The 53,702-nt window shown below is 36.0% G+C and overlaps 7 protein-coding genes, 1 non-coding gene and 1 pseudogene across 12 annotated transcripts in view; 5 read left to right on the forward strand and 4 right to left on the reverse strand.

Annotated features, from left to right (window-relative positions):
- Window positions 1–356, reverse strand: part of GORK (gated outwardly-rectifying K+ channel) — an 11,451-nt gene extending 11,095 nt beyond the window's left edge. Inside the window, exons 1-2 of one of the 2 annotated variants that reach the window (XM_021975253.2) lie at window positions 173–356; window positions 1–11 (exon numbers count right to left, since the gene is read on the reverse strand). The exon at window positions 1–11 is cut by the window's left edge and continues 269 nt beyond it. The gene's annotated coding sequence lies outside the window, so the exon portion shown is untranslated. Of the gene's footprint in view, window positions 46–172 lie in introns of both variants that reach the window. The other variant, XM_021975250.2, reaches the window with a different exon arrangement.
- A 6,140-nt stretch (window positions 357–6,496) lies between these two features.
- On the forward strand, window positions 6,497–12,596 carry LOC110771020 (NAD(P)-binding Rossmann-fold superfamily protein). Of its 2 annotated transcripts, none has more exons than XM_021975255.2 (11): window positions 6,497–6,774; window positions 6,855–6,898; window positions 7,025–7,100; window positions 7,547–7,694; window positions 8,472–8,684; window positions 9,655–9,789; window positions 10,205–10,339; window positions 10,570–10,785; window positions 11,605–11,729; window positions 11,858–11,915; window positions 12,331–12,596. In XM_021975255.2, the coding sequence occupies exons 1-11, from the start codon at window positions 6,683–6,685 to the stop codon at window positions 12,439–12,441; spliced, it is 1,353 nt and encodes a 450-aa protein (XP_021830947.2). In that variant the 5' UTR covers window positions 6,497–6,682; the 3' UTR covers window positions 12,442–12,596. The 2 variants fall into 2 exon arrangements, with proteins under 2 accessions (XP_021830947.2, XP_021830948.2); XM_021975256.2 differs by having other exon boundaries at window positions 6,683–6,774; window positions 6,983–7,100.
- A 1,726-nt stretch (window positions 12,597–14,322) lies between these two features.
- LOC148295907 (U5 spliceosomal RNA) lies at window positions 14,323–14,442 on the forward strand. The gene has a single exon (XR_015834879.1). It is a non-coding gene; the product is annotated as a U5 spliceosomal RNA (small nuclear RNA).
- A 332-nt stretch (window positions 14,443–14,774) lies between these two features.
- LOC110771016 (eukaryotic initiation factor 4A-3-like) lies at window positions 14,775–16,919 on the forward strand. Its single transcript, XM_021975245.2, has 6 exons — window positions 14,775–15,366; window positions 15,465–15,545; window positions 15,750–15,857; window positions 15,958–16,245; window positions 16,443–16,529; window positions 16,647–16,919. The coding sequence occupies exons 1-6, from the start codon at window positions 14,833–14,835 to the stop codon at window positions 16,758–16,760; spliced, it is 1,212 nt and encodes a 403-aa protein (XP_021830937.2). The 5' UTR covers window positions 14,775–14,832; the 3' UTR covers window positions 16,761–16,919.
- A 37-nt stretch (window positions 16,920–16,956) lies between these two features.
- On the reverse strand, window positions 16,957–27,473 carry LOC110771013 (Zn-dependent exopeptidases superfamily protein). The gene is made up of 16 exons (XM_021975239.2): window positions 27,189–27,473; window positions 26,306–26,419; window positions 25,951–26,065; window positions 25,040–25,122; window positions 24,714–24,790; window positions 24,284–24,361; window positions 22,783–22,854; window positions 22,591–22,664; window positions 22,113–22,245; window positions 21,964–22,035; window positions 20,347–20,466; window positions 19,851–19,922; window positions 19,247–19,387; window positions 18,376–18,460; window positions 17,829–18,276; window positions 16,957–17,379 (listed from the first exon to the last, which is right to left on the reverse strand). The coding sequence occupies exons 1-16, from the start codon at window positions 27,250–27,252 to the stop codon at window positions 17,115–17,117; spliced, it is 2,013 nt and encodes a 670-aa protein (XP_021830931.1). The 5' UTR covers window positions 27,253–27,473; the 3' UTR covers window positions 16,957–17,114.
- A 334-nt stretch (window positions 27,474–27,807) lies between these two features.
- EMB1467 (NADH-ubiquinone dehydrogenase) lies at window positions 27,808–34,165 on the forward strand. Its single transcript, XM_021975238.2, has 5 exons — window positions 27,808–28,382; window positions 28,899–29,145; window positions 30,441–30,735; window positions 32,479–32,853; window positions 33,052–34,165. Exons 1-5 carry the CDS (start codon window positions 27,950–27,952, stop codon window positions 33,949–33,951), a joined length of 2,250 nt encoding a protein of 749 aa, XP_021830930.2. The 5' UTR covers window positions 27,808–27,949; the 3' UTR covers window positions 33,952–34,165.
- A 1,784-nt stretch (window positions 34,166–35,949) lies between these two features.
- Window positions 35,950–37,375, reverse strand: LOC110771024 (microsomal glutathione s-transferase). The gene is made up of 3 exons (XM_021975259.2): window positions 37,122–37,375; window positions 36,796–37,044; window positions 35,950–36,254 (listed from the first exon to the last, which is right to left on the reverse strand). Exons 1-3 carry the CDS (start codon window positions 37,235–37,237, stop codon window positions 36,176–36,178), a joined length of 444 nt encoding a protein of 147 aa, XP_021830951.1. The 5' UTR covers window positions 37,238–37,375; the 3' UTR covers window positions 35,950–36,175.
- Window positions 37,376–45,322: 7,947 nt separating this feature from the next.
- On the forward strand, window positions 45,323–46,429 carry LOC148295908 (7-deoxyloganetin glucosyltransferase pseudogene; annotated as a pseudogene).
- A 3,277-nt stretch (window positions 46,430–49,706) lies between these two features.
- Window positions 49,707–51,647, reverse strand: LOC110771008 (carbon-sulfur lyase). 3 transcript variants are annotated; one of them, XM_088250300.1, is made up of 3 exons: window positions 51,490–51,604; window positions 50,572–50,690; window positions 49,707–50,397 (listed from the first exon to the last, which is right to left on the reverse strand). In XM_088250300.1, the coding sequence occupies exon 3, from the start codon at window positions 50,318–50,320 to the stop codon at window positions 49,913–49,915; it is 408 nt and encodes a 135-aa protein (XP_088106426.1). In that variant the 5' UTR covers window positions 50,321–50,397; window positions 50,572–50,690; window positions 51,490–51,604; the 3' UTR covers window positions 49,707–49,912. The 3 variants fall into 3 exon arrangements, with proteins under 3 accessions (XP_088106426.1, XP_088106425.1, XP_021830925.2); XM_088250299.1 differs by having other exon boundaries at window positions 50,524–50,690; XM_021975233.2 differs by lacking the exon at window positions 50,572–50,690 and having other exon boundaries at window positions 51,490–51,647.
- Window positions 51,648–53,702: the final 2,055 nt, after the last annotated feature.

Here is a 53,702-nt window from a genome sequence, read left to right on the forward strand (position 1 = left end):
GTTCATTTTCGCTTCAGACAGAGAATTTGAAATCAAAATCCAACACTGAAAAGAAAGAGCGCGCATCTTCAAATCACGAACGAAGCGATAAATATATAAATAAATAAATAAATAAATCACGAGGCGGCTGTGGTGCTTATGACATGTTTGGTTACGGAGAAAATCCAAGTACCTTTTTCACGGAAAACCTTAACGATTTGTTGTGAAAAGATATCACGAAGACGTAAGGTGGAGAAAGTGAAAGCTCCAAAGCTAAAATCTGTTCAAATCTGTTTCTTTTTATGGGGTTTTTTTTGTAGTTTTAAGCCAAGCACGCAACGCAGAAAGACTGCAGTAGTGAGCTTCAAATCTGATTTGCGCTCTTCCCAATTTATACTTGCAACTCCTATTGTGCTTTTTATCATGCTGACGTATTTACAACATTTTAGGTTTTTTTTATATATTTTTTATTATAAATATTTGTATCTTCTGCGACGCAACGTGTACCGCATTGAAGACGCGGTGCCCAATAACAAATCTAATTATTCTCTCATTATGTTTTAGTACATAATGTTTTATTTTAAAAATGGAATCCATTTTATTAAGATTCCTTCAATAAGTTTTTTTGACTTCTTCTCTAATATCTTAAAAAGAATATTCAATGCCATGGTATGCGTCGAGATGCCATCTAATTTATTTTTACCATAGATTAAAAAAAAAGGATTGTTTCAATGATGTTTCATTTTCTTTTGAACTTTTTGAATTTATTTTGTAAATTCTGAAAGATAATGTATGAACATGGACATTGGCGAATTCACAGAGTCGCAAAGAGGTGCAACTGCACCTCTCCTCGCCAAAAAACGACATAGAAATGCCGGAATAGTGCCCCTCTGCTTAACCTGTTCGACAAAATGCCCGAAAGGGGTGCTCTGTTTGCTGCACTGAGCACAACTTGCGCCTCTTTTTAAAAAAAAATTAGGGAAAAAATAAATAAAATAAGAGGAAACGACGTCGTATGGTCATCAAGCTTTACTTTGTTTGTTTTTTTTTTTTGGTCAAGGAAGCTTTACTTTGTTTAAGCGTAACTTTCTTGCACTTTTTTGTATTTTGGGTTGGACGACGGCAGCCATCACTGAAAAAGCGACATCATCATCTTCATTTTTTTTTATTGGGTTTTGTTTTTTTGAAAGTACAGTACATCATCTTCTCTTTTTGTCTACAATAAAATCAAAGTTTTTTTTAGGTTAAGTTAATTGATTATTGTCTTCTAAAAAAATTAATAGATAATTGATAATGGATTTTTTCTTTGAGGGAATAATTGATAATTGATATGATGTTGTTGTGTCAATAGTGGAAATTGGCATATTTTTCTCTTTTCTTCTTCTCCTTTTTTTGTTCATTTTGATTTGGCTCTCAAACTCACGGAAGAAGAGGTTGCATTGTGCACACTGGTGGTACGAGGAAGAGGCTACGCGAACAACTCGAGCTCTAGGTAGGATCAATTATTATTTGTTTGTTTAATTGATAATTTGATATGCATTTTGATTAGCTTAATTGATTTTGATTTTGATGAGATTAATTGATGATTTGATATGAATTTTGGTAGAATAATTGTGTAGTTTACATTGAGAAAGATGTTTTTGCTTGTATTTCATGATATGAAATCTCGTCGGCAACAATTGTAGTTTGATTGTAATGTTATTTTTTCCATGAATTATGAATGACATTTGTATCCTTTAAATTATAAGGATATTTGGTTGTCTAAATTTTTTTCTAAGAGCTTTTAGCCTTTTCAATATTGGCCCTTCACTAAAAAATTCATGGGTCAATAGTGAACATGGGAGATAAAAACTTTAGCCAAAAAAAATAAAAGAATGGGACACAAAGACATGAGATGAAATACCCAATTCAAAAAACAAGAATCAAACATAATATAGTTTTGAAAATAAAAAATGATACTAAGTTGAATATTTTTTGTTTAACTGTAGGTCAAATACATATTTCTCTCTCAAAATTTTAGTTTTGGTCCATGTGTTACTGATTTGGTCAATTTAATACTTGTGTTTTAGTCTATATATTTTATGCTTAATAACTTGACGGAAATGTACACACTCGTTGGAGTACAAATGGACCAAGTAGACAAAATGACCAAAATTGTAAGAAAGTAAACCACATGGACCAATGAAACACATGAACCAAAAATGATGTAAAACCCACAAAGACCAAAAGTTTATTTTATTTAACCCTTCATTTTATATATTCTTCTCTATTTTTCGTGCATCTTGCATCTCTTTTTATTTTTATTGTTTCCTTTCGATCAAACAAGATTAAAAATAAAATATGAACGAGAATAGGGTATAGCTCAATTGATTGAGCTCTTTTATCCATATCCATGTGGTCAAAGGTTCGAAATTCCAAACACCTAATGAATAATAAAGCATAATAGGTTCACAAATCAATAAATTAAGTTATGGTGCATTTCATATCATGCCTTAAATTATAAGGTGACGGGCAAAGCAAGATGGGTGCTGGTGGCGGCTGGTAAACAGCTAAAATGAGGTTGCGATTTGGATTAAGATTAGGTTTGATTAGGTTAGTAATACGTGGATGTGGAAATATAAATTAGATTAGATTAATATATGCTAATGATCTTCTCTTCTATGGAGTATCATTCTCGATAGCTTGCACACATTACCCACGTGGGAAGATGTCAAATTAAGTAATCCAATTTGTTTGGATTTGAAGCATCCTACTCTAATACAGACTAGAGCAGCAATTTTTCTTATGTTTGGTGTTAGGTGAGAGTTTGTACGTATTGATCTGAATTAGAAAACTATGCACATGATTATTAGTTTTCTTTATGTTTTAGTTGTTGTCTGAATTAGCTATATTTCTATTTATAATAATTTCTTTTCTTTTTTCTTTTTTATATTAAATTTATTGTTGATGAGTATGCATTACAAAAGATGGCAAAGCTTTGGCGAGATCATAGATGTAAATTACTAAAACAAGTGCGGAAACAAGGACAACTTGCTGGTATTAAACGCGCTGCAAAGCAACTCAAGCGTGATAATATAAAGAGTATGGAAGAATGACAAAGTTTCATCAAGAAATGTTCGGGTCCAAAATACAAAGTAAAACTATTTCATTATTTCACGTAGGGCAATTTAATTTTCAATATTTCCATTCTATAACAATATAACATCCAACAATTTATAACTTATATTTATAGGAGAAAAGCGTGAGATTCAAGAAGATGAGGGCAAAGCAAACAATGCTACACATAATGAGTCGTAAAGGCTATGCTTGCCTAGAAGATGAGATGGTAAAATTAATTTTTTTGTTAACAAGTACATCGCATGATTGCAATATCTTATTGTTTGTTGGTTAATTTGTTACTTTTGTTAATACCATATCTGATCGACCACTAGTTTGACAAACACATGGAACATAAACAATCAATCAACAATAGGTTAAACTTCGGTAATCTAACATGCCAATCCAGCTCAAGAAGGCACCACAATCCCACATCGAAAGAATAGCCCAAGGTCCACTACCTTGGTCCTCTACAAATAGGGCTCAGGTCCCAAGAAATGAGGTAATAGTGATTTTGGCTACTTAGCCTTTACTCTGTCCAATTCATTACTCACTTCATTCTTAAGCTAACTTAAGTATTGGAGGGCCTTTATCTGGTACCACATTGATACCTAAGGTTTTACCGTTGCTATTTGTCTTGCAGATCATCCCACATCTGCCGAAGGGCCCATAAGACCAAAGGCATCAACAACTTTGTAACCATAACAAGGGGAGATGTATGGATTCGTGGGCATACAAGGAAATCTAGTGGATTTTTAAACAAAGAAGTTGCAAATGCAGTGGTAAAACACAAAAACCTTAGCAATTTTTTTTTTTCAATTCTTTTCATTGTAGACATTTAGCAGCACACAAACACCTTGTTTAAAATTTTTATAGTTCTTTTCTCTGTAGGTATTTTGCAAAACACAAACACTTTTAAAACACAAAAACCATAGAATTGTTTTTGTAGTTTATTATTTGGGAATATTCAGTATTTGAATATGAACATTTTATTGCAAATCATGAATTAAATTTAAAAAGAAGTAAAGTATTTATGACAAAAAGAAGTAAAGCATTTATGACTCTCCAAATTAGGGAGTATGGTTGGTAGGAGTTGAAATTTTTTAGAGAGCTCCTAAAATAACTTTTTTGTGTTTTTAGCTAAATTTTAGCTAAGAAATTTTGCCAATTCAGTCAATGTGCTCATTTATGCCTAAGTTAATGTTTAAAAGATAATAAATTAATTTTTAAATTAATAATTATTCCAATTGGTTATAATAAAAATTCAATTAAAAAAACTGTTTGAGTTTTTCTCTTTAACATAAGCAATATTTGTAGAGGGGGGTATTTGAATACATGACCTCAGATGAAAAAGTAACCGCTTTTAACTACTTCAACTACCAAGAAAGGGTTATCATTGTAGGTAATTCAAATTAATTAAGTTTCTTTTTTTGGTCGAAAGTAATTATTTTAAAGAGGCTTATTATCACAAAAGGTCCCTAAGGTTTACCAAACTATCAGATTGCATCCTTAATGTTTTTTTGTGTCACTCGTGGTCCTCAAGGTTAGTATGTATAATCACAAATGGTCCCTGCCGTTAGGTTCCGTCAAAAACTCCGTTAGTTTGCTGATGTGGCATATATACATATCACAAAACATCCCTAAGGTTTACACATCTATCACAAATGGTCCTTGCGAAATTTTTTAATTTTTTAATTTAAAATTCATAAAATTTTGGTTTTCTTTTTTATATTATTTAAAAATATATATTGTATTTTAAATACATATGACACTATATTTTTGAAGATGTGGGCTCCACATATATGCCACACCAACAAACTAATGAAGTTTTTTTTTAAATAATTTAAAATTCATAAAATTTAAAAATGAAAAAACCATTTATATAAGGATTTTAACCTTAAGGACCATTTATAATCCCTAAACCCTTGGTTTTTTTCATTTTTAAATTTTATGAATTTAAATTATTTTTTAAAAACTCCATTAGTTTGTTGATGTGGCATCTATGTGGAGCCCACATCTAAAATAATATAGTTTCATGTGTATTTAAAATACAATATATATTTTTAAATAATTTAAAAAATAAAACCAAAATGTTATGAATTTTAAATTAAAAAAATTAAAAAAATTTGCAGGGACCATTTGTGATAGGTGTGTAAACCTCAGGGATGTTTTGTGATATATATATGCCACATCAGCAAACTAACGGAGTTTTTGATGGAATCTAACGGCAGGGACCATTTGTGATCATACATACTAACCTTGAGGACCACTAATGACACAAAAAAACATTAAGGATGAAATCTGATAGTTTCGTAAACCTTAGGGACCTTTTGTGATAATAAACCTTTTAAAGAAATTAAACATAATTGAACGGTTTGATAAGTTAAATGATTGATTCTGGACTCAGTGCTTCAATCTTTCTTCTTCTTCTCCTATGTCATAGTGTCATTGCTTTAGTCAACCGCTGGTTGCAAAAATTGCTTCAGTTTATATATATAATAAAGCATTACAAATTTAAGATTTAAAGGGGAGTTTGGGATAAGGACTCCAAACTTCGTGCAATTTTCTGATAAGGACTCCATACTCACTGGCTGAGAATTTAGTGCAATTTTCTGATAAGGACTCCAAACTTTGTGCTTAAATGGAACCTTGTTTATGTTGTTGTTTATCCTAAACAGGTGGTTGGAGTTTAGGTAGATAGAGCATTGTGTGGGCTAGTCGGCGCTCAAAAGCGACTTTAATTCTTTAATTTTGGTGGAGCACTAGCTGCTATTACAAATTGAAACTGCTGATACCATTACACACTGAGTTTCCTAATGGAAACCCACGTTGCCAAGACTCAAGTTTCTGTTCAAAAATTAATATTTATGCGCATGTATATGGCACTAGAGCAGTTAATGATTGGAAAGCCTTGCGTTCATACTTCTTTTGTTTTCAACAACTACAAAATTCAGTTCATTATTTGTTTAGTTTTTGGTTTGTGCTGTATTTATACTCACGTTAGAGGATATGCATAGATTGTCTCCGAGCCATTGATGCAAGTGTAGGTCCTACTGCATCAATAGTTGGGAGTTCGGCACAACCTCATAATCGACCCAAAGAATTTTACAATCATTCAAAAATTCTTTGGCTCGACTACGAGGTTGTGACGAACTCCCAACTATTGATGCAGTAGGACCTACACTTGCATCAATGGCTCGGAGACAATCTATGCACCTCTATTGAAAAATAACGCACAAGAAAATACAATAATGTGGTCTATCTAGCATTTTTTCCAATAACAAATTTGCGAGTGCACGCTAATTTCTTGATCACTTGCAAGGCCCATATCAGAGGGGCCTGTTTTGCCCCTAACGAAGCCCATTTAAGTCGGGTCGGGTAGACTAGCACTGTGAACTCGATTACCACCACAGAGGAGCAATGTCTAAAACCCTGTCCCCGCCAAGCGCAGTGTGAAAAATGAAAACCCTCATCACAGACTCTCTCAGTCTCTCTTATTACATTCGCGGCTAATAAGCTTCTGGTTGGGTGATTGTGTCGTTTGGTGCCAGAGAAAATCAAAGAAAAGAAAAGAAGAAAAAGTTGGAGGGAGGGAGGGCGACGAAAGATGGAGGAGAGAGCAAAGTTCTTGGCATTGCTCGGAGCCGGAGCTCTGCTAGGCTCTGTTTCCACCATCTTTCTCTTGAAGCTTCGAGCAAGGTGGTGATGATTCTTTTGATTTTGATATGAATATGATGCTAACTGGTGAGAGGTGTTAACTTTATCTGCTTCTTTTGCAGACGGACTGTGAAACAATGCAATGAAAAGGGAGTTGAATTGAATGGTAAGTTACCAAACTGACTCAAGTTACAGAGAAACAAAATCTGTAGTGTTTTTTCGATTATTTATTTATTTATTGTTATTATAGGTAAAGGGTTTTTATGAAAGACACATACAAATTGTTGTGCAGTTACTGGGAATGGAAATAGTAGGATGGCTGGTCTGGACCTTCTAAGTGATGAGATAGTTTCTGAACAACTAAAGAGGTATACATACTTCACCACTGAGGAAAATAATATATTATACGAAAAGCTAGCATGGTATAGTTAGCTGGAATTTGAAAAATACTAAGAGCAACATGTATCATTTGTGTGCCACATATATAGCAGACAACATTTATATATTCAGATCATGCTAAATACAGCGGAGTGGGCCCAAACAAGTGCTCAGCGTCAATGTTAGTAAAATCTTGTTCTGTTTTTCAGGGTCAAAATGGAAAATATGGATTGTTTATTTACATTTCCTTTTCTATTGAAAATTGACTACAGGCATCATGACATTATGAATATGTATCTTTTTTTTTTTTCTGTGTTTGTGCAAACTGACTGTTTCTGGAGTGAGGTTGAGGGTGGAATGTTTGAAAACTTCTTTTGTTAGGTAGGATATTCTGATGTGGTTGACTAGTTATATGTGCTATCTTTTGGTTTCATAGGAACATTCAATTCTTCGGACTTGAGCCTCAACAAAAAGTGACTGCATCCTATGTTGTGGTCATTGGTCTTGGTGGAGTTGGAAGTCATGCTGCATCTATGCTTTTGCGATCAGGGATTGGCAAGCTCCTCCTTGTGGACTTTGATCAGGTATCTCTGTGTATGACTTGACTTCTTTTAATCCTTTTGGGTTTGCCTAGCCTGTTAAGTTTCATTCTCTCTCTCTCTCTTAATAATGTCCCAAATTCTGTGATAATTAGCTCAGGTCATTTTTGTTTCTTTAACTTAAAATTTCGGGGAATAATTATGTTGGTATTGTTGATATAAAGGTTTAAGTTTCTTGTCATTTACATACAAAGGATTTTGGGTCTTTACCATTTTCTTTGTTTTGAGAGTGATCATTCCAAGAAAGGCTTCATTGTTTCACAGCGCAAGCATAAGCAGGAGGAAAGCCAGGAATTTATGGTTAGGGGGTTGAAACGTGAAAAATAACTTTTTTAAACTCACAAATAATGATATATTTGACAATTATATTAAGATATAACTTTGTTAGAGAATCTTAATAGGCAACCATTTTCTTTAATAGTAACCAAGTCTTTCATGAATGTAGTCCTTTTGTTGTGATATAATGATGTTGTCACCTCTTATGAGCCGTTTGATCAGCTAGATGATATTATGACTAGACATGGTTGACTCGTTTTCTCCAGCTTGGAGGGGAGTGTATATTATTGTGTGAGACCCACAACTTACGTTTGTAAGTGGGTTCCTATCTACTTTGAACAGTATCTGTATAAATGTCATAGAAGAGTCCGGCCCCTAGTTTTAGTGTAGCATCCTTCTCCTCTTAATCTCCAATCTCCATCTCTTCAAATCTTGTAATCTAACTCCTGCCTGAAATCTTTACTTATATGTTGATTTCATTATAAGGTGTCAGTTTCATCACTCAATCGACATGCTGTTGCAACAAGAGCAGATGTTGGTATCCCAAAAGCGCAGTGTCTGAAAGAGCATTTCTTGTCAATATTCCCAGAGTGCCAGATAGAAGCAAAAGTTCTATTATACGATGCTTCAACAGAAGAGGAAATTCTTTCAGGTCATCCTGATTTTGTTTTAGACTGTATTGATAACATTGATACAAAGGTACCTCTTCTGCCAATTTATTCTGAAGCATTTTATTTTATCCACTTTTTTAATTCAGATTTATCATTTACAATACATAACTACTAAACTTTTAGAGTATATATATTTATAATATCCTCTGTATTGTCTTTCATTTTCCATACATCTTCCATGGTCTATAGATCAGTTTGAGACAAGGTCCATTAGTTTTTAGTTTGATAAAGCACAGTGACCATAACTTAATTAACTTCATCCATCAGTTATGACATTTGGGTAGTGGATTTGAACTTGGGGTGACCTCTTAGAGGAGAAGTCTGGCTGCCAACTGGGTCTGTGATATTTGAAGTGTTGCTAGTTATGCAATGCGAGCAAGTGCTTGGTCACTTTAATTTATAGATGCAGATTATATCCTTCCCCTGCGCACACTATGTAATAGACATGTATGTGTGACTTTATATGCAAATAAGAACTAATGGACCTTTCTCAGATGATTTGCTTGATTTATGCTTTAGGTGACAAATCATTTTATGTGCCTCTATTCTGGCTATATATTTTTGTTATTCTGTACAGCCCTCTTTCATGAACTAAGCATCCCATAGTCCATTAGAAAGCGCTGTACTTGCGAGGATATACAGAGCTGCACCTAAAAATAATGCAAGTGTACTGGCAGATGTATATATAATATTATATTTATTTTTTCTCCAAGGTGTGATGTTTGTTGCAAGATTGTTGCAAGACATGAGTGTTGATCGATCTGTGAAAATTCACCGATTGGTTGGAACTCACATACTGCTATAATCCCACTACATTCATCCCACATTGGAGAAAGCGTCGACAGATATCTTTTCAGTATTTGTTTTTCCAAGTACTGTTTTCTGTTTACCCTATATCATTAGAAATTATTAATGTATCCCATTAAGAACTGAAAGTTCATCTTTAAATTCTTGATTTGCTTCATCTTTAAATTCTTGATTTGCCACATATGTAATAGGTGGCACTTCTTGCTGCGTGTGTACGTAGGGGTTTGAAGGTACTATCGGCAACAGGAGCTGGTGCTAGAGCTGACCCCACCAGAATACGCATTGCTGATTTAAGACAATCAACAAATGACCCATTATCACGAGCTGTAATGATCTTAGCTTATTTTAACTACAGTTTTTATTATTTTATTTTATGTTTTTTGATAGTTTGCTATTTCTAAACAACGGTATATGATTTTTCTTAGTGGATGTTAATTTTTATATTTTTTGCAGTAAAATGTTCTTTATTAGATGCCTGTAGTTCCCAAAAGCCTTTCATGTTCTTGTCTTTTCGAAATGATTGTGTGTATAATTCTTGTAGCAGTAGTCAGTTGTTCCTCAACTTGTACTTCATATTTTATATTAATTAGTAAAAATGTTCAATTTCCTATAGAAAATGCCTTTATAATTTATTTGTTGGGTAATGTTCTTTTTTCAGACATTCTAGTATGCTATATTTCCAGATAATGATGGATACTTGGCATTGATCTTATAGCTCCTTATCGAGTTTGTAATTTCCAGGTAAGACACCGTTTGAGGAGGGATCATGGCATTGAAGGTGGCATTACTGTTGTATTTTCATTAGAGAAACCTAAGGCAAAGCTTCTTCCATTTAAAGGACCAAGTGGAGAAGAAGAAAACCCTTCAGATTATCAGGTGTTGATGTTTTTTAGTTTGGAAGATTTGTTACTTTCAATGAATTATACAGACTTCCAAGTGCTGTTAGTCTGTGGCGTGTACACCCTTTAATGTTGTCAAGAAATCCAAAACTTCTATAATTTTCTCTGCACTGAAACCACATTACCATATGGAGCTCCATAGTAGTTGTTCTCTCCCCTGGTTAACAATTTGTGGTTTGACATTCTGTTCTCTTACCATGATATCAGATACTACCGGGGTTTAGGGTTCGTATAATACCTGTTCTGGGTACCATCCCTGCAATATTTGGACAGGTCATGGCCTCCTATGTTTTGACACAACTGGCAGGATTGCAAGTTCAAACGGAACCTATTGTAAATTTGGATATTGACCATTACCGGATGCTTCACCAACGCCTTATTGAGCATGAGGAGTCATTGTACGGCACTGCCTTGCAAGTCCAGGTATGGAAAGGTTTCCTTCAAATTTTAAATTTGCTCCTTTGAGGTTACTTTGCTGTTGGTTGTTTTGGGATGGCTATGGCTGTTTTAAGTTCTTTCATGTTTTGTATTGGGATGATTTAAGTTTTGTTCTTAACTGCTTCATCTGTACTAGGGTTGTGGAGCTGTTGGATTTTAATTTTTTTTATCATTTTTCTGGTATTCATTATATTAGGTAATAAATTAGTATTTAAGAGCTACCTATAGGTTTAACAGCATGGAAGAGACAGGAGTGCATCCCTCAATTGATTCCAAGAGTGAATCTAAGTTATGGTGGAATCAAACATTTTCTTCTTTTAGGCACGTACGATGAATTTCCTTCAAAGATCATCGGTGATTAGCCCATACAAGAAGCCATCCCAAATGGTTTGTGGAGCTTCTAACCATTGGAATCTCCGTTATTTTGATTTAGCCAGCTGCAGTTATACTCTGTAATCCTCATTAATATTTAAGTCAGATGGAACAATGAACGAACTAGGATTGTATTTCCTGTCATTTTTCTAAGTTGCAGTTGACATTTTATGCCAAAATTCTGTTTTTGGTTGTTGGACCTAGTAATGTTTTGATGTTCTTTTCCATTCCAAGTACAATTATCAGTCAGTGGGTTAGCTATAGTTAATGTGACCACAAATTAAGAGCATCGAATTTTACTCGATGCAGACAAAAGAAAATAATAAAACTGATTGCTTGTCAATCAGAATTACAATCTTTTGTAATTAATTGTTCATATTGTCTTAGAAAACTCATCTTAGTAATGCTGTTTACCCATTGCGATTTTATTAGGTAGATGTTGAGGAAGTGATGTTTGTTGTAAAAGAGTTGTGGCATGGAAGAAGTGCAAGAGAACCGTTTGCTAAAGATGTTGGGCGTGGTATGTGGCGATCGGTAAATGAGTTAATGCTTGTGAGGTATGGATTTTCTCTTGTACTACTATTACATATAACTTTTAGGTTGTTTGAATCTCACAAATCTTTTAAATATTAAATCGACGTATTTATCACTGAGGTTATTGATCTTCTTTTCCATTTGTTTCCAGGTGGGACCAGGAAAAGCCGGCATCTGTGGCCAACCTAATTCTTTTGAAATTTAAAGAGGTATGGTATATTAGCAGTGCTTCGTTAAACCTTGGAAGCCAGCTGTGTATTGATTAATTTTGTTGTTTCAGAAAATGCAAGTGCAAGCTAACTTTCTTTTGCTTACAATAGTTTTATTTTATTATTTTTATGTTCATGTCACAGTTTCATAGATCAAGTTCTATCCTTTCTGAATGCTAAAGGTTGAGTTCTGCAGTCAATGGTTGAATATATTGGCATTACTATAGGAAGCTTTAAACTAGCATTTTCTTTTTGGTTCCAATTAGTACATAGAAGTTTAAATTTGCTTTCCTCTCTGATGGAGACAAATTCATTTTGCAGAAATGTTCCTCAATTTTATTTAAAACCATCATTTAATTACTTTTTTCTGTACTTGGATTCGGGTTTCCTAATGCTGTCTGCTTCTTCTGTTCAGGCAGAAGAACATGAATCGAGGATGCTTGAGGATATTAAAGAAAGAGAACCAGAATATTTTGTTAGAGTGACATCTATTCTGAAGCGGGCTGAACTAGAATTTGGCTTGTAATAAGGTTGATATTAAACCTTTTCATTCATGTTTTTGTTTTCAGAGGTGTATCAATAGGAGCACCTCTCATATCCTTGGTTTATATTGTGTAGCTTCAGGAGTTACGTTTAATCTTTTATCAATATATAACATAACATGACCTTCATTCCCCCAAATATGCCATGACCATTGAGATCCAATTTCCTAATCCACGATATGTTATATATGAAGTGTGAAATTTTTTGGATTTGTTTTCGTTCTCTGTGAATATCATTTTCCTCAGTCTTCAAATGCCATTGGCTATAGTTCTTTGATCTTTAGTTTCCTCTCCTCTACTGTTGCCGTAATGTTTCTAGGGTTTTAAAGCCTGAAACTTGGTCCTTTACATATAGATTAGATGTCGTTTTCTGTACTCACCTATCCTTCAAATGCAACAGACTTTCGATACATGAAACAAAACTATTTTGAGATTCAAGCCTTTTCAATAGCTTCCTAGTTGTTTCACGGAGGGCCTATAATTTTCTCAACATCGATAAAATCTAAATTGGTTATATAGATGCAAACAAACAATAGAGTATATATGTTAAGTGTGATAAATTTTGGATCTGTTTGTTTTTTCCTTGATTAGACGGAAATCATGATATATTTGTGGAAGAACGGAGGCCATGGCAGATCTCAGGATGAAGGGGGGGGGGTATATCAGATTTCTTTTTTAACTTTTTTTAAAATTTTTGTAGATTTTTAATTTTTTGGGACTAACTAAATAGTTAAGAAAAGATGACGTGGTAATGCTACATCATCTGCCAAGTTGGTAAACAAGGTGGTGTCGGTAGCTTTATGCAAACCCCAACTCTAAGAGCATTTACAACAGTGGAGGCTGGGCTCGGGCTGGGGGGGCGGGTTTGGGCAAAAAAAGGGTTTCCAACAGCAAAGGCTGGCCTGGGCAGAAGGTGGGGTCCACGAGCCTAGGTTGGCTCGAGGGCAAGGCGAGCCTGAGGTCCAGCTTGAGTTTTGGGATGACGTCAGTTCTCAAATTATTATTATTATTTTTTGGCAATAAAATAATGAAAAAAATTTGATTTTTTTTTTAAAAAAAACCCAAAAATTAATGTATTTTTCCTATAAATACCAACCAATACTCTTCAGTTTTAACTTCAAATCCTCATACATTTTCTTCTCCTCCAACTATTATTCACTTTCTACTCAATATTTTTTTCACTTTCAAGTTTTTTTTTTCACTTTCTACCCAAAAATCTTATCCGAAAATATTATCCAAATTAATTGTTTAGGTAAGCAAATTTGCGAAAAAAACAAAAAAATAAATAGTGTTTGCCCTTTGTCATGGCAACTATTGGAAACACATTGTTTTTTGCAAGGGCAGATACTATTTATGTGAATAGTAGCTGCCCTAGCCCCCCTTGTCATGGCAAGGGGCTAATTGATGGAAGTGCTCTAATCTATCTAGGAAACCCTAACCCAACTAGACTTAGGAAATCCTAAACATACTTGAAACAGAACTCTAATATATCAAAGCTCATCGGCGTACAGGTATTTTTATTACGGATTTTAATCAGCAAGAACTTGAATGAATGGACTAATGGAGTCATTTGTTGAGAGAAGTTTCGTAGGAGAAATATGAACCTGGTCTGGTTCATTTTGAAGCAGTGTTTAACTCACCTTTCAATAGTTTCTATGACCTGAATGGACTAACGAAGACAGTTGTTGGGCATAAAATGTATTTTTTATTCCTTTCAAGGCGAAAAAGTTGAGAACTAACTATGCTTCTGAAGTCCAGCTGGCGGAATGATGGAAAACCTTAAATCCCACATCGCCGGAGAAAGGCAAAACTAGCATCGAAGAGCAAGTATATATACGTATTGAGCCCTCAGTTGTAAACCACGGAGCCCTGCGGTGAGCACAAAGCGAACTATTCTTTCGCCTTTTACTAAAGAATACCGTGTGCGCGCCGCATATTGGGGCATACGCCTATTTTTGGAGGGCTCTTCATTCTCTGTTGAGCCCTATAACACCAGTCGAAGCGTTTTTTGTTTGCATATGCTTTTTCTGTTAAAATGTTCGAGGCTTTTTTATGGACACCGCTTAAACCAAGATTTTTATCTTAGGGCCATGTGACAATCATATTTATTATTTTTAAAAAGCGTGTCACCAAATGCTTTAAGTTTTCCAACAAAATAAATAAATAAATGGTTTAAGTTTTTACTTTTAATTGTGGACTAAATCATTAGGTCAAAATATGAGTAATCCACACATCCTTCCTTGATCAGGTTTTATTATTTTCTATTTAAGCGCGCATCTATAAATGTTTATCTATCAAAGCAAGGCTGAGACTCAAAGCAAAACTCTTCACCAATAACCAATACACTCTCAACCCTAGTAGTCCAGGTTTTAGCCATGGCAGCAGAGACAGCAAGGAGACAGAGCTGCATGTTACGGCAGGAGAAGCTGGAGTTGGTGACGTCAGATGATATACAGCCAATCATGAGCTTTGATGAGATGGGGCTCAAGGACGACGTGCTCCGAGGCATCTACCAATACGGCTACGAGAAGCCCTCCGCCATCCAGCAACGGGCGGTGAGGCGCATCATCGACGGCCACGATGTGATAGCGCAGGCGCAGTCGGGTACCGGCAAGACCTCCATGATTGCCCTCAGCGTTTGCCACATGGTGGACACCTCCTGCAGAGAGGTTCAGGCGTTGATATTGTCCCCTACGAGGGAATTGGCGGTACAGACTGAGAAGGTGATCTTAGCAGTTGGAAACTTCATAAACATACAAGTGCATGCTTGCGTTGGAGGCAAAAGTGTGGGTGAGGATATCCGAAAGCTTGAGCATGGAGTTCATGTGGTTTGCGGAACTCCAGGTAGAGTCTTTGACATGATCAAGAGGAGAACTCTAAGCACTCGAGCCATTAAATTATTAGTTCTCGTAAGTTTCTCACACCGTCTCTTCTTCTTTCTTCATTAATTTCCCTTCATGTTTTAGTTTCTTAATTTTCTTAACCTTGGTTTGGTTTGGCTTTTCAGGACGAGTCTGATGAGATGTTAAGCAGAGTATTCAAGGATCAGATTTACGATGTCTACCGATATCTTCCACCTGACCTCCAGGTTTTCTTTCTCTTCGATTGATCTCTTATGTGTATGTGTATCAGTCATCTTTGTCTTGTAAAATTTTCTTCTAATCGAAACATAAACCCTAAAACTAAACCTGAACACGTCAAGGAAGGTTTACGGTTTTTTCTTTACCATGTTCTCAAGTCTTGTTCAAAGCTAGTATTTTTGTCTGAATTCAGTTGTAATATATTTTTGCAGGTCTGCTTAATTTCTGCTACACTTCCTCATGAAATCTTGGAGATGACCAACAAGTTTATGACTGAACCTGTAAGGATCCTTGTCAAACGTGATGAGTTGACTTTGGAGGTAACTAATACGCACAACTTAAGCAAATAATTTGACTGTGATAATGTCAAATTTGGCGTAAAATTGAATTAATAATTTGTATTTCTGATGATTTGCACAGGGAATCAAACAATTTTTCGTCTCCGTTGAAAGAGAAGAGTGGAAGTTTGATACGCTATGTGATCTCTATGATACTCTTACAATTACACAAGCTGTTATTTTCTGCAACACAAAGCGAAAGGTGGACTGGCTCACAGAGAAGCTGCGGAGTAATAACTTTACGGTGTCTTCAATGCATGGAGACATGCCTCAGAAGGAGAGAGATGCTATCACCCAAGAGTTTCGCAGTGGCAATTCTCGCGTCCTCATCACAACAGATGTTTGGGCACGAGGCCTTGATGTTCAGCAGGTATGTTAATTTTTCTTCTTCTTCTAATTGTCTAACAACCATCAGAATCAGATTAATCTAAACTCTCTTCATGGCATTGCTTTTAATTTCTCCTTGGTTCTAGTATTAATAGCAATTTAACATGTTATACGTATACAGATGTTTTTCCTGCATTGATTTTCTAATAATTATTTTGGTGTTTTTTTGCCCTTTTTCAGGTTTCCTTGGTTATCAATTTTGATCTTCCAAACAATCGAGAGCTGTATATTCATCGGATTGGTCGTTCTGGTCGTTTTGGGCGCAAGGTATGCATGTATTCTAATTCGTATGCAGGTGTATTTATAAGTATGTTGTGCTGATTACCGTTTATTAGCTTTATGTTTGCAAGTTTTAATCACAATTTGGTATTTGATTATTTGTAGGGTGTGGCAATAAACTTTGTCAAAAGCGATGATATAAAGATCTTAAGAGACATTGAACAGTACTACAGCACCCAGATTGACGAAATGCCGATGAACATCACAGATTTGATATGAGATTTCTATTGCTAATTTGTACGGTTGCCCTACCGGCTTCTTATTTTGCAATGAATTGGATTGTATACTAGCAGAAGCTAGAACTTTTAAAAGTTAAAAGTTTTGTTTAGGCTAGTGACTGAGATTTTAAAAACTCCTTAATGCATTTGGTATGGGTCGAATTCAAGTTACTTTCCATTAATGCAACACTTAAACGTTTTGGTAATAGCTATGCCATGCCATTGCAATGTCCTCAATTCGCATAATCTGTTGATTTACAAAAGTTGATATGAAGTAATTAAAATAACTGCCACATTTGCTCTAGTATTTCCGTCTAAGAATATAGCAGAGCATAATAGCAATTTACAAAAGTTATCAATCACGTTTTAGAGCCTTTATCACGAAGGCCTTTGTAATCACTATTGCTAAGCAAGACAAGACTGTAATGACAATGCTTCCAAGTAAGACAAGACGATCAAAAGAAGCATTTTGGACGGTGTAGACCCGGAGTCCAATCGTATCCCAGTTACTTTCTGTCCAAACAGGGTCCACCAGCCCCATGGGGTCTGAGTTATTTGGAGGCAACACATTCCAAGTTCCAGATTCATATTTCAACCGTGTTGAGTATGCTGGAACATATCTGCATCATCAAACACAAGCATTAATTCAAAATTCTGCATGGCCGTCATTTATAGAAGGGCGAATTGGCAATAACATATAGGTAACAAGTCAATAACAAATAGGTGGAAATAACATATAGGTAACAAGTCAATAACAAATAGGTATCGATGGATTTATCAACATGTTATTGATACCTCATTGACATTATTGTAAAACCTTCATTTAATAAAGGACAGACGTCTTGGAGAGAGAATCACCATATATTATATACAAGGTTGGCCTATAGCACTAACAGAGGAATCTCATAATCAAAGTTACAAACAATATGATGTCGCAGGCAGGCAAGACCCCACAACTAGGACTATGACCACTGTTCATTCCATTATTGCACCAAACACTAAATACCACTTAACTAAGCATGCTTCTTATAATGGATCAGCAACTTCTATTTCCTAGCTAGTTAGTTACCTGGTTGTGGAGACAACGCAGACTCCCTTTCCCTCAGTTTCTGCTCTAATGCATACTTCACCCTCATTACTGCAGTCTTGACTTTGAGAACAAACAGAGCCCCCATTTTTCCTTGGAGTAGAAGTTCTGTCGGCCAGGAAATTCCAAACGAACCTTGAAATGTCATCAACATATCCAAGATAAGGTGGGGAGGAAGGTTCACCAAGGATGACACCAACATAATGGCTCGGGCAGGGATTGGCTGGTGATATATAGCTTTTCACCAGCTCACAAGAAAGACCTGGCTCACAGTCCAACAGGCAACCCATTAGTTCTTCAACTAGTGAATCATTCACGTTGATAGATGTTATAGCTGAACTGCTTAAATTTTTGTCGTCACTTGCAAGAATGTAAAGGGTGCGTGCTACGAGGGAAGCTGCCGCCACAATTGCTGAAGAGTTTACATTGGCTGTATTGGAAGCAAGAATGAAACAAAATAGATTTGGGATCACCATTTAGCATTAAGATGATTAATCGAGAAAGAACAAAAGCATAATAATAAACTCACATATATCATCAAGGTGACTGTTGTAGAACTTGTTGGTGAAGACAGTATCAAAATCTTCTAATACAACCCCAGAAGTTAGAGAGTTCTGTTAAGAGCAGAGGAGCTATTGACTAGAGTTCAAAGAAAGCAACAACAAAAAAATGGTTTCAATTTTCTTGAACATATTAGGACATCTTCTCAGTCTTTCTTCTTTTTATGATATAGTACACCTAAATAGCAGGCATAAGGAGAAAATATTTTCTTCTTTATGTTTCTGCTGTCCAAAAGAAAGATAAAGTCTCTAGGTACAAACTTAAGACCCTAAACAGAAGACAGAAAACAAACAGCTAAAATAACTTTTAAAAGATATGGCTCAGGAAATACTTTAGCCACAACACTTTAATTGTTCCTTTAGTTAGTACTTATACAGTGGATTCAAGAAAATGAGACTTCCACAAGGGGGAGCTCCGGATGATAAAATTATAGGTTAATTGCGCAACACTGGATTGAACTTAGTATTGTCCTGTGTTTGGTGTACTAGAGCCCATCGACATAGTACAGTCATGCGAATTATTTTCCAAATTTAAATATATATATGCGAATGTTTTCTTGTAAGATTCATGTTCACTTGTTAATAAAAAAGACCCTAGGGACCTGTATTTTCCTTTAAGTTGAACTAGCTATCCAGTCCAAGGAAGTCTTATAAGTGGGACTAGTCCAAAACACAACTTTAATCCAGTCTATCAAAAGCACCCCTTACAAGACAGGAGGTGTGGCTATCAACTCAGTCTAAGCCACACCACATTATATTATGCCATTACATGAGCAAACAGAGGCATAGAATTAGGAAGTAACTGACAAAAGTAAGGATTTCAACTGTACTGTTACAAACCTTTCTCAGAAAAGTCATCAATGAGGATGGAGGTATCCCAGGATTTGAAGCATTTGCAGATGAGATTGTAAAGCTTTCAGACTTGATTGAATCTTGGGCACGCTTTAAAGCATCCAATGTCTCATTTGTGGCAGAAGAAACCTAAAACATAACATCTTGACCTTAGAAAATATAACCATACGAATGCAAATGCCCTTTGATGATAATAAGGAAGAATGATTCTCTATTTGATCTTAGCAAGAGCTTCTTCTACTGAAGGTTTCATAGAGGGCGAATTTTGTATTTGGTTATTTTTGCATCAATGATGAATGATTGGTGATCCGATGGTGGAAATGGAAATTATTTATAAAATGAAAATATACTTATTTCTATTATGATATGATCATGCAGTAATGGTAAGGGTTGATCAACCAAGTATTCAACTTTGCGCCATGTATAGGGGAGGTACTGAAGTTTCAGCGTAAGCACGATTTTGGGAGGGAACTTTTTTTAATTCTGCAATTAAGCATGTGAAATGCAACTTACCACTTCTCCATTTAAACATATGAAATGCAAGTTACAAGGATATGCATAAAATTTAAAATTTAGGGAACAAATTTCTCACCCCAGTTCTATGAACAAAAAAGTTCTTAACTCCTTGGTTGAGGCCCTTTCCAACAGATCCAATTTCCACGACCTACACTCAATCATCCAATTACCAAATAGTTAGGTTCTCGAAAGATTTACTGATGCATAATGTGAAAGAGCCAAGTGAATTACAAGAAAATAAACTTAGTAACTTGACATAAAACTCAAACTTGCATAACATGTGTCACAGTATCTTTTGGGACAATATGAAAGCGAAACAGAGGAGGGGTCTTTATTATGACATATCATACATGACAAAAATAACTGTATTTCTCCCCGAACAGAAACGGAGGGAGGGGACTGGAAAACTCAAATCCTCTTCTAACCAATGTGTTTGATGATTCTGTGTCTGGACAGTCTTGTAACTAGTAATTTTGTAATGCCAGGAGAGTGGCTGTGTGACGTATAACTAATTGAGCAATAATAGTATAAGAAACCTTCAGATTACAGTACATGACTTCAATCATACATACCTTCTCAATCATTGAGTAATTAAGGCCACTAACAGCATCAGACTGCAGATCAAGTTCAAGCAAAAACCTCCTGCTACCGAGGTAGCCCCAGGCCTCTCCAGTGAAAACAATGAAAACAAGCTGCATTAAAATTTAAGGTCATGAAAACTACAATTCTACATGCACAGCAGTCAGCAGCAATCGATGGTTACCAAAAATCTAAGAACAATACAAAATTGTTTAAGATAAATGAATGCACACAAAAATACATTCTAACTACACCCTTTATGTTATATGCCCTTAAAAATTAAATTAAATGCGTAGTCCTTTTGTTTAAAATTTATTTTTCATATTGGTAATAACTAAGCATTAGTAGAAAAAATATTGAAAAAAAAAAAAGGAGGCGGCAAGCCAAGTATACAAGAGAAGACCACTAAGACAACAAAACTCTTTATGCATAAACACATAAATAAATAAAAACATGGAGAGTCTAACACTAACCACACAATCATTTCTCCCTTGATAATTTATTTTTTATACGATTCCCTCAATAGTTTATTATGACACTAAAAGTCCAATAAAAGAGCACTACACGCTTAGAGGAAACCATTAGCAACATTTAATTAAGACTAAGACTGGATTCTCAAGGTCAACAAAATCTCCACATAAATAAATTGTGTTCCATGACTGATTTGTCCGATTTTATAGCAAGCTTCAGGAGAAATGCGGGAAGAACTTTTGTGGAAATAAACCGAACCTTGCTGAAATAAAGATGAGCCACATTGAAAACCCTGATAAATGTAAACTAATATAAGAACAAGAAGTCTGATAAAGGAAATACTGTAGCAGATGTAATTTAGGAGGCGAAAGCTGTTGCAGGTAGAAATTCCAAAATTCAGAAAATGGTATAGTTTGGGGAATAGTAATAAATCAATTTCACAGCTACAATGTGGTCAACAAGGGAAGCATACTCGGGGCTACCTACAAGGTTGTAATCTGAGTTGGACAGAAGCCACTTGAGGAAACAAATACAGAATATTCCAACAATCAGCATAGGACATTGTGATTTGTTAGCTGAATGCACAAAAATGTTACCAAAACAAAAAACAAAAAAAACAAAAACAAAAATAGAACAATACATGACTAGTGATGAGATAGAGCACTTGGGCAGACAGCAGAACGATGCTGTTACCCATTTAACATGTAGCAAGACTCCAAACTTTTGAATGGTGAAACAAACAAGAATAGTGGTTCCCTTGACTGAGTTGCCTCCTAAATGAGATCTGCAAATATATACTTCCTACTATTCAAGGATCTTACAACAGGAGCAGTTATATCAACAAAAGAGAAAGGACATAATATGCGTTTTCTAATAACCCAAGTGATAGGGCATTTAGCTCATGCAGAAGGCACCTTCAGTTCTGGTAGAGCTGAACTCAAGAAATTATAGTCTGGTTCATGCTTGAATCAAGTGACCATACACATGCCTAAACTTCACTCAGCTATGATTAGTTTACATGTTAAATATGAGATATCATCCATTGTTTGTTCTCTCCCCCATAAAATTTAACAAGTCTTCAATATGAACAAACTGACAGAATGTTGTCTTATGCATGGATAAGCCATCGGATAACACACCTGTTTATTAAAGTCATCCAGACCATCCACGTGAGAAAGTGCATCAACTGCTGCCAGCAATGAAATCAGCCCCTAAGAAATGTTCCAAACATAATTGAGTATGTTCATTTAGGAAGCCAAAACATTTAAGGAAATAAAAATGAACTTACAGAAATAGGGGAGTCAGCGCCAAGGCCTTTGTCACGGAAAAATGAAGCTGAATCCATCGACACCACAGCGAGTATAATGGGCCTGGACTGCTCTGATGATGAAAAATTGATTGGGGGAAGCGATGACCAAACACTGCCCTTCATAATCAAGATGCCCAAATTAAACTTCATACAAATTAAGAAATGTAAAGGACAAATAAAGATAGAAATATTCCTCTTATCTATCTATCTAATAAAGAATAAAAATTTGAATAAAATTGAAGTGGGTTCAATACCAACATCATTGACCATTTTCCATTCCAAAAAAGCACAAATAAGAACATTTATGGTACTTGCAAAAGGAGGTAAATCATTTGAAACAAACATGTATTAACACAAGCATACTCTACAAAACAACTATATAAACTGCAAACTGACTGGATCATAGATTCATAACTAAAGTTGATTCATTATTACAACAGATCACATGAAAACTCACCTGTATCCACCCAAGGGAAGGCAAGTATTTTCCTTTAGACAAGATTCTGAATCATGAGTCCCAGCTTTCATTGTCTGATCCAAGCCAAGCGTACGAGAGGTCATTTTATGATATTAGGTTAAGCGAACACACACAGGGTAAAATAATTAAAATGTGGCAGATAAAAAATCATGCTGAAATAATAGATTATACCTGCATCACCAGATCAAACTCAGCCACATCAGCAGTATAAGATTTTATGTTCTTCTCATTCTTTATGGCAGCCTGAATATAAGTGACAGCACAAATAAATATACCAACAAAAATTTACAAAAAAATTAATCTGACACTAAAAGTAATCAAAATTTTATCAAGTGCACACAAGATTGAAAATGTCCAAGTTGTGGAAAGTAGCTAGTTTGGATTTAGGGAAAATGATGAAAGTATGGTTAAAAATGAATGGGAAAAAAAATAAATAAATTCGTTTTAAAATATGTAAAATGTTATTAATAGTGCATCAGTGACACTTATAAACTTGAAAAATTTTGTGCATAAATTACAAATCTATGATGTGGATGAATAAAGAGCGCAACAATGACAATTATGACCTAGAAAAACTTTGAAAGAAAAATACATACATCTTTAGTTCATCAAATTTGTAATATTTGACAACACTTTATATACTAAAGACTAGTTTAATTAATTAGCAGTAATTAACACCTGATATAACTAATTTCATATTAATTACAACCTTATTGTACAATAGGCAACACTAGTAAATCTAAATCAAACTAAGTGGAGTTAATTTACATTAGTTACACTAATTAGATCTAACTTACACTAAACCACTGAATAACACTTAACAAATTTAATTTGATATTATCACAAACTTAATTTACCCTAAGAACTTTAATTGAAGAATCCACACTTTAATATAAGCCCACAATTTAATTCCGGTTTTACATTTACTTACATTGCCCTTATTTTATTAAGTATTTATTCACATTTCGAAGAACCCAAACTTTGCCTAAATAGCTGATTCACTATTTTACATTGAGTCAGAAAAAAACACATAATATATTATCTCATTGCACCGTCACATGATTTCATTTTCTGCTGCACCAACCTATACTTTTTGACACCTGCAATACCGGTATTCTGCCGCAGTTCAATGGATTTTGGTACAAAATGTCGTAAAATTTCAAGAAAACTGGGAAAAATAACCTTTAGATCTCACTAAAATTGTTTCTTGCCAAAATATCTATAGGGTGGAAAGATACACCCTTGTTTCAGCTGATAATTTCTTCAGTGCACAATATATCAGAAAAAATCAATAAAACACCATTCTTGTAATTTGTTAAGGATGCAAGAAGCACAAAAATTTACTATGGTATTTTAATTATAGCTTTCACACCATTAAATCTTTCCACATGTAGATGAAGCACTCCGTCAAAACAAAGAATTAAAAGATCATGTATATATGTCAACAATAATTCCTCTTTTGATTTGATAGAGATTTAAAAGATAATTTAGGTTACTAGTGCTACCTTTTTAAAACTAACAAAGTAATAAGTCAAACACCCATAATTACTCTGTCTGTTGGAATAATCATAAGTGCAAAGCCCTGCGAAGCCGTCTTGCATATCATAGTTAATATTATAACATCTATCCAGGGTTATGTATAGTACTGGAAAGTTTTAAGTTCTTGCATTACCTCCTGCAGGGTCAATGTGCTACTCTGGGAGAGTAAGAATACAGGAAAGTTATATGGGTTCCACATTATACCAGAGCCCTGCAAATTTTAAAAAGTTGATGCTTCAATTTGTCAGAGGAAAAAAAAGTAAAAAATTGAACATCCTCTGATCTAAAATTATTACTCTAATCTCAATAATTTAGTTCCAAAAAAAAAAAAAAACATGTTAAAAGACTAAGTTTGTTCGCTTAAACAGTATACTTGTATCCTTGGAATTGATTGTCAAGTAGCCTTATGCTTATCTAAGCAAGTCAAGTGCTTTATTTGGTACAATATTTTATCACTTCTCACATTATCGATTCATTAAGATATTTACAACAAAAGGTAAGCACTAGTTAGCAGCATATATATATACAGATAAAAATAAAAACAAATACATAAAAGAACTTACAATTGGGTTCCATTCGTAGTTGATGCTTTGATAAGGAGCAAATTCAGATTGTGGGAACTTTTTAGCTGGAGAGAATCCTACAAACAAGATGAAGTGCCACTGTCAGCAACACCCATAAAAATGCTGAGGGTTAACTTACCTTAGCCTCATTGAAAAACAACTATAGAAATTCAGAAAATACAGAGAGATGACAAATAGATGACTGCAAGTTTACATTTTCAAATTATTTCGGAACTCAGGCCCTGATTCAACCAAAATTGTAGCAATATTTCAACAAAAAAATTTGAACAGAAAAAACAATGGCTAGTATATAACTGCATCTTTACCTTTTAACTTAGTTTGGAACTCAGGGCTTGATTCAACCAAGACACCGGCAACATTTTTAGCAAAAGTCGAATCATTCAATATTCTGAAACAGGCCAGATATCTTACAAGTAAGCAATACTTCTTAGTCCAAAGAACTACATAAAACGCAACAAATAGACTACTACAAGCATCATCCTCAAGTTAACCATCAAAAGACTATTACATAATGAAAACAAGAATACAGAGTACACAAAAATAACATAAAGCTTCTACTTTAATAATCCACCAAGTCCAAAACACAGAAGTACATTTTGAACCATGGCCAAAACACAGCAGTAGTTTCTTTTATAACAGAAGATGAAATTATAATTAGGTCGACTTCTCATTTCTCACCACATTGCTGTTTGTATGAGCTATTAATAAATTACCAAGAAAATTATTCCTAAGATCGTTCTTCAATTGAATATATGTAAACATATGCCAAGACAAACATTTTTCATGTTGTCAGTTTGTCTTCAGAAAAATTCATTTAGTTCTTAAGACATACTAAAACAAGCCAAAGTAGGCCCACTATCATTTAAATATAATCTACAAGAACGAAGTGGGTTATTCAATCATTCAATAAAGGTTTTTTTTCTTCTTTTCAATCCCTCATATTTTACCAATCCATGTAACTATCAAGGATATGTAGAATGCCCATGGAACACAAAAAAGGAAAGAAAAAAAACATGTTAACAAGAACGCGTTCTAATCCGTAAAAACATACGTTGCCATATTTGAAAAAAGAAAAAAAGGTATATCTTTCCATCATCATTTGTTAGTTATTGGCAACACTACTGCATAACATGGTTCAAAGCATACAAAATAAGAGACCTAAAAAAGTGAAAACAAAATATACAATAAATACAAATATGGAAGCTTATATAGACACCTGGTAAGAAAACTTTGAAGTTCATCCACCGACAGCAAAACTGCAGATAACTGAGACAGCTCAGTAGCATTGTTTAATCTTATAATCGGAGCGACAACCTTCACTCTTCCAGGATCTAAGAAAAATTCGCAGAGGTTCATTATAAAGATGTTCCGTCACATAAAAAATTTGACAGAACTATGATAACAAAATAATACTTTAGCGAGCCTGTTCTATTTTATATTTTTTTGAGTTGTAGTTTCTTGTTGTTGTTACTTGTTCTATCCCAGATTGTGGTCCTTATCCCCTCTTTGTAATTAGCTTTCCTACTTTAATAAAATTATGTTTCTTTTAAAAATAAAATAAAAGTACTTACTTGAACAACCAATCACACCAGAAAGATTGAGTAGCTGTACACAAGGATATCCATCAAGTGTCATGTACATTGAACTCTGAAGATCAGGAACCGACTCCATCATTATTGTCTGTCCTAAAATTTCAAAGAAAATAAAACTATAGTTCAAGACAAACATCAAGATTGTCATGTACATTTCCAATGAGTACTCATATTTTTGACATACAATGACACAGCTATGAAATAAGATTTCTTGATTCAAGTAGTTGCACTCAGTGTAAGTTCACCGTAATACATATTCATAGCTAAGAACACATTATGAATATCCATTATTAATCATTGTTAAATCATTATGACCATACATAAACTATTAGTACTTTATGAATATGTATTCTGAAGTTCCATTCACTAATGGATGTATTTAGTATAATAGACCTATTAATAAGACCATTTGTAGCCTTTGAGAGGCATCCAGATTTTCATATTACTTAATATCATTCTCCTTATAAATTTGATATTGCAAAATCCTTCTTGCTTCGTAATAAAAAGAACCACTTCATACTGATACTAAACTCCAAGATAACACAATGAATGAGATCAGAAACTCAGCAGCTACAAACCGCAGTGGCATTCCAGATGAGAATTAGATATGTGCTCAAATTGGCAAGATAAATATTATGCCCATTGGAAGCAAATGACTCATGTGAAAGGTGAGAAATGTAGGAAAACAACAAAGTTGAGAACAGCATATGACAAACAAGGTTTCCATTTTCACTTGAGTTTCTTAGCAACCAAACACATAGTAATAATCAAAATCGATCAAAAACAGAAAAAGTTGCGTAAATTGGAAAGAGATTGAAGTAATTACAGATAGAGAGCGAGAAATGGAAGAAAGACCGCTCACCAGAGAATGAGAGACGAAGGTGAAAACTGAACAAGAAAAGCAGTTGAAGGAATTTCATGGCCATGGTGCTTCTGCAGCTGACCTACTGCTCTTGCTAACCAGAACCCTAGACCATCGTCGACTGCAAGCAACCAAATGATTTCCGTCTAACCTTTCTCTCTCTCTCTCCCTCTGACCCTGAGGTGGAACGGGTCGGGTTGGTCCTTTTTTTACCGTTATTTTGGCGTCAATTTTAAAGACTCTATCAACGAAAAAACAATCAAAGCTTCCTGAAAATTATTTTTGTTTTTCCCGTTTGTTGTTAACTTAGGCGGTTAAGAGTATTTAGCTTAATATTTAATATTTTATGTTCGATTTTTCCTTCTTTAATATCGTTTTTATAAGAGCATTTAGTACCTTAATATCCGATTCTACCTTCCTTAACGGTTTCCTTTTATACCCATAGAGGCACTACAACTATGTGGGTGGGTATTGAAATTAACTCGACTCAGGACCAGCTACTCTTCATACCAATCCGCCACCGAGTTTGTTGGGCTCTAGAATACTAAAAGGGGCCTCAATGTGGGCTTTCAGACCCACTCCACTGATCCGACGACACTTGTTTTATTTTGGGAAGAGCTTTTCTTTTCCAACGTCGCAACGCAACAACCACATCTTCCATTTCTATCAGTCTTCTTCGTAGATCACAGAGCTCAAATCTCTAGACCTCTGAAAACAACAAAAATCATACACATTGTGAGAGCGAGCTATTGTCGACAGAAATGGGGTTGGGATCGCTTGCTTCGAGGGCCATGCGGCCCACAGCGTCAAGGCTCCTCAGCTCCCAAAACCCTAGACCCTTCTTCTCTTTCCACAGAGCGGTCTCAACCACTCCGGAGCTCCAGAACGCCGACCAATCTGCTGCCGCGGCCCAGCCCGAGCCCGCCGCTGATCTCCCTCCCCGGACACCCTTGGGCGGGGCCCGAGTCCACTTCCCCAACCCGGAAGATGCCATCGAGGTCTTCGTCGATGGTTACCCGGTCAAAATTCCCAAGGGATTCACTGTGTTGCAGGCCTGTGAGGTCGCCGGCGTTGACATCCCTAGGTTCTGCTACCACAGCCGGTTATCGATCGCTGGTAATTGCCGGATGTGTCTCGTAGAAGTTGAGAAGTCGCCGAAGCCCGTCGCCTCTTGTGCCATGCCTGCTATGCCTGGTTAGGATTCCCTTTTATTCTCCATTTCCAGTTTTTTGGTTAGCTGTTCATTGCTTTTGGAAGTTCCCATATTTGGATTTTCTCCATTCCCAGTTTTGGCTCTACTATTTGGGTGTATTTCGATTTTTATGGAGCATGATTAAGGCCTCTTAGCTGTATCGTATGGTTTATGAAAAGTTTCCTCCTTGTCAAATTTCTAATCTTATTCGTGTGTGATCTTAATTTGACTATTGGGAGGATGCGTATGTATTAGTTTTTTCTCTTGGACGTAGATTCTTTTACATTTTTGCTAAATAATAATATGAATTGTGATTATATTTTAGACGCGGATGTTCTGTAGAGAACGATTTTATGAGCCTCTGATTATTAGATTCTATTGTAACCTCGTTTATTCTGATTTGAGTTTTTAATAATTGACCAATGCGATGGTTTGAAGATGGGGTATTTTTCGGTCGCTGTAGACCTCATGTATGTTTGCTGAAAGTTGCAGTTTTCTTGACTAAATTTTCTTTTTAGGCATGAAAATTAAGACTGATACTCCAATAGCCAAGAAGGCTCGAGAAGGGGTGATGGAGTTTTTGCTGATGAATCATCCATTGGATTGTCCAATTTGTGATCAGGGTGGAGAATGTGATCTGCAGGATCAGTCTATGGCCTTTGGATCTGATCGCGGCCGTTTCACAGAAGTGAAGAGAGCCGTAGTGGATAAGAATCTTGGTCCTTTGGTGAAGACTGTGATGACTCGTTGTATTCAATGTACAAGGTCAGGATCCAACATTACCTGTCATACCCACTTATTCACCAGTCCTAGTGGATTGTAATACAGGATAGATGACGCTGTATTTAACTTTTTCTTTGCTAACATTTTTTATTGGTTAAGAATTTAATTACAAAGCATGATAAACTAACATTGATTGATTGATTTTTATTTTTATTTGGTTGGAGAGAACATTATTTTTGCGATGCTGTAGCATTTTAACATGTAGAAGTATGCAATATTTGAATGTTGTTAGTCTAACCCTAGTTATTACATTTCACAGTAAGTTATGAAATTGTCATGCCAAATCCATGTATCACGATGATCTGTCTTCTAGGTATCATAAGTTTTCAAATTAACAAAATGTACATGATATAATTTATAGGGTTTAAGTTTATTGACCTGCTTCTAATTGTATCTCGGTTTTTCTGCTGCATTAGACGTGAGAATAATTTCCCTCAATGGGATTATCTTATAAGTTTAACCATCAAATTTTCCTGTGATAATGATGCTGTCAATACTGAAATCTCATGACTGGTATTCCAATTGAAGAAGATTATGATTTTCTGTGAGTTGGTACCTATTTTCACATTCGGATTTTGTGCTTTTCATTGCTCCCATGAATGTGTAAGGTAATTTTGTTGTTTGTGTAGATCGTGGATTCTTGTAGCCACATAATGCCATATCTTACTAACTATCATCGACAAGGCAATTTGTTCATATGTTGTGATGTGAGTGACATGTGGATATTGACGGACCAATTATTTCAATCCTATTCATCTACATTTTAGCAGCAAGTTGTGTATGGTGGTGGTCTTCTCCAGATCAACTCTTCTAGAAACCATAAGAACCTAATTGGCCTTAAGTGTATTTGAGTTATCTTTCGGCATTCTATATGTACTTAGCGTTTGAAACAGGAAATGAGGCTGTCTTAAACCTAGAATGTTATGTAGTGTTGAAATGCCTAGTTATCGGAATCTTTGTATAGTTCATTTCAAATTCGTTTTTACTTAACTTGCTGTTTGTCATGGTTCTGCTCTTTAGAAAGCTGTTGAGCCAAGTTTGCATGCATATCCATAATATAATGTATTATCAAGTTAGCAGGACAGTGTCTCTAACACCTTATTTCTATTATCACACCTGTAGTATTAAGTTATCTTAAGTCTTCTAGGGGTTGTTCAGGATGTTTGCTTTTGTTTCTTTCTTATCTTGTGGTCACTGCTTCAACTACACTTTAAGACACACTTTTATTTAATTATAGTTGCAAGCTTCTGATATAAAGAGCACTTTTGATTGAACAGGTGTGTCAGATTTGCAACAGAGGTTGCTGGGGTTCAGGACCTTGGCATGTTAGGCCGTGGCAGCGGAGAGGAAATTGGGACTTACGTTGAAAAACTTATGACTAGTGAACTTTCGGGAAATGTGATAGATATCTGTCCAGTGGGAGCTCTAACCTCAAAACCATTTGCATTTAAAGCTCGAAATTGGGAATTGAAGGGAACAGAGACCATTGATGTTACTGATGCTGTTGGATCGAACATTCGAATTGATAGCCGAGGCCCAGAAGTCCTGCGCATCGTTCCACGGTTAAATGAGGTAATTTTTTATTGGACTATTTTGATGTGTATTATCTTTTGGATGAGTTATTTTATTTTTACAATACAATTATATGCATTTTTTTTTTCTTTTGGGAAAAGGGACAATTTTATTGCACAACGAAAAAAATACAAACAAAGAACAAAGAAAAGATTCTTATACATAAAAACCAACATGCACCAACATTTTCATGGCATAGAAGTTAATGGCTGACATTAGTCTTTGTTAATTTGTTGGATATTGATTTCCTCTAGTGCCAAAGGTAGCTGAGAAGATTAAACAGGTCAGCGAATTCCTAATAAAGCATTAATAGTTTCTTTTATTTGCTGCTTAGAAAATGCCACTGCATAACTACAACATTCTGTCACAAAAAGAACGTTATTTTGCATGGTCATGATTAAAGATACAAAAGGCCCCATCATTGTATAGTCGTTCCCAACAAAGTGTGATACAACTAAATAGTTACAGGTTAGTTTCTATCATGATGGACCCTGTGAACCTAACATGTGTATCCATAAATGCAAGAACAACCATCCACATTTCATAGGTCTTGCACATCCAGCTTTCCCAAAAAACAAGCCACATGGACAAGGGCACACAGCACTAACGCCATGTTAATATTCATTTTTTTAATCCGAAAATTGAAAAGTAAAACCTCACTTGCTTCCCTTATCCGTCAGTATGAATCAAGTGCACGGCACCATGAAATCCGACCATAAAACAGGAGTTGATGGAAGAGGATCAGTGGTGTCTAGATTTGAAATTCAACGGAGTGGCTGTGGCTGAGGGGAAAAACTTAGGTATTCCATAAAATTAAGCCATGTGGATGTAAGCACCTCAATACTAACACCATCTATGAGTGGTACTTTTTTTTCTTTTTCCTTTCTGCAAATTGACAAGTCAAACCTCACCCTCTTCCCATCATCACCATTAAACATGACCATAAAACAGTGGTTGCTATAAGAGGATGAGGACCGTCTAGATGCAAGGTTCAATGGAGTGGTTGGGCCTTAGAGGTTTGCTGTTGTTGTGAAGGGTGAGAGAGAAGGTGAAAAATGAAGGATAAACATCTGATAAAGGGGCTTCAACTTGTTTGGGGACTCCAATATGGGCTGCATGCAAATGGCTGAGAATCCAATATTGTCTTTGCACTATTGGAGATTTCAGATCGTCGTTCCAAAAGGCAGAGTTAACGTAATCAACTTTTTTTGTGGTTTGGTCGATTGACCTGACTCTTATTGACCGGCCCACTTGACAGCCATGACTTATGTACTCTTTTGACTAAATCTACTCAAATTTTAGTAATTCTTAGGAGCTATGTTTGGACATTCTGAAACATTTTAGTCACAATCTACTCTTGAGTCCAAGTCGAGGAACTTGTCCCAGTTTGGTCTCGTAATGTTAACCTTGAATGCCTGAACCTGTCATGTTTGATCTTTCTCAGTTGTACCGAGTGTATCTTAAATGTCATGGCTCCATATATTTTCTTTTGATTTTGCCTTTAGTCTTGATGCTAGTTAAGTTTGCAAGTTAACCCATATTGTTGATTTATTTGTTAACGCCATGTGACTTCCTATTTGGAAGTCAGTGTTTAAGGACATGCACGTCGTGAAATTTGCCAATCTACTCGGATGCGCTAGCACCATATATCAAGACACTGAAATTTAAAGTATTTGGGTGTCATCCTTCACCTTAAATTTTTTCTTTTCTTTCTATAATGTATTTCCTTACCACCTCTTGCAGGACATTAATGAAGAATGGATATCAGACAAGACTCGATTTTGTTATGATGGTTTGAAGAGGCAGAGGTTAAATGACCCCATGATTCGTGGTGCTGATGGGCGCTTTCAGCCTGTGAGCTGGCGTGATGCCCTTGCTGTAGTTGCTGAGATGGCTCATCAAGTTAAACCAGAGGAGATTGTTGGGATTGCTGGTCAGCTGTCTGATGCTGAGTCCATGATGGCACTGAAAGACTTCTTAAATAAAATGGGTTCAAACAACGTGTGGTGTGAAGGAAATGGTTCAAATCGTGATGCTGATCTTCGATCTGGATATATTATGAACAGTAGCATTGCTGGCCTTGAGAAAGCGGATGCTTTTCTATTGGTTGGTACCCAGGTATGTTTCTAGGAATTTAATCTTAATGATCTTTATAGTCCAGCTTAAGTGATTTTCACCTGCCTCTTACATGCTCGTATTACATGCTGAAGATGGATGAATGGGTAGTGGCTTAGTGGGTATTTGTTGATGAGTGGATAAAGTGTTTTTTAAATATGGTTTTGTTGAGGAACTCATACTTTCATATTATATTTCCAGCCAAGAGTAGAAGCTGCTATTGTTAATGCTAGAATCCGGAAGACGGTGCAAGCTACCCATGCCAAGGTTGGGTACATTGGCCCTGCGGCTGATTTCAACTATGATCACGAGCATCTTGGCACAGGCCCTCAAACACTGCAAGAAATTGCCGAGCGTCGTCACCCATTTTCCTCAGTCCTCTCAAATGCCAAAAACCCTGCCATCATTATTGGTGCTGGGGTCTTTGAGAGAAAAGACAAGGATGCAATTTTTTCTGCTGTTGAAACCATTGCAAAATATGCTGAAGTTGTAAGGCCTGATTGGAATGGAGTCAATGTACTGCTTCTCAAAGCTGCCCAGGCTGCAGCACTTGACCTTGGATTTGTGCCAGAATCTGAAAACAGCATTGAGTCTGCAAAGTTTGTTTACCTGATGGGAGCTGATGATGTTAACTTGGAGAAGGTTCCAAGCGATGCATTTGTGGTTTATCAAGGGCATCATGGGGACCGGGGTGTGTATCGTGCCAATGTCATCCTTCCTGCAGCAGCATTCAGTGAAAAGGAAGGGACATATGTAAATACAGAAGGGTGCTCTCAGCAAACAGTACCTGCAGTTCCGACTGTTGGTGATGCCAGGGATGACTGGAAGATAATTCGGGCTCTATCTGAGGTTGCAGGTGTGCGGCTGCCATATGATACACTAGGGGCCATCCGATCCCGGATCAAGACAGTAGCACCAAACATTTTGCAAATAGACGAGAGAGAGCCAGCTACATTTTCATTTTCAATTAAGCCGGAGTCCAAGCAAAAGTTGGATTCGACTCCGTTTGGGACTGTCGTTGAGAATTTCTATATGACTGATTCGATCACCAGAGCATCAAAGATAATGGCACAATGCAGTTCAGTGCTGTTGAAGAAGTGACCAGTGGATTTTTGTTATTCTCTAATAAAGTTGCAGATTCACCTGTTTTCTCCTGTTATTTTTATGGGGTTGTGTAAGGCCCTGTTTGGCCAAAGCTTCTGGAACATTGGAAGTACTTCCAATAAATTTATTCTAGGTTTTGTTTCACTGTAATGCAATGTAATAGTTATTTCTGTACAACTGTTGTTTGCAAATATAATTTGGGATTTTTCAATTCATTTGTTGTATATATTCACTGAGTATATGACACCGAAGATTTTTACTCAAATTCGAATGCAACACATGAACCAAATCAGAATGCAAATGAAGAGAAAAATTCTTTATAAATTAGCTGGGTTATATGTTTTCTTGGTTCAAAAGAAGAGTAGTTGTGTTCATATGTTTTCTTGTTTCCCAAGTCAAAGCTCCTCTATATAAAGGGGCTTCTTGTTATGAAGAAGATGCAAGTTGAATAACCAAATCTTGTTACTTTGTTAATTTTTCTGATAATGTTATTTACTCAAACGGTCCTCAAACTTGTACTCGATTTACATTTTGGTCCCTAAATTAAAGTATTTACTCAAATGGTCCATCAACTCTATATTATTTGGTCCATTAGTCCTACCGTTACATTATGTCAATATTTCCAATAAATATGAGAGTAACTTGGTCATTTCGAACGTTAAAAATAAATAAATACTGAAAAATGAAGTAAAAAGCGCCTAAAAAGCTCTCTCTCTCTCTCTCTCCATTCCCCTGTGACCACCACCCTCAAGCTCCAAACCCCAAACCCATCCCACAACCACCCTCCACCCCAGGCCCCATGAACCCAGAACCCCAGCGCCTCCCCACCCTCCACCCGAGCCAGCAACTATAGAAAAAGAGAAGAAAAAAAATCTTCCACATACCCCCCTCCCAACGAACCCATAACCCCAACTTAACAACCACCCAGACCCTCTACCCCCGATTTCCCTTCATTGTTGAGAGACAACCACCCACCCCTCACCTCCCTACCCAACAACAACCGCTCATCCACGAAAAAATATTCTCAAGACACCCAAAAATTCAGCCACACCTAACCCACCCTCCCAGATTCCACCACAACAGAATCCCCACCCGACAAACCCCTCCCCCCCCTTCCCCCATCTTCCCCCATTCTATTTTCACCCACAAACCCTAAACTCATCATTACAACCAACCTACAGATGCAAATAATGTTCGAATTTTTTATTTTTTGTTTTCCAAGAGAGAGAGAGAGAGAGAGAGAGAGAGAGAGAGGCTGAGAAAGGAGAGGAGAGGGGGAAAACAGAAGGGGGGAGGGGTATGTGGAGGAATGGGGAAGAAGAAATTGGAGGGAGGGGGCGTTGGGTTTGGGTCTCATGAATTTTTTTCTCTTTTTCTTCAATTTTTTCTAATTTTGTATTTTAACCCTATTTTTATTTGTTAATTATGAAAAGTCATATTTACCCTAAAATTTGGTTAAATCTAACAGAAAATTAGACGGTGGGACCAATAGACCGAATAATATAGAGTTAATGGACTATTTGAACGAATAATTTAGTTTATGGACCAAAATGTAAATCATGTACAAATTTGAGGACCATTTGAGTATATAACCCGTTTCTGATACAAAGGATTTCTACTTTAATTTAATCTAAACTATGGGGAGGGGGATTCGAACTCGGTTGCAGAATGAAGAGCACATCGGCTATAGCTAACTTGGTTAAGCCTTGTTGTTAGGTTTGCTACATCATTTGGGTTTTTTGTTTTATGTCAAACAAAACTCCACCAATTCCTCGGTAATTCAGAATGTGTTTGTCTGTCCTGTTTGTGCCATTTGGGTGGCTCTTCTTCTCGTTTGCTCTTGTTGAGCCTTTGCTTATTTACTTAATTTATTTATTCTTGTTTTGGTCTTGGTCATGTATCTTTGTTTGTTTTAATAAGTTTAGTTTTTACAACCATGTATGTACGGTGCTTTGTTCAACAAAACCAAAGGAAGAGAAAACAAAAGGTAACGAGTACAAGAAAATAAAATGAGATAGTAATTATGCAATTCATTCAGACATAAACATAAAGACATGAAAACCTACAAACGGAAACACCCTCCTTCCTATGTCTTGCACTTTCTTATTCAAAAGCCAAACACTACAAAATAAAAAACAAACTATGGGACCAAAAGTTAGCAGCAGCATATGAGATGGCACTGGCAAGCCCCAAACGCCCATGAGGGTTTTGGTACTTCTGTTTATCCTCGGAGAAGAAGAGTGACCCCAAAGGAAATTGTGCACACAATATGCCCCAACAGAGCCAAGAACCCGTACTTCCTGTCATCATCACAAAAACAAAGAGTAAATATAAAATGAATTCCTTAGGCAAATTTTCCATTTCCAAATAGTTCAATTCAACATATTAAGATGGCGGCGCATATATACAATCAAATCTTATTTGATTCTGCTCTCGTTGGAAATTAACAATCTCATGACATAACATGACACATGTTAAGTTCATTCAAAAGTAACAATCTCACAACATAACATAACATGTTCAGTCCGGATTAGCATATCACAACATAACATATATTTGATAAAATATTTGAAAAATGTACTAATTGTAGTATATATTGTTTGATATAAGCGATGTTGGGGATGGGGGAATCGAAACTAGCACCTCGGGTGTAGGGGCAAATGTTATTAACAACTTGAACTACAAGCCTTTTTTTTCACGAATAAGATTGAAAAATGGTACTGAGAAAAATAGCCAGAAAATTATCATATCATGTCATATGCTAGATATGCTAAAAATGATTAAATGAGTAGAAATTGGGAAATGGGTAAGATTGAAAATGGAGAAAGAAGTAGGGCAAACCCGACGGAAAGGCGGTTCTGGGGGTCGCCGGTGGAGTAGCCTTTGAAATAGAAATAGCGGGTGACAGTATAGAGCAGACCAAGGCCAGCTGAGATGCAAGGATGTTTAAGACCTCCCAATAACAGAAGCACAAAGAACAACGGCATCAATTCCAGAGAGTTCTGGTGGCCTCTCTGAACACAATTGAAAACTTTTGCATCTTTGTTGTCAGATTCTGAAGCGTACAGGGTCGGATAAGGCACCTTGTACCTGCCCAATTCATAACAAATTCAATCACAGATTTTAACAGAGATTTCTGGAAATTTAAAAGCTTTGCATTTACATACATTTTTCTGGCCTTGCCTACTTTGCCAGCCATCCAGAAATTGAGAAAGGTGTAGAGAACAAGAACAAGGACTACATAGCCGTACTCTCTGGGGAGCAATTCAACTGCGGTGGCCATTTGGTTTTTGGGTATGAACGTGAAATCAGGGAAATTGGGTTTTATGAATTGACTTCTTGTTCTTGACTGACCGACTCTGTTTTTTGTGCGGATATAGATAAGCCTCTTGTTCCCTTCACTTAGGTTTATTTTGGTGGTAATGGGCGCCCACGTTAGCTTTTATACTTGTTTTGCGACTTTTTCTCCAAGGCAGATAGAGTTCAATATTATTTCATCAATCAATATTCAATAATAATATATGTGAGAGTAGGCTTGTGTAACAAGTACATCTTGATTTCTCCAACCATTTTTTTTCCTTGTTTTTTTTATGAGGCGTTTGAGGTTGTATTTGTCCAACCTGCACTTAGAGTTTGACAATTGTTTTCAATTAGTTTACAATGGGTACCACCATAACCGAATTTCCCCTCTAGAGTCTAGATCATTGATCCCGGGAAGGTGCTCCACGCCTGCGTTTTTCATTCGAAAATGGTTCATATTTTATATAATTATTGTAAATTAATTAAAGGGTTATTATTCTATGGAATTGCCGGCAAGGGCCAATTTGAAACACAAAACCCTAGTCAATGGAATAAAGTGGGTTATTTGGACTTTAGCGGGGCAAAATGGGACTTGAACGTAGATTTAAGGAGTGTTACAGTAAATAAGTCTTAATTAAAATATACATTTAAAATAAAATGTTTTTTTAAGGGGCAAAGTCATACACAAAGAATCGATTAAGGGGGTAAAATGAGTCATTTTTATTTTCAGTGGGTATGTAAGATTAGACTATACTTTTAAGGAGCACTAGAGCAACTAAGCCTATAAATTATGGATTGGTGTTCAAATTATTTATATATATAAAAAAATGCTAAGGAGGTATTCATCGGTGGAAATATTGGTCATTTGGTGGTGATGATTTTGTTCACTATTTTTTTTTATTGTTTCTAAATTTTTTTTTTTTCAAGTTGACTTGCAAGCGAATGACCTCATCTCTCTTGCTAGGGGTGCTCCTTGGTATGGTGAAAACCGAATCAACTTAATATCTACCAAAACTTTTTTATTTGGTAACTGCATTTTAGAATCTAAAAATCGAATAATTTGAAACCGAAAAAAAAAATTGTGTATTTGTTGTGGTGAAACAAAAAAAAAAGATATTGAATTACCGGTTATTACCAAAATATATCGAAGTAGTTATTAAAATATTAGTGAATATAATACAAAACTAAACTACTAATGTTACTAATATTTCTAATGTTTATTGTATATATGTAAAGAGATACAAATACGTATTGCATACAGAATGTATAAACATATTTATTGTGTTATCATACGAGTATCATTAACAGTGTGGGAGCACAAATTCTTCACTATGTACTTTGATCTAGTACTGGTATTACTTTCACTAGTCCCAAATTATATGTACATATTGAGTTACACTACACTCACTAGTCCCAAAATGTAAGTATTAGTTTTGATGTACTAGTTGTGATGCATATATTATATAAGACTTACTAGTACTAATTAGTAGTATTAATGAATAAAAATTCTTATACTACGCAGTTTATAAGAAAAAAAAGTAGTGTTACAAATATGCTTACATGTAGTTCATAAAAATACATACACATATCCAAGTGTACTAAACTATTAATGGTAAGAGAGTTTGTAAATTAGACTCACTAGTTACTCGTAATCAAGGACTGAGATATCGATGATATCGCTGAAATATTGGGGGATATTATCGTTTTTTGGGGAGGAGGATGTTTTGGAACGTATTTGTGTACTTATCGTATGTATAATGATAATATCAGTGGAAATTCGGCGCCAGTATTGTCCTTCAATTATCATGAGCATTTGGTCAATATATCGCGATAATATCGATAATATCGTGATATGGACATGAAATATATATATTAAAAAATAATGAAAAGGCTTATGCACGCGCACAGGCGGATTCGAACTCCTTGCCACTTATACTTTTCCTCCAACCCTTCCCCTACCCTTCATATCCCATGCCTTTTGGGATGGAATCGAGTTACTCATAGAAAGAATATGAGACTCAATCTTCAAATGATTTTGTTTATGGGCAATGTCAACCAATCTCGGATCCATATGGGTGACATGTTAACAATTACATGCAAAAATATTTTGGGGATTTATCATTTGATGACTACTCTTCACAGTACACGTCGTAACCTACACATCATGTTGAAGTTCTATGAGATGCAATGCAGGTCTCAGTTTCACATCAAAGGAGTTCAAGGATCTCTCCAAGTTATTGTTAAAGCATCATCAATCTTTGAGTTTGAAGTTCTTTCTATTCTCTCTGAGTTTGAAAGTGTACTCCATTTCTTTTAGTACCTATCAACTATTGAAATGTGAGCATGACACTCTGTATGCATACATTATAGTGTGTGGATTGGGTGTAATAAGTTGGTTCTGTTTTTAATGGTGTATTGCTTGTTAGTTGTGTTTGAGTCTTCTTGTTTCTCTGTCTCTCGTTGTCTAATTAATATACCAAAATCACAAAAATAAAGTTTAGTATTGATCTAAAATTTAGTCCATCTTCTACATGTTGCGTGTCTCATTTGAAAGACAAGTTTCTGCATCACAATACATACTTTCTAACTCTTTTTTTACCTCACAAATGTTCATGCACCAACTGGCAAGCTTGCTCATCAACACCCACAACAGAACGTACATTTAAATTTACGATCAACTACATATAGATAGTGAGTTATAGAACAAATAAATCCACCGATTATCTGTATTGTCTTTTCGGTTAAACATGTTTAATTTCCCACACAAAATTAATTTTACTCTAGCATTTTAGTTGATGTTAAAAAGCGTAAGAAGTTAAAATTTTATGGAATCTACATTATATATGTATATCTAAAATTTTATGGAATCTACGTTATATATGTATATCTACCACAGAAATGCTATAATGAGGGGTTGTGGGCGAGGGGTTCAATATCACTATCCAATAATATAAAGGAAATTTTGAACTTAAACTTTTTTAATGATTGGATGGTTGGATGGTTGGATGGTTGGATTGAACCCCTCACTCAAAACCCCACACTCACATCTCCCTCATTGTAGCAGCTCCCATATCTACCATATCATGCTTGGACTTTAAATTCCAAAATTTATAATCTCAATTTTGTTATATGATTTTGGATTGTTATTGAGGATTTTGCGTCCTTGTTTGTAATAGAGATGGCATCGAATCAGCACAAAATCAGCAACTCCAATCTCTGTGATTTAGTTTCCCTTTATTGTGATATTGTAATCCCATGATATTCCAACAGTATCGCCGCTCGGCTATAATCCAAAATAGAAGATCTAAACAGTATAGCCGCGCGGCTATATGCTATAAATATAACATTTTAAAAGTACAGCCGCACGGTAATACACCATAAAAAAAATATCGTAAACATATAGCCGCGCGGCTAAACTCCAAAATTATAATATCGTAAAAGTATAGCCGGTCGGCTATACGCGGCTATACTCTTTAGAAGATCTTTAAAAAAATACAGAAAACCAAAAAACATATTAAAACAAAGGGGACCAGAAAGACATGTAGCATTTGAAGATTTGTAAATTAAACATAGATCACGATTCAGAAAACCTAGGTAGCCCATTATCTGATTATTTTCACTTAGAGACGAGGGCACTAATGCAATTTTGTTTATTTAATATGTTCATTCGTAAACTTGACAAACTAATTTCCAGTCTCAACAGATTCCAAATTTTAGAGGAGGCAACATAATCCCATATGTGAGAATTGTAAGCACTTCAATCTTTGAGACAAATTTCTTGTTTTGGGTTTACAAATTCAAGTGAAGTAAGCATTCAATCGTCAATATGATTGAGTGTGCTTGATTACAGAGCATGGAAAAGACCAATTGACAGTGCTCAAGAGATGTAATGAGGCTAAAGAATAAATTTTTATCATATAATCATTAAATTTGTTCACTAAAAGATGTGTCATCGTTATATGTAAATTTTTTAGAAATATATAATTAAGCTAGCTAGGCTTTTACATGAATTCAAATTTGGATAGATGAAATATTGTTATCTACTACATCATTTGGTGAACAGATTTGATGTTCCTAACAATTCTATGTGTACTAGTAAAGTACTTTGTCTTTAATTTTGAAGTAATGTTTTTCATATATTATCTTGCAGGAGGCAATTCAAGAAAGAAAGCCATCATTATTGGAGGTGTAGGTCCTCTTATTCTCATTGTTGGAGTTTTTCTCTATTTTAAACTTTCAAGAAAGCCCGAGGCTGCCACAACCACAGAATTCGAAGTTGCATTTCCTCTTGCATATATACTATTATTCAATTAGCTGCTGCTCTAACCATGTATACATATATATAAGAGGCTCTCTCAACTGGAAACAACTAAACGACATAATCCTGGGTACAGCTAGGGGTCTTGCCTATTTACATGAGGAGTTTCATGTATGCATCATTCATAGAGATATAAAAACCAGCAATATTCTTTTGGATGATAGTTTCCAGCCCAAAATCTGCAATAGTCTTTTGGTTGACAGTTTCCAGCCAAAAATTGCAGATTTTGGGCTGGCAAGGCTTCTACCAGATGATCTGACTCATCTTAGTACCAGCTTTGCTGGAACATTGTAAGTTAAAGTACTTCACTTCCCACAGGCATAACCCCTGATGGAGATCTATATTATGATCATTACTCTTCTACAATATTTATACCGGTATTGTGTTCCGACCTACTTACCGTTCTATCCGCACACAAAAAGTGTTATGAATCTAATACATACATCTTGTGTAGCCGAAGAGGAGTTTATCTCCACCATCATGGTGATGCTCTCTAGTGTTTCTCTCTATGTGGAAGTGTCTCTCACTTCTGTTTTAGCCTATCTGAGCAATGGTGCCCACGGCACCTCCAATTGGTGAGGCATGCTGCCCACACACTTTCTATATGTATGCCAAGCCTTCTTTAAATAACTAAAGAGTTTGGTCCAACAGCTGCATGCATGAAGAAACTCTGCAAATTGTCTTGAGCACGTTCAAAGTCCTCCACAAGACACAGAACATTAATGCACCAAAAGAGCACAACCACCAGCATTGGAAAAGAAGCCAGATGCTCCTCTTTCTCATGTCCTTGGCGCGGCACAGTACGGCACACCTGCACACACATCCACTGCTGCCAGCGAAGTCCCTCTTTATTGGCTTCTCAAAGAACCCAAGAGTCAAAAGTAGTAGCAATAATACTTCTACCTCCAGCGAAGTCCCTCTTTATTGGCTTCTCAAAGAACCCAAGAGTCAAAAGTAGTAGCAATAATACTTCTACCTCTCTCTCTCTCTCTCTCTCTCTCTCTCTCTCTCTCTCTCTCTCTCACGGTGCACAGACCAACAATGTGGCCAATGAACAAAGAAAGAAAGTTTTCTTTCCCATAATGGCAGCCACCTACAAAGGAAATGCCCAAAGCTTTTACACAAAGTTAGCCGCAGATGCCCACCAAGTTAAATTCCAATTGCTGTAGGTGTAGATCACTCAAGTGCTGGAACCCACTCCATCTCTTTGTCTCCAGCCTTTTAACAAAGATGGCTTGTGCCGTCATTTCCCCATTTGAAAAGCCCACGGCATGACAAATGAAGAAAGCTAGCAAACAACAATAATAAAGTGGCCCTTACACAATTAACAATACAATTTGGGCCAATTTTCAACAGTGAAGGCATCTTATTATGGTGGGATCATTTGCATCCTCCGGAGCCTCTCTTTTTCGAAATAAGGATAGATTTTAATCATTAAACTAGGAATGTAAACGCTAGATCTGAAAGCAGATTCAAGGATTTCCATAAAAAATCATAATCAACAACATTACATAGTTAAGTTCCATCCACAATTGGTACATATAGAGCAGAACCAGAGCAACAATGTTCCCTCACAGATACACACATCACCTTAACATATGCTCTTATTCTTTTATTGAATTACACGGGGTTTCTGACTACGTTTCTTTCTCTTTTATTCTCTTATTCGTTTATGGAATTACATATATTACTTGGGTATCCGGTACATTTCTTCCCCTGAAATATAGCCAATTAAACCAATTATGACATGCTAAAAAGTGCCTAATCAGAAAATAAGTACATTAACCACTAATAATAAGAAACAGAAAAAATATCATCTCGTTTGCGATTTTAAAGAGTACTCACCTCCCTCTTCCCAATATTTATTTACAATTGAGAGGTTAATAGGTCACAACAGATCAGCTCAACAGAACCAAAATACAAAGCACTAGATGTAACCTTTTTTTTATTTTTTTTATTTTTTTTTATAATCCCTTTTCAAGTACAATCGATAAAGTATTTCAATATGTTTTACTTTTTCTTTAATAAGTAGCATTATATTAATGTTTTAGTGACAAACGTTTAACCACTAAATGCGGGTAGGAAATATGTTTTTTCTTTAAGAACCATACCTGCAGAACACCAGCAGCAACTAAAATTTCCAGGCCATGGCAGATGGATGCAACTGGTTTCCTGGCTTCCATAAATTGTTTCACTAGTACAATAACATCCTCATTTAGTGCCAAAAACTCTGGAGCTTTACCTCCAGGGAGTACACATATATATATCCTCTTCCACAAACATCCCCCCTGACGAAACCACACGAGCCTTAATCCCTGGGTATCCAGTACATTTCTTCCCCTGAAATATAGCCAATTAATCCAATTATGACATGCTCAAATTTGCAGCTAAATTTTTTCAATTTCGGGTTTCAGACTTTCAGTCAGTCGCAGCGTTCCAAAAATGGGCCTAGGCGGGTGGCTAGGCGGCTAGGCGGGCGCTAGGCGCCTAGGCTGGTGGCTAGGCGGCTAGGCGAGAGCTAGGCGGCTGGGCGGGCCTCCTAGGCGGGTTGGGTCTTTTTGGGGTGCTGAACCCGGAGGACGAAGCAGCCGAAACCGAAGAAATCGAAGCTTGAGTTGACGGAGAAGCGAAATGGCTGTGACTGCAATCTTTCCTCTGCGAGCGAGGTGCAAGCTTCGTGTTCGTTTCGAATATATTTAAAGCGTTTAGCCGGGCGGCTATACTCTTAAATATTCAAATATATTAGTATTTAAAGAGTATAGCCGGACGGCTATACTTTTAAAATATTCGAATGTATTTAGAAAGTACAGCCGACCGGCTATACTCTTTAAATATACAATTTTGTCATATCATTTTAGGGTTTAGGGCTAAAATACCACTTTAGCTCATTGGTCTACAATTATTTCTTCAATTATTTTTTTTATACAAGCGATATTGGGAAATGAGAATTTAAATTCCTTCCGATACCTTCCATTCAAATCTGTAAAATGTTGCTACTGGGGTGTGGATGAGGGTGAGGGTGAGGGTGAGCTAGCCATCAGAAGGGAATCTGCATGGTTTAATTCCCCAATTCTTCTCCGCGTAGTCTTGGATTGTTCTTTCGCTGCTAAATCTCCCTGACCCGGCTGTGCTAAGGATGCTCATCTGAGTCCACTTATTTGAATATGCAAATGCTTTATCAGCAGCAGCCTATAGTCATATAGATTCAAATCCCACGCACCATAGTAAGTTATACAACACCAAACTCAAAATGCATATATATGCTTTGGGTTGGGACTGCCAAGTGAACAGAAATAATTACCTGAGCCTCTAAATAGCTCTCAAAATCAAAACCAAGTAAATAGAAGTCTTTACCACCGTCCACAGTATCACATAGAGATTGAAAATAGTCTTTGCGAGTGTAAGCTCCGTCCTCTGCGAGTGCAAGCTTCATGTTTGTTTGAAATATATTTAAAGAGTATAGCCGTGCGGCTATAAGTTTAAAATATTCGAATATATTTAAAAAGTATAGCCGCTCGGCTATACCGCATTTAAAAATTTAAAAATTTTGAATGTGGTTCAGAGAGTTGTCATGTTGAAGTTCTGTGAGATGCAATGCAGGTCTCAGTTTCACATCAAAGGAGTTCAAGGATCACTCCAAGTTATTGTTAAAGCATCATCAATCTTTGAGTTTGAAGTTCTTTCTATTCTCTCTGAGTTTGAAAGTGTACTCCATTTCTTTTAGTACCTATCAACTGTTGAAATGTAAGCATGACACTCTGTATGCATACTTTATAGTGTGTGGATTGGGTGTAATAAGCTGGTTCTGTTTTTAATGGTGTATTGCATGTTAGTTGTGTTTGAGTCTTCTTGTTTCTCTGTCTCTCGTTGTCTAATTAATATACCAAAATCACGAAAATCAAGTTTAGTATTGATCTAAAATTTAGTCCATCTTCTACATGTTGCGTGTCTCATTTGAAAGACAAGTTTCTGCATTACAGTACATACCTTCTGACTCTTATATTACCTCACAAATGTTCATGCACCAACTGGCAAGCTTGCTCATCAACACCCACAACAGAACATACATTTAAATTTACGTTCAACTACATAGATTCTGAGTTATCGTTTAGTTACATGATCCAAAGTCCACTAGCTGACTAGTCTCTCCAATCTACCAAAAAATTTCATTCATTGATAGCATTTTTTTAATAAGAAGATCTTATTGAGTCTGTCCAATGGTTCAATGCTAAGGCGCCAAACTCAGTTGTTTATGTTAACTTTGGCAGCATAGTGGTCATAAAATCAGAAGATCTTATTGAGTTTTGTTGGGGACTTGCAAATAGCAAGCTTCCCTTCTTCTGGGTAGTTAGACCTGATCTGGTAGTTGGTGAATCGGCGATTTTGCCACCTGAGTTTGTAGCTGAAACTAAGGGAAGAGGTTTGGTAGCAAGCTGGTGCCCACAAGAGCAAGTCCTTAGCCACCCATCAATGGGAAGATTCTTAACATACAGTGGTTGGAACTCAACCATTGAGAGTCTTTCTGCAGGAGTTCCTATGCTTTGTTGGCCATTCTTTGCCGAACAGCGAATAAATTGTGTCTATACTTGCAATGAATGGGGCATTGGCTTGGATATCAATAATGATGCCAAGAGAGACCAAGTAGAGAAGCTCATTAAAGAGTTAGTGGAGGGAGAGACGGGTGAGAAAATGAGAACTAAGGCTATGGAGTGGAAGAAACTAGCAGAGAAGGCCATCAGTCCTGATGGTTCTTCATACGCGAACTTAGACAATTTATTGAATCAAGTTCTATATATTAAGAAAAGGCTAGGTGCTGTCCATATGAGCCTTCTTATTAGGTTTGTTGTTGGTCTCTAATAACCTCTATTGAGCCTTGCTATCATCTCTAATTTCTTGCTTTGCTGTAAGCTAGTTCTACATGGATTCCAATTTTCAAATTTTGTAGCTTTTTTCTTGTTTATTTTAATCCGTTTTAGATTCTTAGCGAAAGTTGTGCTTGTATTCTTGCACTCCTATGAAGGAGAGTATTTTTCCACCATTATGGAAAGAATTTAGCACTTTCATGTTTAATACTCTATTATACACGTACGTACGTATTTTTCAAAAATATATCCGTGTTCTTTACACGTTTTAAAGCCTCGGTAAAATTCACATTTTTAAAAAAAAAGCAAACATACAGTACTCGTATTGTACATGTAAGTATGTATTTCTCATGTTTAATACAAGTATTTTTTTACAAAATTTTCAATAAGACACAAATTTCATGTATTATAGAAATAATTCTCACATATTATTGAATAAATATACTATATATATTAAACAAAATAAATTAAAGTATTATATAGTGGCCGATTAATATCTACTTTGGATATGTTGAAACTAGCAAATTAATATCTATAAAGTATAAACTAATGCAACTAGGAGGGTGGTTTTTTCTTAATTTTTCATTTATTAAATGTCTCCATATGGAAAGGATTTCAATGGGGCTTTTCTGATGTGAGCTTCTGCTGTGGCTCTTTTTTCCGGTTGTTTTCTTTTTCTTTTGTTCTGTATTGAGCTGGCCTTTGGTGTATTATATATATATGGTGTGTTTATTTTAGGCTTTTAGCAGTAATAAGCCCAAAAAAACACCACCTTTTGGCTATAAAAAGTTCCCAATGGGGGCTAAAGGCTATGAGATACCCATGTAGAAGGTAGTGTACTATTTCTTTTTACCTAGTTCATATCTTTGTTCCAACAATGATTTAACCCCCGGACATGGCCAAGTCTTTAGTTGGCGGATGAGACGGGCTCTAAGGGTAAACTAATAATTAACAATCATTTAGTATATGAACTTCTTTGGTTTCATATTTATACCGTATGTGAGGTTCGAATATGAGACCACTGGTTTGCAAGTCAAAGCTCTTTTCAAATGGAGTCATTTGGTGGTAATGATTTTGTTCACTAATTTGTTTTATTCAATTTTTTGCAAGTTCACTTGCAAGCCAATGATCCCATCTCTCTTTCTAGGGCAGCCCCTTGGTATGATGAAAACCAAATCAACATTTTAATTTGTTAACTGCATTTTAGAAGCTGAAAATCGGATAATTTAAAACCGAAAAATATTTTGAAAAAAATAGGTTTTTTCTTTTCTTTTGGGAGTAAGAAATGGTTTTGTTGTGCTGAGAGCACAAATTCTCCGGCCAATGACATACAGTTCGGAGTAGTCGGACAAAATTTCCCTCAAGCACACGCGGGAAAGGGATCTGCATCTAATCATGCATTCAATAATTTGGTAAATTCCAACTTTTATTGTACTACACTAGACTCACTAGTTCCAATGCAAATATTAGTTTTGATGTACTAATTGTAATACATATATATTATATTAGAATAACTAGTACTAATTAATAGTATTAGTCTATAAATGTGGGTTAAGTCAGTTGGCTAAGGTGTGTGTGTCTGCTCACTTGCACTTGAGTTCGATATCTCCGTCCATACAATAAAGTAGTTTAGAATATTACTTCGTTGGTTGAGCTCTTCCATGTTCACTTATGTGGGTAGAGATTCAAAACCCGAGACACCCAATGAATAATTGTGTAAACCCCCATCCCCCAATTGCTTGTACTAAAAAACAAAAACTTTCTTTGTGAAAAAAAACCTAGTTTATAAGAGACAAAGTAGTGATGTATTGAGGGTAATATTACTAATATTATACATGTAGTTCATAAGAATACACACATATATCAAGTGTATTAAATTATTTTTTAGTACAAACGATTGAGGGAGAGGGTGGAGGTGTACTAAACTACTAATAGTAAGATAGGTTGTACATTAGGCTCACTAGTTACTGGTTATAAACCTAAAGTAAACTAACAGAAAATAACAACAACAACAACAAAAACCAAATATATCTTTACAGTGCGTTAAAAGTACATCATAAGTCTTCTATAAAAGCTTGAGTTGTTATCCAACTTCCAAGTAAGAAAAAAAGAAACCCTAAGGAGAGATGGATAGAAATAGTATGTTGGTAGTTGTTGTGGTTGTGACTTTGTCAATTATGCTTTTGCGAGTTGCAGGTGAAGCCAATGATCCTATTCCCTCTTCCATTCCATTTCCATACAACAACAAAGTTTAGCTTCCAAACATGGCGGAGATCAACATAATTCTGTCCCATAAACGTGCATTGTTTCCAAAATTTGGCTCCCCTTTGTTGTTTAGCTTTAAGTCCTCTCTTTTTTTTCTTTTTTTTTTTAAAAATAGCTTTAAGCCCTCCATTTCTGGGTTATAGTACCCCATTTACGGCCTAAGAATAATAAATTTCTAAGTTAGGGCAAGTCCAGCATGCAAGGCATACCCGGGCAGGAGAGGGCCTTGATTGATTGAGCATACCCACCGCTAAAACAACTTCTTCCTCCTCTTCACCCAACTCACGATCTTCTTCAGCACATCTATGCCTGATTTCTTCATCTTCTCGTTGTTGCCTCTCCAACACCCTCCTCAGGTTAGACATTGAGAGTAGAATGTGTTTTATAAAATATGAGAAATGAAAGAATAGAGAAGATATGGTGTGTGAGGTCTAAGTTGAGGGTGTAGTTTTATAGAGCGATTTATAAGATAGATATGACATGTGGCGCAATTTTAGAGGGTAAAAATCTTATCTGAAATCTGAGATTAAAATTTTATAATAAATATCGACACGTGGCAATCGAAAATCTAATTTGAAATTTGACATCTGAATGTCATAACAAAATATGGTCACGTGGCAACTGAAAATCTTATTAATTCCAAAATTTTATTTGAAAATGTCATCTGAAATTTTAGGTAAGAATTTTATAATAAGTAGTGACACATGGCAACCGAAAATCTTATCTGAAAAGCTTATCAAAATTAATGGTTTAAATATAAAAAATAGAAAATAAATTAAAGTGAATAATAATTGCCCCTTGCCCTTGCCCTTTGGGGTGAAAACAAAAAAGTCAAGGACTGCCACTATTCACATGAATAGTGACAAACCTTGCCTTGCCTTTGCCTTGCCCTTGCCCTTTAGGGTGGATGTGCTCTTATAGGGAGTTTTTACTAATTTTTACTTTTCTTACACTAAAAATGGAATATTTAAAAATGGACATAAGAGTTTGGCCAAAGAACAAAAACAAAACAAAAAAAATGCAAAAACTAGAAGGAAGCATTACACACAAGTCATGGTTTCGGATACATGATTGTAAAAGCGGTAGATACACGATGCCTTTGATTAACTCTTAGGAGCAAGCAACACAATGACGAACATCAACTTCCACACTATAGAAGTTGTTTCTATTTGTTGCTAATGCTAATTTGATATCACCAACATGAATCATTTCTTCAACCCTTCGACTGAGAAGCAATTCCTGTTTGATTGTGTGAGGTTTCCCAATTTTTCCCATCATAATACTTAACCTCAATATGGGTTAGTGTTCCAGGATCAACACACGTAAATGTGATGGAAACGCCATCGGGGTTGGAGCGTGGATAATAAAATGAAGTTATCCCACAAACCTTACAAAACTTATGCTTTGCCGTATGAGTACCGAAGCTGTAAGTAGTAAGAAACTGTTCAGAATCACCCAAAAGCTCAAATCTGTCAGCAGGGACAATAAAATGAGTGTTGCCCCTCATAGAGCAATTCGAACAGTTGCAACTCCAAGCCACAACTCCGGTAGGCGCTTGCACTCGCCATCGTACTTTCTTGCAATGGCACCCACCTTCATGCACTACCATCTCAGAGTCCATGCCTCAAGATTCTAATTCTTCAACAGGGCCAATGACTAGGATTACCTCTTCAAATTTCTAAATGCACCCGCTCTGACCTGTCAATAATCAGAACATCAGAAAATTTTGTTGTGAAATGGAACCCACATCTGCAATTGCAATTTCCAGTTCATTCAAGTTGATCTTATTCTAGTTTCCTCCTGTTCAATTTCTTCCTTTCTCACCCTTGATTTATGAAGACCGTTCTATAATGTACTTGATTATATGATCACCTGAGTTCCTCACCCAAACACCCTCCTTGGCCACAACTCACTTATCAAGCCCACCTTGCTACATCACTAAGCCATAGCTTATCAGCCACTTGCACTACTTCTCATCCGATGGCAAAATGCTTTGTCACAGAACCCGTTAAACGGATCAGCCAAATAACGTACTAATCCAGAGATAAAAAATTCACAATTGGATGATTCAGTGGTTCATGAATTATGTGATTACATCCAACCTACCAACCTATCACACTTGGATGGACAATGGCCAACTGGTTCTTGGAATGCACCCAACCAAATACACAAAACTTAAAAGGAGAGAAATAGAAGAGAAAGAACGAGGAAGGAACAGAGATGGAAGACGAAAAGGAAGATTATGGTCAACTCAAAAATCCAGTACTACTAAGATCCGGATAAGGAGGCCCCAAACAAACTTTGATTAGGAAATGAAATTAAAAAAACACACATAAAATTAAAGATTATGCTCCATCAATACTCTTTCATGGAGGCCTAGAGTGTCAAAACGTGGCTCACACAAGAAATAAATTTCTTCTTAGAATGCTTTCCAGGAATGGGTTTTTCCTAATGACTGATCCTGATATCAAAAAAGTCAAATGGAGGGAAGGGCATAAAGAACACCCGTTTCTCCTTAAAGCTAAAACCATCAAACAAGAATTGTATAAAACTACTGAGGATAATCATAGAACTAGAGCTTGACTTGTACTGGGATTAATACAGAGGGCAGTGGAGAAGACAATATTCTACTCGTTTTATTTTATTTTAATTTTTATTATGTATAAAGGAAATTGAAATCGGTGCTTAGATACACTTAGCAAAAAAATCAATTAGCAACCGAGAGAGATGACAGATTTTCAATGCAACAGACTGTGAAGCAGAAAATGATAAAGGAAACCCAGAAATTACCTTACGGGACCAAAAGGAGACTCAATTTTAGCCTTCAGCTTTGTTGAGTAAATGACGACGGACAGAGACAGCTAAAGCTGCTGCTGTTTATGATGGGGCATTAGTGTAATGGTTAACAAGAAACGTCGTCGTTTTGAAGTTTTTTCTCTCTAAAACTGGCAGGCTTTTTTATTTTATTTTATTTTTTTTGCAAACAAAGTGTGGTAGGCTATATGAGAAAGTTTAAAGCTTATGTTTGATTTGCTTGCCTATATGTTGGTTACTGCAGAAAGAGTCTGCAGCTGTTAGCAATATTATCATGTATATTTCAATTCCTAATTCCAATCATGTTAAAGAAATGAAGAAGGAAAAACATAGAAAAGGAAGAACTAGTTTTGTTTTTTAGCTTTTTATCTGGCTTTTAAATTTAAGGGCATTTAAGTATTTTTCAGTTGCATTTTTTGCTATATTTGAAAGCTTTTATATAACCAAGGGGTTTGGTCTAGCGGAAATCCTGGCTAGTCCTGCAAGTTGAGCAAATGTTAGCTGGATACTTTGTGAGGTCCAACGTTCGTAACTCAAGCATGTGAAAAACACCTTTTGGGGAGAGCTTTATCTGCAAACAGGTCTTGGCTCGGAGTGGTTGCACATTTTGCCACCATTTTTTTTCACCATAAAAGCCTTTATATTTATTATTAAAAAAAAAAAAAAAAACTAACATTTATGAATTTAAAGGGTAAATTTTGGCTATCTATGATAAAAACTCATTGCAATTTTAAGATTGTGTTTTGGAAGACCAAGGTATTGATAAAATCCAGACATTGTCAAATGGAACCCAATCCAACTTAATGGGCACGAGTTTGGTTGGGTCGGTTTTAGGCCCAATTTGTAACCCAATCCTTGAGTACTATAGCATTTCCCAAAGTTAGGTTCGTAGGAAGCTTCTGTTGGAGATGGTCTAATACTTTTTGTTGTTGTTGCCAAAATTAAGGAGGGGAGGGGGAAACTTACACAAACGGGTACCATAAACCACTTGCGAGCACACCAAAACCTTGGGTCAATCCAACTAACACCCCATTAGTGAGATGGTCTTGTTTGTGCTCAAGTTTTTTCCCTTTGGTTCATTGGAGATGACATGGCAAAGGCCCATTAAGCCAAATTTTAGGCCTAAAAGACAGAAGTGATCCAGCCCAAAAGCAAAACCAAAGGGCAAGGCTTACAAACCTAAGCATTGACTCAAAAACCTCACCCCGAGTAACAAGGCTTGGCTCAAATCATGGATTCGGCCCAAAGTTGTGGCCCAATAAACAAAGTCGAAGCTAAATTAGTCAAAACCCGATGGTTTCCCTTTGCCATAATGAGAACTGTTTGTGCAAATATTCTTATGGGAGAATATCCGCTTGAAGATCTTTCACCCTTTGAACTTCGTTCTCTCTCTTCCTCGATCCTTGTAAAATCAAACTGGAGTAAAAGACAACACTCGGGGGATGTTGGCCAAAGGTCCTTCGATGCCTAAGTTAGTTTGATTGTATCTAGGAGAAACAATAGCTAAAAAAAGGTTACAAAGTTTTCTCTATGGGGAGAACCGGGTGACCAAAGTCATGTGTAGTGGCCGAAGCCGTGATGGGAAAATATGGAGAGAGGGGTGGCGGCAAGAGAGAGAGAGTGTTGGGTTTTTCGGGTAGAAATAGGATTACCTTGTGTGTTGAATGAGGCCATGTATTTATAGGGTTCTAGGCATCTAAGGTTTTTCAAAGAATAACTCCTATTTAGAAGGAATATATTCTTTCCCCAAATTATAGAGATTGAATCAATTATGGATTTGATTGGGATCAAATCTCTTAATTGATGATGATATCTCCAAATTAGGATAATATCTTAATTGATGATATTATCTTTTTAAATAAAGATAATATCTCTAGTTTTAGTATCAATTAATTTGCCAAATAAATGGGCTCAATTAATTGACCTATGAGATATTCTTTTTATCCACGTGGCGTCTTGTGATTGGAAGCCGAAATATTTGTTCCCACGAGAATAGTCGAGCAAACTAGTAGGCACTGACTAATAAGAGTCTTCACGTGCACTATCTCGATAAAATGGACTTTAAAGAATAAGGCAAAAAGAATGATGGGACGTTGTAACTTGAAAAGAAGAATTAGTTATGAAAAGGAACTTTGGGATCTATAATTGAGGCGAGAATCGGAGGTAGGAAGGCGGCTCACTTAAAGGAT

Source organism: Prunus avium, chromosome 3 (assembly GCF_965620075.1).
Source record: "Prunus avium chromosome 3, drPruAviu1.hap1.1, whole genome shotgun sequence".
Taxonomy (NCBI): domain Eukaryota; kingdom Viridiplantae; phylum Streptophyta; class Magnoliopsida; order Rosales; family Rosaceae; genus Prunus; species Prunus avium.

Excerpts from the sequence above, each read along its gene's own strand:
- LOC110771020 (XM_021975255.2), top strand. The coding sequence starts at position 6,683 with ATGGAGGAGAGAGCAAAGTTCTTGGCATTGCTCGGAGCCGGAGCTCTG. Across the intron at positions 7,695-8,471 it reads TCCTTGTGGACTTTGATCAG|GTGTCAGTTTCATCACTCAA; the intron begins GTATCTCTGTGT and ends TTTCATTATAAG. Across the intron at positions 9,790-10,204 it reads ATGACCCATTATCACGAGCT|GTAAGACACCGTTTGAGGAG; the intron begins GTAATGATCTTA and ends TGTAATTTCCAG.
- LOC110771016 (XM_021975245.2), top strand. The coding sequence starts at position 14,833 with ATGGCAGCAGAGACAGCAAGGAGACAGAGCTGCATGTTACGGCAGGAG. Across the intron at positions 15,367-15,464 it reads CCATTAAATTATTAGTTCTC|GACGAGTCTGATGAGATGTT; the intron begins GTAAGTTTCTCA and ends TTGGCTTTTCAG. Across the intron at positions 16,530-16,646 it reads CTGGTCGTTTTGGGCGCAAG|GGTGTGGCAATAAACTTTGT; the intron begins GTATGCATGTAT and ends GATTATTTGTAG.
- LOC110771013 (XM_021975239.2), bottom strand. The coding sequence starts at position 27,252 with ATGGCCATGAAATTCCTTCAACTGCTTTTCTTGTTCAGTTTTCACCTT. Across the intron at positions 24,362-24,713 it reads ACTACGAATGGAACCCAATT|GGCTCTGGTATAATGTGGAA; the intron begins GTAAGTTCTTTT and ends TAAAATTTGCAG. Across the intron at positions 19,388-19,850 it reads TTTTTGTTCATAGAACTGGG|GTTTCTTCTGCCACAAATGA; the intron begins GTGAGAAATTTG and ends GTTATGTTTTAG.
- EMB1467 (XM_021975238.2), top strand. The coding sequence starts at position 27,950 with ATGGGGTTGGGATCGCTTGCTTCGAGGGCCATGCGGCCCACAGCGTCA. Across the intron at positions 29,146-30,440 it reads CGTTGTATTCAATGTACAAG|GTGTGTCAGATTTGCAACAG; the intron begins GTCAGGATCCAA and ends TTGATTGAACAG. Across the intron at positions 32,854-33,051 it reads TTCTATTGGTTGGTACCCAG|CCAAGAGTAGAAGCTGCTAT; the intron begins GTATGTTTCTAG and ends TTATATTTCCAG.
- LOC110771024 (XM_021975259.2), bottom strand. The coding sequence starts at position 37,237 with ATGGCCACCGCAGTTGAATTGCTCCCCAGAGAGTACGGCTATGTAGTC. Across the intron at positions 37,045-37,121 it reads GTAGGCAAGGCCAGAAAAAT|GTACAAGGTGCCTTATCCGA; the intron begins GTATGTAAATGC and ends TGAATTGGGCAG. Across the intron at positions 36,255-36,795 it reads CAGAACCGCCTTTCCGTCGG|GAAGTACGGGTTCTTGGCTC; the intron begins GTTTGCCCTACT and ends TGATGATGACAG.
- LOC110771008 (XM_021975233.2), bottom strand. The coding sequence starts at position 50,320 with ATGGACTCTGAGATGGTAGTGCATGAAGGTGGGTGCCATTGCAAGAAA.